Below are 72,089 nucleotides of genomic sequence, written 5' to 3'. Positions count from 1 at the left end.
CCGTGCCCGTGGGACCAGCGGACATCGAGTCCGCCGGTCTGCCAGCGATCATGTCACGGAGCCGCAGAATGGGGAAGTGCCTATGTAAACAAGGCATTTCCCTGTTCTGCCTAGTGTCATGACAGAGATCACCGCTCCCTGTCATCGGAAGCAGTGATCGCTTTCATGTGAGTTGAAGCCCACCCCCCCCCCCACAGTTAGATTCACTCCCTAGGACACACTTAACCCCTTCATCGCCCCCTAGTGGTTAACCCCTTCCCTGCCAGTGTCATTTACACAGTAATCAGTGCATTTTTATAGCACTGATCGCTGTATACATGTCGCAGTCACAATAAAAATCACAGATCGCCGCCATTACTAGTAAAAAATAAATTAATAATAAAAATGCCATAAAACAACCCCTATTTTGTAGACGCTATACGCTTTTGCACAAACCAATCAATATACGCTTATTGCAATTTCTTTTACCAAAGATATGTAGAAGAATACATGTCGGCCTAAACCTATGAGGAAGTTTATTTTTTTTATATTTTTTGGGGGTAATTATTATAGCAAAAAGTATAAAATATATTTTCCTTTCAAAATTGTTGCTCTCTTTTTGTTTATAGCGCAAAAAATAAAAAACGCAGAGATGATAAGATACCACCAAAAGAAAGCTCTATTTGTGGGGAAAAAAGGACGTCAGTTTTGTTTGGGTGCAATGTCGCACGACCGCGCAATTGTCAGTTAAAGCGACGCAGTGCCGAATCACAAAAAGTGCTCTGGTCAGGAAGGGGGTAAAATCTTCTGGGGCTGAAGCGGTTAACTCCCTGTTTCTCACCTACAACCTTCCTGTGTTACCATACATATTCGCAGATCTCCGTCGATCCCCCAAGACTCTTCTTGATCAAGAAGTCATTGCCTTAATTCCTGTAATAGAATGGTTCCAAGATTTTACTCCAACCTATTCACCATGAGCAAGCCCAAAGGGAACATTTCCCCATTGTGGATCTCAAAGCTTTGCATGTCTTCATTTCAGTCCAGTTAATCTGCATGGAAGCTTCAAAATTTGTTTTCACCTTCTTTCACCAGGGAGACTTTCTGGCTTCTGTGGATACCAAAGAGGCTTTCCAGAGAATCAAACATTTCTACGCTTTGCTGAGTGGTCCTGTACTACCAGTTCAAGTCCCTGCCCTTTAGCCTCTGAGCTTCACCTTTATGCTGGCCCCTGTACTGGTTATACTGCATTGTCATTGCATCCTCATTGTGGGCTCTTTTGGACAACCTCAGGTTGACCATTCAGACATTACAGTGATTTGGATGGATCCTGAACCATTTGAAATCTTTGTGGGAACCAACTTATCATTTGCAGTCAAAAAAACGCACTGGATGTCCAATATATATATATATATATATATATATATATATATATATATAGTAATTAGCTGCTGTCACAATACCCTAATACAAGGCATCCATACGATCAAACACAAAAGTGCATCGCTTATACTGTAAATTACATACATTCGATATAAGTGTTATACAGTGCTAGCATTAAAAACATTGCATGCTAAAAATACAAACAAAATCATGCGTGAACGAAAAATTGTGTTTAAATCCCCTTACAGCCGAGCGTACGCAGATGTGCGTACTCGGCTTTCTGGGGTTATACCGGGATACTGCCTGCAGCTGCAGGCATCATCCCCGTACTGTTTTTTAGAGCCGGCGATCGGCTTTCCAGCGATAACAACTAAAAGCCGCTCGGCTGTTATACCAGAGGAGCGGGAGGGGACGTCCCCCCTCCCGCCGCCTCCCGCCTCTCTTACCGGGCCTCCCATTCTAACCTGGTAACCGTAAAAAAAATTTAAAGCGTTGCCTATAGAGATTTTTAGGTACCGTAGTTTGTTGCCATTCCACCATTCCACGAGTGCGTGCAATTATAAAGCGTGACATGTTTGGTAACTATTTACTCGGCGTAACATCATCTTTCACATTATACAAAAAAATCAGGCTAACTTTACTGTTTGTTTTTTTTTAAATTCATGAAATTGTCCCTTTTTCCAAAAAGTTGCGTTTAAAACACAGCTGCACAAATACCGTGTGACATAAAATATTGTAACAATCGCCGATTTATTCTCTAGATTCTCTGCTAAAAAAATATATATAATGTTTGGGGGCTCTAAGTAATTTTCTAGCATAAAATACTGATTTTAATTTGTAAACACCAAATGTCAAAAATAGGCTTAGTCATGAAAGGGATAAAGTCCCACAACAGAAACAAGGAAATATCAGGAGTGACTTGTGATCTATATTACAAAATGTAGAGATGTATCCCAAAATAAAAGGCTTCCAAATGCCAGTAGTTAATGCCACTTAGTAAATTGCCCCAGTGGATAAAAGGTGGGGGCTTACCAGATTTCAGTGACCCTCATTAAAGAGAGGTCAAAAAGGTGTTTGCTAATATATGTAATAGTTCACCAAGACCTCCGATCTGATCACTGGGGTCACAACAAGGTAGTGTGTGTCACAGCGTATCACAATATATACACTGGGCGCTGAGGCTCCATGCACAGGTGTTACCATAAAGGAAAAGAGCACTCTCCATAGTGTAAATTGATTTCAAAGCAGCAAGGCTTGATAAAAATTGCACTTACAATGCATGAAGATTAAATAAACATTCCAAACAATACAGACTCGTGTCTTTCCCACAAGCAAGATGGCCACGGTTTGTTGGCGCATGTGTAGGGGCATGTGTTCCGGCTCCATCCCATGCGTTTTGTTATACGTGACATCATCAGGGGTACTGGGCAAGTCAAATGTGATTCACTGAACTGGTATGACTCCTAGCACAAGCTTTTTGGGCTCTCATGGATTGTCTGGATCTTTTGTCCCAAGGACCTATTTACCATGCAGTCACATAAACAGCATTTCTATTAAAGCCCAGGTTGTGCAGTGATGGGGTATCTCTGAGTGTGATTCCTGCAATGCTAAAAACTAGAAAATATACTTCTTGTACTTCTTCCCAGGTCTCTAATTGGACATAGAAGGCATACTTTACTTGGTGTTAATCTCAGGGCTTCCACTCAAGAGTTTATGCATGGCACCAATTCTCTTTGTTTCAGAAACCATTGGCCACTTACTTTCTAATTAAGACCTTTGTACAGGGGGGTCTCCCATTTAGCTCCCTGTGATTTTATGATCTGAATCAGGCTTTACCTGCACTTCATGAACTGCTTTTTTGAACCCAATATAGATATTTTTTGTCTCTGCTCTCATTTACAAGGTGGTATTCCATCTAGCCATCACCTCTGCAAGGTGAGTATCAGAAACGGTGGCCTAAAAATGCAAAGATCCCATTCTGGTTCTGCGTAGCGACAAGGTGGTTCAGACATCTTTTTGCAGACACCTCTAAATGACACTCCAACACAAGTCAAATACATATATATTCTTAGGTTTTACTGGAGTAAAGGTATATGTACAAAAGAGGGGTAATTGATCTACTGAGTTCTGGATAACAGCCAAGAACTCAGGTGAGGAATCCTAAGAAACAGCTTTATTACAGTCATAGGCGTCGTTAAGGGGTGGCTATTGAGGCTGGAGCCCCGAATGTGGGGCTAATAGCCCCGAGTGTTTAAAAAGGGTCCAGTAGTCACTGTAGAGAAAGGAAGAGGAAGGACAGACAGCAGCGGCGGCAGACGCAATTTGCTTTCTGTGTGATTCGGCTATTGCGGCGCTGCTCACTGCACTGACTGTTACCGGTGGAGTGATACGGTCTGAAGAAAGCAGCAGGAGATCAGAGGCGGTGCTTGACTTCTCCTTGTATGGAGCGCAGCCCCTTCTTCCTCCAGAGTCACGCTGTGTTAAGCAGCCAGCAGGAGAATAGAATAATGGCCGTGGTGGCTGGGAGTGGGACAGAAGTGAAGAGAAGATTAAAGGTACCAGGTCAGGTAGGTCAGTGTGGGTCAGTGTATGTCAGGTAGGTCAGTGTATGTCAGGTAGGTCAGTGCGTGTCATGTAGGTCAGTGTATGTCAGGTAGGTCAGTGTGTGTCAGGTAGGTCAGTGTGTGTCAGGTAGGTCATGTCAGGTAGGCCAGTGCGTATCATGTAGGTCAATGTATGTCATGTAGGTCAGTGTCTGTCAGGTAGGTCAGTGTGTTTCAGGTAGGTCAGTGTATGTCAGGTAGGTCAGTGCGTGTCAGGTAGGTCAGTGCGTGTCAGGTAGGTCAGTGTATGTCAGGTAGGTCAGTGTATGTCGGGTAGGTCAGTATGTGTCCGGTAGGTCAGTGTATGTCAGGTAGGTCAGTGTGTTAGGTAGGTCAGTGTATGTCAGGTAGGTCAGTGTGTGTCATGTAGGTCAGTGTATGTCAGGTAGGTCATTGCGTGTCATGTAGGTCAGTGTATGTCAGGTAGGTCAGTGTGTGTCAGGTAGGTCAGTGTGTGTCAGGTAGGTCAGTGTATGTCAGGTATGTCAGTGTGTGTCAGGTAGGTCAGTGTATGTCAGGTAGGTCAGTGTGTGTCATGTACGTCAGTGTATGTCAGGTAGCTCAGTGTATGTCAGCCAGGTAGGTCAGTGTATGTCAGGTAGCTCAGTGTATGTCAGGTAGGTCAGTGAGTGTCAGGTAGGTCAGTGTACCCATTTGTGGGCACTGATTGGCACAGATTGGGCACATGTGGATGGCCATGGGGGATGTACCTGGCCATCCACATGTTGGGGGCTTTCCTGGTGGTCCTGGCAGCTTCCCTGGTGGTCCAGTGTGGGCATCCGAGGGGGGCAGCGCTGTTAAACGATTAGAGCAAACGCCCCCTGTCAGGAGACCCGCCGATTGGCTCTTCTCTACTCACATCTGTCAGACGCGAGTGAGGAAAAGCCGATGAACGACTTTTCCTGTTTGTGTCGTGATCAGCCGTGATTGGACATGGCTGATCATGTGGTAAAAAAGCCTCCGTCAGAGGCTCTTTACCGAGATCGGTGTAGCACCACCGGTCGCCGCGATGTGCGCCCCCCCGGGGCGCGGCAGCTGTTATCCTGAAGGACATCATATGACGCCCAGTCAGGATAACTGAACCACCGCCCGGCCATCATTCTGCTATAGGCCGGGCGGGAAGTGGTTAAAGGACTCCATGAAACAAATGTTTGGTAAGTAAGCTCTAAGGAGCAGGGCCCTCTGATTCCTGTATTGAATTGTATTGTACTTGTACTGTCTGCCCTAATGTTGTAAAGCGCTGCGTAAACTGTCCCGCTACATAAATCCTGTATAATAATAATAATAATAATATAAAAATCCTATTATTGTGCTTAAATGGTCAAGGTAATAGTATACATTTTTAAAGGATAAGTTCACCTTTAAAAAAATAAAAATAAATGCACATCTTTTTGCAAGTAAAAAAAAATGTGCATTTATTTATTTATTTATTTATTTTTACTAGGAGCCTGCAAAGCATTGCGCCTGTGCTCAGCAGATCATGGGTGCAATGCAGGGCTCTTACAGACTGTCAGTGTAAGCTGTCCACTCATACCCCGTATAGGGAGGCAGTTACACACTGACAGGGAGCATCAATGAGCTTCCTAGAGCACTCAACAGAACCATGGTAGTTCACTGAGAACTACAAGCTCACAGCTGCACAGGGTGTAAGTACTTGTAGTTCTCCCATTCACAGAACACTGTAAATAAATGGTGGAGCCCCACACTGCCGCATTTTTTTTTAAATTGTGACAGCAAGATCAGGGAGAAGATCCCCAGCTCGCTGTCACTACAGATAGTGGATCGGGGAGACGCTGCAGCAGTGGGAACATGTTACATGTTCCACCCTAAAAACAGATGGAGCATGTAACATGTTCCCAAAGGCGAACATATCCTTTAACCACTTCAATAACAGACACTTGTACCCCCTTCCTGCCCAGGCCAATTTTCAGCTTTCAGCGCTGTCACACTTTGAATGACAATTGTGCGGTCATGCAGCACTGTACCCAAATTACATTTTTATATTTTATTCACACAAATAGAGCTTTCTATTGGTGGTATTTAATCACCTCTGGGGTTTTAATGTTTTGCTAAATAATCAAAAAAGACTGAACATTTTGAAAACAAATGCATTTTTCTTAATTTATGTTATAAAATGTTGCAAATAAATGATCTTTTTTCATACATTTACGTCAAAAAGTATTCTGCTACATTTTTTGGGTGAAAATAACCAAAATCATTGTTTATGATTTAGTCTGGAAAGTTATTTAGTCTGGAGAATCCACAAACTATGGTTTATATCTGAAAATTGATCAATCCTGATGTGCTGATGGACTATCTAATTCATTGAGGCTCAAAAATGCCAGGACAGGTATTTACTAAGAGGAATGGCGTGTTTTTTGAAGTTGTAATTTTTTTGTCACAATTATTTGTCACAAAATTCACTTTTTTTTTTTACATACTGTTACCAGTGCAGTACAGTGTTATCATATAACTGGTGTGGCAGTGTCCAGGGACTGGTGACAGTTAGGGTGACCACATTTCAAAACTGCCATTCAGGGACCCCCCCCCCCCCGCCCAAAAAATATGTTTTTTTTATACTTTTTTTGCCAATTTTTTGGGGAAAAAAAGCAAACAGTGGTAACCAGTTTAGACAGGTGGTAAGGACAGAGGGGGACACGGAGGGAGAACGGAGGGGAACAGCAGCAGAACGGAGGGGGACACAGAGGGGGACATGGTTGAAGAACAGAGGGGGACAGCAGAACAGAGGGGGACACATAGGAAGAATGGAGGGGGACAGCAGCAGAACAGAGGGGGACACAGAGGAAGAACGGAGGGGGACAGCAAAACGGAGGGGGACACAGAGGAAGAACGTAGGGGGACGGCAGCAGAACGGAGGGGGACATCAGAACAGAGGAGGGCATGGAGGAAGAACGGAGGGGGACACAGAGGAAGAACAGAGGGGGACACAGAGGAAGAACAGAGGGGGACAGCAGAACAGAGGGGGACACGGAGGAAAACTGGAGGGGGACAGCAGCAGAACGGAGGGGGAGCATGCTCACTGTAACAAAGTGTGAGTGTAACACAGTACACTAACCTGTCCTGGAAGTTTGTCAATGTCTGGCACTGCAGGCGGCAAACTTGCGGACCTCGTGGGCGGGAGCCTGGAGGAGGACTCGGAAGAGGCTAAGGCTGCTCAGGAGAGAAGTTGAATTGGTACTTCTCCGTGCGCTGCTGGCAATGTGCTGCAGAGCAGCGGAGAGCAGCTGCGGGCAGCGGGAGTAGTCGGTGGCAGCCCCGGCCAGGAGTGGCACTGACTGGGCACAGGCTAGATGATCCTAACCAATAGTAAGTGACTGTGGCTCTGTCTGGTCACTGGCGTGGTGTCACTCTGTGCTGGCTGGCTGCTCTCTCTCTCGGAGGCCCGCGTGCTGGTCTCAGCTGTAGGGTGCGGGTGAACTGCCCACACTGACTGTCCACATGTCAGCCCTCAGGCCTCAGCCGACATCACTGGTTGCTAGACGCGGGGCGGCCCTAGCCTAGCAACCAGCCTATGATGTGTCATGTGTGAGACTGTGTAGTGTTTATAAGGGTGGCGGCAGAGTCAGCGGACTGGTCTGACTCTGGCGGTGTGTTTTTTTTCCATTACGGGACACTGTATTGTCCCGGAATGAAGGTGCCCGGGACAAGGGACAAAAATCAGAAATCAGGGACAATCCCGGGCAAACCGGGACACGTGGGCACCCTAGTGACAGTATGTAAAAAAAAAAAATAATTTGTTCTAGGAAGTGTTCAGGATTTTTTATTTATTTTTTTACACATTGATAGTTTATACCAGTGGCTCTCAACCTCAGTCCTCAAGTACCCCCAACAGGCCATGTTTGCAGGTTTTCCTTTATCTTGTACAGGTGCTTAGAGTCAATGGCTTGGTAATTTGGACAGCTATTTTAGCTAAGAGAAATTCCCAAAACGTGGCCTCTTAGGGGTACTTGAGGACTGAGGTTGAGAACCACTGGCTTATACCAATGAATTTCATTGCTATAAGCAACCAATTTTACTGAACGAAACTGGTTCATTCAGTGTCTTTTGTTTTGATTATCTGTAAATTGGTCAAAGCTAATCACATGGTACAGATGGGCTGTGATTGGCCCTGTCTGTACCATGTGATCACTGTGACCAATCACAGCTAGCAGTGCAATTGTATACAATAGATGGCATGAAAGGAAGCCAGCCAGTGTTTACAATTGTCATGTGATCTGCTGTGATTGGTCACAGTGATCACATGACACCAGCAGTGAGCTGCTACAGTGATCAGTCATCAGCTGTGTCTGGTGGACACAGCAGGTGACCGATCGTGCCGCAACATCTTCCCAGAACAACAGTGCTTCCACCCGGCCGTCATTGTACTTTTGGCCAGGTGGGGAGTTGTTAACAGAGAGTAATGCCGTGTACACACGATCGGACATTCCGACAACAAAACCGTGGATTTTTTTCCGACGGATGTTGGCTCAAACTTGTCTTGCATACACACGGTCGCACAAATGTTTTCGGGAATTCCGATCGCCGATGACGCGGTGACGTACAACACGTAAGACGAGCCAAGAAAAATGAAGTTAAATAGCCAGTGCGGCTCCTCTGCTTGATTCCGAGCATGCGTGGACTTTTGTGTGCGTCGGAATTGTGTACACACGCTCAGAATTTCCGACAACAAGTTTTGTTGTCGATAAATTTGAGAACCAGCTCCCAAACATTTGTTGTCGGAAATTCCGACATCAAATGTCTGATGGAGCATAGGCACGGTCGGAATTTCCGACAACAAGCTCACATCGAACATTTGTTGTCAGAAATTCTGATTGTGTGTACGCAGCATAATAGTTCTACCCCTTTCCCCGAAACTGAGTAGAACTACAGTCAAAGGGGCTGATTCACTAAAGACAAAAAGACTGTGCACTGTGCAAAGTGCAGTTGCTCCAGAGCTTAGTAAATGAGCAGAAGCTCTGCTGACTTCCATCATCCAATCGTGCAAGCAAAAATGCTGTTTTTTTTAATTTTCCTTGCACCTGATTGGGTATTCTTTGCAATGTGAAGCTTTACCTCATTTACTAAGCTCTGGAGCAACTGCACTTTGCAAAGTGCACAGTCTATTTGCCTTTAGTAAATCAGCCCCAGAGTATTTTGAAGTTTTATTCACATAGTGAAAGGGATAGGTCCTCAGTCAAGTTTTTACTTGAATTTTGTCCCAATCTGGAGATTCTCCTTTACTTCCTGTTTTAGAAACACAACAAAAAGTGAGTGGAATTCTTCACAAAATTAGGGAAAAGGCTACCTTGCAAGCTGTCATCATAACTGGTGCCCCGTGGAATTACCTTTGTGTTCTGTTCAGTGCTAATGATGACCAGTGGCGGCCCGCAATGCAGGGCGCAGGGGCGCTACCCCCCTAATCCATGCGTCCGACCCCCTAATCTACATGCAGACCGATGGATTCCATTGGGGTTTTTTTTTTTTTTTGAAGCACGTGATTAGAGCCTGAGGCTCTAATAGGCTTAAAAGAAGTGTGGACTTGGGGCGCAGAGCACTGCGCTCCAAGTACACCCACTTGTGTGACAATAGCGAATTAATATTCACTATTGTCTTCCTGATTCTCCTCCTGGCCAATCAGGAAGGGGTCCTGAGACCCACCACCCAATTGGCCAAGAGGAGAAGCGATCATATTAGCCACCGAGGAGGAGGAGACACAGGGGAAGCCGCCCCTGAAACACCAGGAGGAGGAGACACTGCCTACTGACCGGAGGAAGCGTTGGCTTCCCGTGACCTAGATGGGGAAAGTGGGGGGCTTGGGACCGACTGACCCGACCGACTGGGGCGTTGTAGCGAGTGGATTGTTTGCCGCCCCCCCAACAAAAAAATATACCACCAGCCGCCACTGATGGTGACTATGGCAAATTGCTTTCACCCCAATAAGAGGAGATAGCAGTTAAAACCAGACAGGGGTTTTAACTCTTCTCCGCTGTTCCCTAAACTAGAAAAGAAGTTGAAGTTCTGCTTTTAACCACATGCCGACGGGCCATAGCCGAAAGACTGCTACAGCAGTGGACGTCCTCACAGAATCGCGCTCCCGAACGCCCCCTGGGGTGCGCACCTGGGAACATCCGCGACTGCCGGGTCCTCCGCATCACGGATCATGGTAAATGGCCGCATGTCATGATGCCAGTTCCTCCCTCCCCTCGGTACCAATTGGTACAGTGTGAGAGGAGAGAGGGAGAGATTGTTTGCAGCTCAGTGCCCATACTCTGCCAGTACTCTGCCATACTCTGCAATACTCTGCAATACTATGCAATACTATGCAATAATCTGCAGTACTCTGCCATACTATGCAATACTATGCAATAATCTGCAATACTCTGCCATACTATGCCATACACTGCAATACTCTGCAATACTCTGCAATACCCTGCAATACCCTGCAATACCCTGCAATACTCTGCAATACTCTGCCATACTATGCAATACTATACAATACTCTGCAATACTATACAATACTCTGCAATACTCCCCAATACTATACAAAACTCTGCAATACTATGCAATTCTCTGCAATACTCTGCAATACTCTGCCATGCTATGCAATATTCCGCAATACTATGCAATACTCTGCAATACTATACAATACTCTGCAATACTATGCAATACTATACAATACTCTGCAATACTATACAATACTCTGCAATACTCTGCAATACTCTACCATACTATACAATACTCTGCAATACTCTGCAATACTATGCAAAACTCTGCAATACTCTGCAATACTATTCAATACTCTGCAATACTATGCAAAACTCTGCAATACTCTGCAATACTATTCAATACTCTGCCATACTATGCAATACTCTGCAATACTCTGCAATACTCTGCAATACTATGCAATGCTCTGCAATGCTCTGCAATGCTCTGCAATACTCTGCAATACTATGTAATACTCTGCAATACTATGCAATACTATGCAATACTATGCCAATACACGCCAATACTTGCCAATACATTTTAACAGACACAAAGAATTTTTATTTATTTTTTTTACAGAATCTTCAGTCTTTTTTGGTTTATAACGCAAAAAATAAAAAACCCCAGCAGTGATTAAATACCACCAAAAGAAAGCTCTATTTGTGTGAAAAAAAGGACAAACATTTCAAATGGGTACAGTGTTGCATGACTGAGTAATTGTAATTCAAAGTGTGAGAGCGCCGAAAGCTGAAAATTGGTCTGGTTAGGAAGGGGGTTTAAAGAGGAAGTAAACCCTGATGGGTTTACTTCCTCTTTGTTTCCCTGCAAAGGTAAAGCATAATGGTACTATGCATCGCATAGTAGCCCATTATGTGTCACCTGACACAGGGGCCTGCGATGTCACCGCTATCCCTTCTTCCACGAAGCGTCCATCTTCCTTCCGGGTATCGCGACTCTGGCGCTGTGATTGGCCGGAGCGGCGATGACGTGACTCCTGCGCACCTGTGCGGGAGCCGCCACTAATGGCATGATCGCTGTTAGAAACAGCACGCTCAGTGCACCTGCGCGCCATTGTCTACGGCGCATGCGCTGTAGACATCGGTGCCTGTCTTTTGCAAATATCTCCTAAACCATGTAGGAGATATTTCTTGCACCTACAGGTAATCCTTAAAGGGGTTGTAAAGGTAAAAGTTTTTTCACCTTAATGCATTCTATGCATTAAGGTGAAAAAACATCCGACAATACCGGCACCCCAGCCCCCCCGTTTTACTTACCTGACCCCTTGAAAGTCCCGCGCTCGCCCCTCGTCCACATCCTCTTCGCCGCTCAGCCTGAACGTTGATTCGTTACAGTGGATAGATTGAAAACAGCACAGCCATTGGCTCGCGCTGCTGTCAATCACATCCAATGACGCGGCGTGCCGGGGGGCGGGACCGAGTGATACAGTGAGCGGCTATGCCCGCGGCTGTATCAGAGGAGCGCGCCCGCAAGCACTCAACACAATGCGAGGGAGCTCGCATGAAGGTGTTGAGTCCTTGCGGGGGGGGGGCGAGACAGCCACCGAGGGACCCCAGAAGACCAGGTTCAGGGCCACTCTGTGCAAAACGAGCTGCACAGTGGAGGTAAGTATAACATGTTTGTTATTTTAAAAAATATATATATATCTTTAGTGATCCTTTAATCTAAGCTTACCTGTAGGTAAAAGTGGTCTGTAAGGGTTTACAACCACTTTAAGTGCCCAGTGGTCACGTGGTTAAGTGTCTCTTAAAAAAAGTCAGTTGCAGTACAGAATACATTATTAGCATTTCATTGAAAAATGATAAAAATGCCTTGTTAGAGCTCAGTAACACTTTAATGAACGAGTTAGTATTGCTAACATCAAAATGAAAACTTTCACATCTGTTACAAACAAAAGGAAATGGTTAGAAAAACAAAATCTAAAAATATTTATTAAGGTCTTGCAATGTTTTCCTAAGAAGCAGAAATACTGTTGTTTCACTTCTCTAATTAGCGATGGTCCATGTACTTTCACAGCCTGAGTCCAGACAAATGCTTTTGGTGCTTTGATAAAATGTGGAAGGTTGGAGGGATGTAAAACATTTAAATTGTCACACCCAGTTGACTTTAAATCGGAAATAACCTGCTTAGGAATTCTGGCCCTCCCAGGAGCTTTTGCCATAATATGAAAGTATGTTAAAGTGTTACTAAACCCACAACAGTAAAATCACTCTGTATATACAGTAAAGCATGCTTGTTATACTCACTAACAGGGGTTAATCCTCTGCATTGTGTACAAAGGCTGTTTGATCCTGTCTTCTCTGATCCTCCCCTTCTTTTAATGTCCCCAATCCATCTGCTGACAGAACAGAGTGTTGTGGGCACTATGCACATGCTCAGTTTGGTGTGTACTGCTAGAGAGTTTTTATTTTTTGGGAGAGTGCATGTGATCAGCACAGGGCCAATCAGCACTGTCCAGACAGAGGGTCAGGCGTCATGCAGCCTCATAGGACAATCTGGGGAGAAAGAAAACTCCTCCTACAAGCTTTAGCCAGTGATCAGCTGGACTAGGATTCACCTGGACATTCTGGGTTTTAAATCATGTGTCTGGGTTTCAGGCCGACTGAATCCCGGACACACTATTCAGATTGGGCTGTGACTCCCCAAGTAACCAACATAGTCACACACAAATCTGTTGTCGCCTGACTGTCTGGGGGCAGGTTCAGTATCACTGGGGGGGGGGGCAGGGCGATGATGTCAGCGAGAGCAATTTGGCCACACCCACTGTTTCCTGTGGCATGCTATGCACACCCCATTACTTCTCTCCTTGGGCCACCCAAAGGTGTCCCAGGCTGCTAAAGTGTTGGGGTTTGGCTTGAAGAAAAGGTGGCAACCCTAAGCTGGACATAGATAGAAGTCATAAGGCTGCTATATAATGCTGATGAGAAAAGGTATTTAGCCGTTTATATTTACTAAAATAATTGCATTTCCATTTTTCTGTGTACTGTGGGCGACCAGATATAGTGAAAGCAGCATCCTGGGTTTAGTAACACTTTAGGCATATTTGCACATTCTGGCATACTTACCTTGTGAACGCCCTTCTCCAGTGATGCAAAAAATCACGGTCCCCCTTGTCACCGACACTTTCACCTTCACCCGGCCTTTTTCTGGATTTGGAAGATTAGACCCTCTTGATTGGCTGGGCCAGAATGATGCATCTACTGCACATGTGCACAGAAATCTCTTGTCCTGGCACATAATCATGATGGACGTGTACATGAAATAACGTTGATATGAAGGGAGAAGCATTTACAACAGAAGATACATACATGGGAAGATTTACTAAAACTGGTACACAAAGAATCTAGAGCAGCTGTGGATAGCAACCAATCAGCTTCTATCTTCAGTTTGTTCAATTAAATTTTGGCAATAAAACCTAGAAGCTAATTGGTTTCTATGCACAGCTGCTCTGTGTGCACCAGTTTTAGTAAATCTTCCCCACAGAATCTCTTCTATCATAAAAAGCCTACCTGTCAGCATTTTTAATACGAGAGCACACAAAACTAATTTTAAAGTTCTCCACATTACCTGTCTGCACAGGCACAATCAAACTCAACATTTGTTACACATGGAGTGAAAAGCTGCAGAAAGTTTGAATTTTCAGTGACTGTACAGTGCCTTGAAAAAGTATTTATATCCCTTGCAATGTTCCACATTTTGTTTATGTTACTACCAAAAACGTACCGTAAATATATTTAATTGGGATTTTATGTGATAGACCAACACAAAGTGGCACATAATTGTGAAAAGGAAGGAAAATGATAAATGGTTTTTAATTTTTTTTACAAATAAATATGTGAAAAGTGTGGCGTGCATTTGTATTCAGCCCCCTTTACTCCGATACCCCTAACTAAAATCTAGTGGAACCAATTGCCTTCAGAAGTCACCTAATTAGTAAATAGAGTCCACCTGTGTAATTTCATCTCAGTATAAATACAGCTGTTCTGTGAAGCCCTCAGAGGTTTGTTAGAGAACCTTAGTGAACAATCAGCATCATGAAGGCCAAGGAACACACCAGACAGGTCAGGGATAAAGTTGTGGAGAAGTTTAAAGCAGGGTTGGGTTATAAAAAATATCCCAAGCTTTGAACATCTCTCGGAGCTCTGTTCAATCCATCATCTGAAAATGGAAAGAGTATGGCACAACTCCAAACCTACCAAGACATGGCTGTCCACCTAAACTGACAGGCCGGGCAAGGAGAGCATTCATCAGAGAAGAGCCAAGAGGCCCATGGTAACTCTGGAGGAGCTGCAGAGATTCACAGCTCAGGTGGGAGAATCTGTCCACAGGACAACTATTAATCGTGTTCTCCACAAATCTGGCCTTTATGGAAGAGTGGCAAGAAGAAAGACATTGTTGAAAGAAAGCCATAAGAAGTCCTGTTTGCAGTGAAAGAAGGTGCTCTGGTCAGATGAGACCAAAATTGAAAGTTGTGGCCTAAAAGCAAAAAGCTATGTGTGGCAGAAAACTAACACTGCACATCACCCTGAACACACCATCCCCACCAGGACTGGGAAGCTGGTCAGAGTTGATGGAAGGATGGATGCAGGGCAATCTTAGAAGAAAACCTGTTAGAGTCTGCAAAAGAGTTCACCTTCCAGCAGGATAATGACCCTAAACCAGTGGTGTATTTAGGTTTTGTGCTGCCCTAGGCCTGACTAAACTCATGCACCCCCTAATTTAAATATGACCCACCCCTTCCTGTCATGGCCACACCCCTTCCTGATTAAGACCTGCCCGTCTCATCTCTGCCCAACAGTGCAGCCTCACCAGGGGCCACCAGTGCAGCCTCATCAGTTTCATAATATAACAGCTTATTAGTGTATACGAGTTATGTTTTGATTATAGCATGGAGCACTTTGCACATGCTGAAATCAATGCAAACTCATTAAACAGTCCACATTGAGTGAAAGTTCATGTACTGCAAAGTTTGTATTGATTTCAGCATGCATGGAGCACTTTGCAGTACATGAACTTTCACTGGATGTGGACTGTTTAATGAGTTTGTAGCACGCATGGAGCACTTAATTGCAATATGATTTTTATGTAATATTCACGTTGATCACTTTGTATTCTGCTTGGCACACGCACAAAAGTAATAGTAGTTGTTGTACCTGGTGTCCTTGCTGCCACCTGGGGGTTCCCGTCATCCTCCTCCCTCTCTCCTATCATCATAGAGAGACCAGCACCGGGCAGAAGATGTAATGTAAGGATGCTGCGCGGAGGAGGGTAGACAGAGCATTAGGCTCCGCCAGTTCAATTACGTGCACCTGGTCTGGCCAGTCACCTGCCATTTTATGGGGGCGTCACTCACTCCCAACCCCCGGGCACATACTCAGGTATAGGCACGGACCAGGTATTTTCAAAAATTAGTGAAGGACTCAGGGAGGAACTGGTCTGGGACTGGGGGTCAGTGCAGTTGCCGTCGCAGTGCAGGAGAAAAAGCACAGAGCTGAGGAGGAGGAGAAAACAAGGAAAGAAGGTGCTGCTGGTTTGGGTACCTACCTAGGTGTTTTAGCATGTGCAATGATAATGATGATTGCATCTGCAATCATATCTGCATCCTGCAATCATCAGTACAGGCCTGGGCCCTGCTAGCTGCTACATCACTAGTGCAGATTTGCAGAAGCTGCAGGTCTGTTTGATGCAGTGCCAAGCAAAGCTAATGCTTCCCTGCAAAGTTTGCAGGGAAGTTTTCAGGGAAGCATTTGCTTGGCACTGCATTAAACAAACCTGCAGCTTCTGCAAATCTGTTTCCTCCTCCTCGGCTCTGTGCTTTTTCTCCTGCGCTGCGATGACCACTGCACTGACCCCCATTCCCAGCCTAGTTGTGTGACTGTCCCTGCTCCAGTGCCCCCTCAGTCAGAAGAACAACAATACAAGAGTCCACACTGCCATGACTTATTCTCTGGCTGCTGGACTCCACTCAGATTCAGTCAGTCAGCTCCTTGGGCAACCTGAGCTGCCTTCCAGTTCCCTCCTCCCCCACCGTGAGGCCCGCGATTCACGCTGCTGGCTCTGCACAGAAGCCCAGCCCCTCCCTCAGAGATCACTCCGCAGCAGGAGTCAGGAGGGGGGCAGCGCCGCGGCCCGGCCGGATGGAATACAGAGACCTGTACAGCCTAGGAGGAGAGACTGCAGTCATCATCAAATAAAAATAAAAAGTCTGCGGCGGCCGTGAACACTGCAAGCACCGCTCGTGGACACCTATCCGATCCCTGCCCACAATGTTAGCAAGCTGCCTGGGGCTGTATTTGTGCAGGAGGTGGCCGCAGAAGCCGGGACTCGGGGGAAGCTTTTTGTTGTGGGGGGGCGCCCCCCCGCAAAGTGCCGCCCTAGGCCTAGGCCTTGTTGGCCTAGGCCAAGACACAGCACTGCCCTAAACATACAGCCAGAGCTACAATGGAATGGTTTAGATCAAAGCATATTCATGTGTTAGAATGGCCCAGTCAAAGTCCAGACCTAAATCCAATTGAGAATCTGTGGCAAGACTTGCAAATTGCTGTTCACAGACGCTCTCCATCCAATCTGACAGAGCTTGAGCTATTTTGCAAAGAAGAATGGGCAAAAATGTCCCTCTCTAGATGTGCAAAGCTGGTAGAGACATCCCCAAAAAGACTTGCAGCTGTAATTGCAGTGAAAGGAGGTTCTACAAAGTATTGACTCAATTGGGGGCTGAATACAAATGCACCCCACACTTTTTACACATTTATCTGTAAAGAATTTTGAAAACCATTTATCATGTTCCTTCCACCTCACAATTATGTGCCACTTTGTGTTGGTCTATCACAAAAAATTGTAATATGACAAAATGTGGAAAATTTCAAGGGGTATGAATACTTTTTCAAGGCACTGTAAAAATAGTCAGTGTAGCGGCACGTAGGGGCTGCTAAGTGTTGTGGCCCACCTGTCACCCTGCCCAGCCCGGCATTCAATCCTCAGTCACTCCAAGGCAATTAACAATCGATATGCTTGTTTTTGTTGTTTTTATTGAGGGAATAGAACTTGTATGGGTAAAAGAATATATGGGATTCCCTGTGGAATTTCAGAACAGTCAATTGGTAGATTGTATTATAGCAATCAATTGGGACAACTATGTACACTCCCTGTACACAACACTTCTTCAGACTCCTCCTGCACAATTCTTCCTTGCAGACTATTGTTCTCTCTCTTCCTCCTGCACAACTCTTAACTTCCAGGATCATCTAGCACATGTTTTAGGTCTGACACTGGCTCAGCCAGGCCTTAGCAATCGCCCTTTGCAGGCAGGGACTGCGGGCCCCTATAGTGTAGCATAAAAAAGGTAGAAAGTCTTTGTGCTAGATGTCCCACAGATGGACTACTGCTCCCAGTCAGCCCTCTTAAGGCCCTGCCAGCCCTCCTGGCTGCAGCTGCCCATAACATCACATTCTTTACTGCTGTCTCTGTACCCATTCCAGACTACACTTCCAGTCCTCCCAGGCATACCTCCCCAGTCCTCCTGACTGTGCGTGTCAGTCACCAGCCCTCCTGGCTGCAACCGGTGGTTCCCTCCTGAAGACTTGCTTGGCAGTACTAGCTCCTGCTGTCCTCTCTTGCTCCTCCTGTGCCTCCTGTCCAGATCCTTCACGCTTTCTTGAAGGTCTCTGTCCTGCACCCGAGCCCCAGGCCCAAGCCCCCCCCCCAAAACTGGGGAGCTCCCTCCAATGCCCCAACAGCCTAGTACTCCATCTCCAGTTCTTCCACCCAACAACTCCTCCCCAGTTGGGCTGGCTCTTGGTATTTAAAGTGGAGTTCCACCCCAAAAAAGAAAAAATTAGTATTGTGCTTAAAAAAAATCATAAAAAAACATTTGGAGAAATTTTTTTTTTTTACTCACCTCTAAATGCCTGTTGCTAGGGGGTCCCTCGTAGTCTGCCTTCTTCGGTGCCTGGGCTGGTGACATCACTTCCGTCGGCACAGGAAGGGAGATCGCCTCTCTACCCTCCCTCTTGTCAATCATCTGGGACACGTGATCGGTCCCAGATGATTACGGGGCCAGTGACAGCACGCGGCGCGGCTCACGCATGCGCAGTGGGTGCCCGGCTGTGAAGCCACAGCCGGGCGCCCACAGTTAAAATGCTGGCGCCGCCGAGCGGGGGGGGGACGAGCGGGGCTTCGATCCCCCCGCATTGCTGGACCCTGGGACAGGTAAGTGTCCGATTAAAAGTCAGCAGCTGCAGTATTTGTAGCTGCTGACTTTTAATTTTTTTTTTTTTCATGGGCCCTCCTCTTTAAGGAGGCCTGCCCCCTGCCAATCCAGATTAGGGATTGGTCAGGGCTCCTTAGAACACCCCAAGCAGCTCCACTTCTCCTCTCCTCCTCTCTTTCTAGTACCTTCCAGAAGGCTCTAAAAAGAAGAGGGAGGTCTCGGTGATGCTGCTTGTGAGTCACCAGCTGCTACTCTGAGCCATTCCCAGCCCACACAAATCAAAACAGACAGGCCTAGCTTCCAGCCAGGCCTGCCTAAATTTACCTACTCTCACACAAATAACCTACTCTAGCACCTACCCATGTAGAGGGTGCTAAACATGACAAAATGTGAAAAAGTTCAAGGGGTATGAATACTTTTTCAAGGCACTGTAGATCCCTTTGTCAGGCTTTATTCAATTGTATATAACATCTAACAAAGGTGTCTAAGGAATCCCAAAAGATTGAATATTTATTGACTTAAAGGAGACCTATGGTCACAGCATACACTTTCATTTTATAACATCAGCATTGTAATACAAATACAAACAATTGTTATATTTGACAATCCAATATAAGATTACTTGAAAAATCTCCTTTCATGTTGTGAGTGCTGACTGTCTCCTGGCCGTCTCTTTCCACAACTTCCTGAATTCCCTGCATGCTTTGCAGCTTCTCCTCAATTTCTAAGGACTACATATTCCATGGTACCTTGCTGCCTGCAAGCAATGATTCCTGTACTGACTCCGCCTAGTGAAACTCCTCCTCCTCTCAACACCTCTGTAGTTGATAAGGCAGGCTCTGTGAAATGTGTGACACAGCAACACCTACTCATAGGGCATAGTGACTATATGTCACAGAATTTAAAGTGGTAGTAAAGCCTACCTTGTTTACTTGTGACTAAAGGTAAGCCTAAATTAAGGCTTACCTTTAGGTACAGTAAATATCACCTAATTGTGCGCCGTTTAGGAGATATTTACTATACAGGCATTGCCTGAGTTACGATCATCCCATCTGCGAATGACTCCTACTTACGAATGGAGGTGGGCCCGACGTCACTGCCGGCCGCTTGCGCTCCACGTTGGTCCCGGATACTGCCGACCAGCCATCTTTCAGCGCCAGCTTCATCACACACTGCAGTACTGCACAAGAGCCCCAAATAACACGACTGCACATGCAGAAGTGCCCGGAACATCCCACATCACTGCACAGGCTGGAGTTACACTTAAAAATTTACTGTTCTGACTTACAAACAAATTTGACTTAAAGCGGGGGTCCACCTATCTATCGTTTTTTTTTTTTTTAGTTCATTCACAAACTTATTTTCTCAGCATTACATACTCACATATTGTATGTAATATGTCCGCCTGTGTCAGATTTCGTCGGAAAGAATAACTTATATTATTCACTGCAGGCGGTTTCCATCTTCATTGTGGGCATTTGAAGCCCACAAGCATTTATTTCCTGGATGTGGTGAATGCTGTGCTCCCAGCATTCACTGCTCGTTCCTGCACATGCTCAGTGGCATCCTGGGAAGCCTGAGACTAGCTCCCAGGAGTCTGGGAGAGGCTAGAAACACGCCAGGAGAACCAGGAAGTGCAAAGAAGAATAGAAAAATAAAAGGTAATTACGGCGATTTAAATTTTTTTAAACGGCATGTCAGCATCTAGGCAAGGAAGAGAATACATACAGATATTGTTCAAAATTTGGGTGGAACTCCGCTTTAAGAACAATCCTACAGTCCCTATCTTGTTCGTAACCGGGGGACAGCCTGTAGTAGCAGCCTTCACCGATGTGCCGCCCATTGACAGAGCTGTGCCACAGCCATGACTCCCGCATGCATGCGTGGGAGTGATGTCATCGTGGCTTAGCCAGTCAAACTGTTGAAGCCCGCGAACGTGGAAGGAAAACCAGATGAAGATGAAAGTCCTGCCAGCGGCGACAGCATGCTGCTGGAGGGCTTCGTTGTAAGGTAAGTCTTTTATAATGTGCTAGTATGCAATGCATACTAGCACATTATGCTATTATTTTGCAGGGAATGTTTTTTTTTTAAATTTTTTTGCAGTTTACCACAACTTTAACCACTTTGGCTCCGGAAGATTTATGACCCCTTCAAGACTAAGCCATTTGTTACGATACAGCACTGTGTTATTTTAACTGACAACTGCGCGGTCATGCGACGCTGTACCCAAATACATTTTATGTCCTCTTTTCCCATAAAATAGAGATTTCTTTTGGTGGTATTTGATCACCTCTGCGGTTTTCTTTTTTTGCGCTATGAACAAAAAAAGAGCGACAATTTTGAAAAAAACCCCAAAAAAACAATATATTTTACTTTCTGCTATAAAACATATCCAATAAAAAAAAATGAAACAAAATCAAATTTCTTCATAGATTTAGGCCAACATGTATTCTGCTACATGTTTTTGGTAAAAGAATAAGCATATAAGCATATATTGATTGGTTTGCACAAAAGTTATAGCGTCTACAAACTATGGGATATTTTTTTATTTTATGTTTATTTTTTTACTAGTAATGGCGGTGATCAACGACTTATAACGGGACTGCAATATTGCTGCGGAAAGTTGGGACACTAGCTGACACCTTTTGGGGACCAGTGACACTATTACAGTGATCAGTACTAAAAATATGTACTGTCACTATACTAATGACACTGGCTATGAAAGGGTTAAATATCAGGGGCGATCAAAGGGTTAAATGTGTGCCCAGCCAGTTTTTGTGCACTGTGGGAGGAGGTGCTTTTACTAGGGGAAGGCATGGATCCACGATTCTGCTTTGCAGGAACACAGGATTCATGCCTTCTGTACTGACAGATTGGCGATCTGCCTTGTTCTGGCCGTTCTGGTTCTCTTCCTGTGTTCTCCCCTTCTATTGTTCTGGCTCTCTGCCTAATGATCAGCAGGTGCCAGCGGACATCGAGGTTGCAGTACCCACAAATCAGCTCCCACTATGTATAATTACAGCAGGAGCAGATCGCGGGCGGTGCGCATGCACACCCCAGACCCCGTAAATTTTGGATCACATAGCTAGTACATGAACTGGCGCAGCAGTGCCACCTTGCCACCGTATAACTACGTTATACTGGTGGCAAGTGGTTAGGGAAGTAAATGTGTGAGGATCTTAAGGCTCGGTTCACACTGGGGCGACTTGTCAGGCGACCTAGTCGCCTGACAAGTCGCCTCCCGTTCTGTGCTATGGAACCGTTCTAATCGGAGCGACGCAAGTCGCTCCGACTTAGAAAAAGGTTCCTGTATTACTTTGGGGGCGACTTGGGGCGACTTGCATAGACTTCTATGCAGAAGTCGTCTCGCAAGTCGCCCCGGCAGTCGTTTGCAGGTCGCCTCGCTGAGGCGACCTGCAAGTCGTGCCGCCCATGTGTGAACCGAGCCTTACAAACTACGTTTATAAACCTCAAGATGGCTCAGATTAATAGGAGTAGGCTAGAAATAATTGAGATATAGTGTGGAAATGAATATATGGATTTAAATTTTGACCATAGACAAGCTTTGTTAGCCAGTAAAGGGTACCACCTAAATATCTTTATTCTCCAAATATAATTTACACATATCCACTACTTAAATCGGTAGTAAGCTCCACTTTTGAACTTGTACCTACAGGTAAGTACATAATAAAACCAACTGTAGGTACAGTGAATATCTCCTAAACTTGCATGTTTAGGAGTTATTTACACAGTGACATCACCGGCGCATGTGCTCTGAAAGGACAGCGTACTCATGCTGTTCCTTCAGAGCTTTCTGCAGTGGGATCATGGAGAATGAACATAGCCATCCTCTAAGAGGAAGTCACATCATCACAATACCAAAAAAAAGGGATATGGAGAATTGGTGGAGGCTGAGAGTAATAGAAGGGACTTTTTTGATTTAAGAATACAGACCAATATAGATGTTTCCTTTAACCAGAATTTAGTTTCACTCTAAACCAGTGTTTGGCAACCTTTTTTCATTCAAGGCATCCTTTAAGAATTATGGGCAATCTCAAGGCACACTTTAAACATGATGGTTAGTACGGTGATTGATCGAGTGGCTGGGGGGGGGGCAGAGGTGATTGCCTCCCTAGATGCTAAAAAATCCTTTGACTCGGTGGAGTGGGAATAGTCTTTATATCATGGATACGGCTGCTGTACTCTGACCCGACAGCTAGAGTCCGTACAAGTGCTATATTGTCCGCAGCCCTCCCGCTCCGCTGAGGCACTAGGCAGGGCTGCCCCCTTTTTCCCACCCTCTTTGCCCTGGCTATTGAACCTCTGGCCTCAATGATAAGATCCTCTGACAGAGTGAAGGGTATTCCGGTGCCACCCCTGGTTGAAAAAATTTTAATGTATGCAGATGACACCCTTCTGTATCTCAACAACCCGCATGATTCCTTGGCGGTGGCCCTGGAGATCTTTGAGGGGTTTGGGAATTAAAATCAATTGGGACAAGTCGGTGCTGTTTCCTTTGAGACCGATGCCCCCCCCCCCCCCCCCCCAATTTGCCAGCCCCCCTCTCCAGAGGGTCGACAAATTCAAATACTTAGGCATTTACGTTCAGAGACATCTCCCAGAATACCTCGAGGATAATGTACGCCCAATCTTACGGAAATTTTTACAAAAATGTAGTACTTGGAAGACGCTACCACTTACACCAGTGGGAAGGATAAACCTGATAAAGATGTCCTTCCTACCTAAGGTCCTCTATGCGTTTAGACACAACCCCGTTAGCATCCTCAGTTCCTTTATAAGAAGAAGCTGGACCAGGCCATTGGTGCATTTGTGTGGCAGGGTAAGGTTCCCAGAGTAGCTAGATCCACGCTCCAGCTCCAGTTTTGGTTTCGGTAAGGTGGTGGTTCTCACAGGATAGGTCCAATCCTGTGGTAAATCTTGAGGCGGCAATATTAGGGTCGTATGCAGAACTCAGTAATTTGGTGTATCAAGGGCCTCGCTCCAGCATACACATCACCACCCCTATGAGAACCACTGTTGGGGTGTGGAGACGAGTCTCGGGATCTTTGATGAGGCCCCAGACCTATTCTCCCTATACTCCCCTGTGGGGTAACCTAGAGCTGCCCCATTTGCGGTCAGTGCCCGATCCACAAATATGGGCCAGACACGAAGTCAAGACTCTCCGGAATATAATGCCTGGGGGCCGTCTCCTTCCTTTTAGCGAACTAAAGAATACATTTTCACTCCCTTCATGGATGTACTTCCGGTTTCTGCAGCTTCGACATGCGGTCGGGGCTCAGTTTTCGGACCCGATCGCCCTATCCCTGCACTCAGTTGAACAACTCCTCATGGCATGCAATATTGATAGAACGCTATCCTCCATATACTTTAGAATCACCTGCGCAGGTAGTAACAGGGGTGACAGAGCATTCACAACCTGGCAGAGAGACATACCTAACCTGACAGAAGAAGACTAGTCCGAGAGCCTCCAACAATACATCCCCCTAATGATAGCAGTCAAAGGCTGTTTCATACAGGTAAAATTTCTCCATAGGGTGTACTATACGCCCCAGAGACTGTCAGTCATATACCACAATGTTGAAGAAAAATGCCCCGCTGCAAGAAGGGAATAGGAAACTACCTACACATGGTCTGGGATTGCCCTCTAATACAGATTTTTTGTCGGTCAGTGGCTGCTGACATTAGTTCCATTAGTGGAGTACCCATCAAACTTGATCCCCTGATCCTTCTCCTAGGAGTGACTGATAATATACCTAACAACACACACACAAAAACTTTTATTTTCTACTGTGCATACTACGCCAGGAAAACTCTGGTGAATGCCACCCTACCACTATACAAATTGACGTACATGGGGCGCAGCTGCCCTAAAAAGTTTCAAAAAATATGGTAGGCGTGGGTGGAGGCCGGACACCTCACGGTGTAACTCCTAGGCATGATGGAGTGCGCTGCACCCCCCCAAGCGTCTACTGATGTGCACCACAATAACTCCTCACCAAGAAGGGGTGGGTGAATGGGTAACTACGGTACTGTGATGCTTACATGAATTTGACTTAGACTCAAAGATTCTGTTTCAAGACTTGAAATAAAAGCGGAAATGTCCCATATATGCAAAATTATTTGATTACCACCTGTTGGGTGAAATGACTTATTCCTGTGTAATGTGTACAGCTTTTCACATGTAACCTGAATATTTTATCTAATAAAGATTCCTTCTGTTAAAAAAAAATGATGGTCAGTCTCTGGGCACCCTTTAAAAATGATGGTCAAGTCTCTGGGCACCCTTTAAAAACTATGGACAGTCTTGAGGCGCCCCATTCTAAAATATAAAAACTATTTTAATAGTTTTACATAATGCAGCAACATCCGCACAAGTAGGACACCCAACGTTAGAGGTAATTTATTCTTCCAAAGCAAATACTTTTAAAAACTTGTACTGACTAGTATTCCAATGTTTCTCTTCTCCCTTTTCACCATCACTCAGCTAAAATGTGATCCCAACGCTGATGGAGAGGGACAGGGGAGGGGCAAACAAGGATGCTATGGTCGCTGGCAGCTAGAAGGATGTACAGTGTACAGTGAAAACCTGTGGCTTTGTGTAACTAAAAAAGCAGCCTTCACATGTCGGTGTTCTGCCGAAAACTCCAACTGACCAAAATCAGTTGGAGTTTTTCGGCAGAAAACACGTCACTTCTGGTGACTCTCCAGCAGAAATAATTGGAGATTTTGACGAGTTGGCTGTTTTCACAGCGTATATATAAACTACGGTACACGACAAGTTAGCTGTTTGGACAGAACACCGGTTAAGGAGGAAAAAAGTTGTCGCCGCCTTGAAAGGAGACCATGTTGTTGGTTACCAGCTGGCAGACTAACAATGTCCACTCATTATATTGTGTAACTTAGTGTATACGCTGTGCCGGTGTTCTGTGAAAACAGCCAACTTGTCGAAATCTCCAATTTTTGCTGTTGGAGAGTCACTGGAAGTGACGTGGTTGAAGATTTTGGAGAGTTGGAATTCTTCGGCAGAACACCGGCTTGAATACAAATTTTGACCAATTTTTAGGCATTTTGCCAAGGCACTTCTGAAGAAACCTCAAGGCACCTCAAGGCACCTCAGGGTGCCTGGGCACCCTGGTTGAAAAAGGCTGCTCTAAACTTCATACTTTCTGCATGGAGTGAAAACTAATTATTAATATACTGTAATAAACACAGATGTCAAAGTACAAAGGTATTTTCTTTTAGTATTTTAAACTTCTGACACTTATCTTCTGTTGCAGAGTAAAGGAAATAAGAACAAGAAGAGAGGGAAGGAAAACAAAAACAATGTATACTTTATTTTCATGGAATCAGTTGAATGCTGGAGGCAAAGCATAGATGCATAGTCATTCTCAATTAATAGTAAAATGTAATTTTGACACTAAAAGAGCCACCACATCATGGTTGGAGAATATCATGACACTACATTAGGTAAGTCATCACAAGAACTATTTGATCTTCAAAAAAGATGAATTGAGATTTTGCTGAATTCCACTGGATTAGTCTGTAGGGAACAGAATGGAGAACAATTATGAGAAGCATCGCTTTATTATCCATGTCAAAAACATTTTCCAAGATCAGAAACTAGATGAGCAGAGTTGCTATAGAAGTTTTTCAGCTATAAAAACGCTCTAAGGCCTCATGCACACTGGACGTTATAAAAAAGCCAGTAGCTTTAGTTGTAGAAAGCTGTAGCTGTAGAATGAGTTTTTCAACGTTTTTCAGTGATTTTACAGTGTTAGCTGTAGAATTTTTTAGCTTTTTTAACAAAATTATACTCCCACAAAAGCTCATGGCTCAAAAACGCTGATAAACACTGAATAGCCGCGTTTTTTGGCGTTTTTAAGCTTTTTTCAGAGTTATGCCCCGTACACACGGTCGGACTTTGTTCGGACATTCCGACAACAAAATCCTAGGATTTTTTCCGATGGATGTTGGCTCAAACTTGTCTTGCATACACACGGTCACACAAAGTTGTCGGAAAATCCGATCATTCTGAACGTGGTGACGTAAAACACGTACGTCGGGACTATAAACGGGGCAGTGGCCAATAGCTTTCATCTCTTTATTTATTCTGAGCATGCGTGGCACTTTGTCCGTCGGATTTGTGTACACACGATCGGAATTTCCAACAACGGATTTTGTTGTCGGAAAATTTTATTGCCTGCTCTCAAACTTTGTGTGTCGGAAAATCCGATGGAAAATGTGTGATGGAGCCCACACACGGTCGGAAATTCCGACAACAAGGTCCTATCACACATTTTCCGTCGGAGAATCCGACCGTGTGTACGGGGCATTAGAGCGTTTTTAGGCTTCATGCACACTGGATTTTTTTTACAGCTGCTGTTTTAGGCTTCAGACATTTTTTTTCTACAGTCAATAAACTCTCCAGCATGTTATCCTATGTGTCCATGTACACATAGGCTGTTATAAACTGTTTTTGGCTGGGGTGTTTTTTTGCTGTAAAAAAAAACCCCAAAACCAGTGGGTTCTGAGAGGAGTTTTTAAGCTGCTTTCAGCTGTAAAAATGCTCTAACGTAAAAAAACGCCTAAAAACGCTGATAAATGCAAATAAACGCTGAAAAACGCAGCTCACCAGAGTTTTCTAACGTTTTTGATCCAATTGGGGGAAAAAAATGCTACAAAACTCTAACGCTGAAAAAAAGCTAAAAAACGCTATTGCAAAAACGGTGAAAAAACTTTGAAAAACTCACTGTAAGCTACTGGCGTTTTTAGAACATAATTATACCGTCCAGTGTGCATGAGCCCTTACAGCTGAAAAACTTCTCTCAAAACCCACTAGTTCTGTTTTTTTTCCAGCCAGAAAACGCCCCTGCCAAAAACTGCTGATAACAGCCTATGTGTGCATGGACACATAGGATAACATGGACACATAGGATAACATGGACAAATAGGATAACATGCTTGGGGAGTTTACTGACTGTAGAAAAAAACATCTGATGCCAAAAAACAGCAGCTGTAAAAACGTCCAGTGTGCATGAGGCCTAACTCTGATAAAACCTGTAAAACACAACTATTCGGCATTTCTCAGCGTTTTTGAGCCATAAGCTTTTGTGGGAGTATAGTTTTGCAAAAAAAAAAAGCTAAAAAACACGCTACAGCTAAAAAACGCTGCAAAACTCATTCTACAGCTACAGCTAACGCCACCAGCATTTTTAAGGCATCCAGTGCGCATGAGGCCTAATAGTGCAATTCAATATTTAAAAGGAAAAAGTGCAAATGCCACAAATAAAGAAAAGACTCAGACATTCATCTCTCAATGCACAGTGATTAAAATGGAACAATCATATGTAATAGTGAATTGTAAACATAAAAAGTCCAAAATGAAGGGCAATCAAATGGTGGCATCCTTTAAACAATGGTGTATCCCTTCACCATGTAAGTAAATGTGGAAACAGTGGTATCTCCTTTTTTCAGTATTGTGACACCTCTGTGTTCACTGGCCTCTCACCTTATTGCTGTAAAGTAACAGCATAGAACAGTAATCTCAATTTGGTGGTCTGTGTATCTCTGCTCGCCTCTAGGGGTCCTCTAATGTTCATCCCCAGCTGGATGGATCTCTATGGTAAAACTTCCTCTATGGTGATCCTGGGTATTCTCCCTTAATACCCTCTGTGATTGTAATCATGTATAAAAGAGACTTTCCATGGCGTAATAACGTTTTATAAGGTTTATTCAAGTTAAACATGGTTTTACTCACATTAGCACAAAGTAACAATGCATGTACTCCACAAGTTCCGAACTCGTAATACTCCAGCATCAGTTCCGGTATGCCTCTGCTCACTCTCTACCCGTTACGTCACGCCCACGTGACTTCATCAGGGGATCATTTTAATGTGGAACTAGACGTGAAATGTTTTATAGAAGATTATTAGATTTTGTTTAACTTTCTATCTTTTTTTTTTATTTCTCTGTATATTCTTTTTTCCTTTACATTTCTTTTTATTTATTTTTATTTTCATTTTTATTTTTCATCTTTATCAGTTTTATTTTTATTTTTTATTTTATTTTTATTGTTACTTTTATTTATTTATTTCTATCACATTTATTCTTATTTATTTGCATTTTTATTCTATAATCTCATTTGTATTTCCAGTAGTACTTCTATTTACTAATATAATTTTTATCTATTTTGGCCACCCATTTTCCACTCCCCTTTTTTTATATTTTTTTATTTACCCTATTTTTTTTTGTTTATACTGTTCTGTAAATGCATTTTTAGAATATTTTTTCAAGAAATAATTGATAGTTTTAAGGCAGATGTTTAAATTACATACATGTGTTTTTTCTCTCCCATATAAAACACATAGTTATAAGTTATACTTTATAATATTGAAGAGATCATTCAGATTTTCTTAAAAATATATATTTTTAAAGATTTTGAAACATATATGCAGGCTAATAAAGATCATTACATTAGGGTTTTTTTTTTTTTTTTTTAATTGTTTAAAATGTTTATTGAATTAACACAGGAATATGAGAATTGTAAAAGCCTCTCCAGCCGTTTCTATTGGGTGACCCTGGCGAGTTGAAGGGGATGATTATTTCACATACAAATAAAACTGCACCGGGCTATGTAATAGATAGGAATTAAACTTCCGGAGACACCAAGAATGTGGACCAATAAGGGACTAGAAAAGAGAGAAGGGGATTATAGGGACTTTTAGGAAGCCTAAATCTGGTAAGATTACGTATTTCCATCCCTATGGGACTTTAAATGAAACCGTGGCCCGTGTACCTTGACATCAATGGTTATGTTTCAAGATACGTATATTATCCTCTTAATGTTGTTATCATGTATCAACAATTATTGTACATTTATATTGTAACAATAAAATTCCTCTCTTCCACATAATTACCATCATTTCGCTTTCATGTGCTTCATTCAAAGTCCCACCCCCTCCGCTCCCCTTCTTGTTTGACCAATAAGGGACTAGAACAACGGGTAAGGGCGGAACACAACAGTAGTTAAAATGGTGGACCGAATGCTTCCGGTTTAGCGGGAGAGCAATTGGTCTAGTGGATTAGGTCTGGGATATAAATATAGCGACGTATCAAGACAAAGCAGCTTCCTGCTGACGCAGTTGTATTTGCGAAACGTGTAGAGGCTGCTGGGAAACATACTACGTCACTTCCTGCTGGGCGAAAGCGAGGTTTGAGACGCACGCCGACATAGGAGACACACGGCGATACACCCATTTAAAATCGCTGGATAGGCTTGGTGCCGGCCTGTGGGCACTTTTGAATGTGAGTTTTATGGTCTCTTTTTAAACTTTTAAATAAACAATGTATACATATTGCGCAATGATCATTGTTTATTTCCTATGAGGATGGATATCTCTTGTACCGATACTATTAGGAAAAGCATAGGCAAAGACCCTGAGTTGAGTGGTTATCCCATTAATGAACCAAAGGTGTGTTTACACCTATATCTGGTGAGTGGCCAATCCATATGGTGGTGGTGTTGTCACAATACTGGTGGAACTAGCTGCACGGAACTACGAGTGGGGATAACAGCACGTGGAAATAAATTATTCTCATTGGAGAGTTGCACTGGGACTTGTAAAATATATTTTTTTAGCTGGTATATTTAATCCAGCAGAAACACTGGACACTTATTTATTTACTTATTCATTTATTTTTATTCAAAATTTGTATATTAATTGGGTAAAGGAGCTTTCATGGTGTTGTTTTTAGTGCACCAGTTAAAGGTTAATATTGGTTAATTTGCGCAATAGAATATAGCGGTATATGTTGTAGACATCATATATATTTTGTGTGTTTCACTGTCCCATATATATATTCACTATTATAATAGGAGTGGTGTTATTTAATTAATATAAGATTTATTTGGTTTAAAGGATAGCACCATTTGATTACCCTTCATTTTGGACTTTTTATGTCTACAATTCACTATTACTAGCACTCTTAATGTTATGGATTTTATTACCATATGATTTTCTTTGTTTTAGGTATTTATACTCATCACTTGCATTTGCATCACCATTGTTTACATTAGTTGCACATCATTAACAAGTTATTTTTTAAGGTATATTAGACCACCATATTGCTGTATGTGCTACATTTTGAAAAGATTTAGTTGATATGAACAGAAGTTTAGGGCGAACTCATCCAAAAATGCAGCATGGTTTTTTTTTGCATTGCACTGTGACTTCATATATTAAAACATGCTCGATTTGACAGCATTGGTTTCTACTTAACCCTGTTTTAATGCAAAATGCAAGGTAACAGGGCCAGTAAGGATGGGCGAACGGTTCAGACCAAACATTAGTTCGGCCCGAATATTGGCTGTTCGGAAGTACTCCGAACAATCAAATTAAAAAGTCGTTTGACAGTTTGTTCGGCCCGCCGGATGACCACAATGCACTGCGTCACCGCACAGTGCATTGAAAGCCCTGATTGGCTGAAGCAATGAAAGCTTCACCCAATCAGGGCACAGAGCACTGTCAGAGCCATGATTGGATGCTGTCATGATGACTGTATTTCATGGCTCATTGCTCTTAATCCTGCCCCACACTATAAAAGTATTCTTTCTATAGCGGCCATTTGTAATGTGTAATGTGTAGCGGTGTGGAGAGAGGTAGAACAGGGCTCTGTTCAGTGCTATTAGATATTTAGTGTGCTATAGTGTGCTATACTGATATTATTGTTAGTAGAATATCAGTTTAGTGTGCATCTAGGGATAGTTCAGTGTGAGTGTAGTGCGACTATTCATCTTTAAATTAGTGTTAATGTAGGGATAGTTCAGTGAGTGTAGTGCGACCACCATTCATCTTTACATTAGTGTGAATGTAGGGATAGCTCAGTAAGTGTGAGTGTAGTGACCATTTAACACAGTTTTTTTTCTGTGTGTTACTGCAAGTTTAACGCCATATAGTTCTGTGCGTTACTGCAAGTTTAACACCATATAGTTCTGTGGGTTGCTGCAAGTTTAACGCTGTATATTTCATTGTGTTACTGCAAGGTTAACGCCATATAGTTCTGTGCGTTACTGCAAGTTTAACACCATATATTTCATTGCTTTACTGCAAGTTTAAAGCCATATAGTTCTGTGTTATTTGAACACAGCGTCAGCCACTTGCTCCTTGACGATGCACAGCCATTACTCGGTTCAGATGTTGGTTCTGAGGCTGAGGTTGAGGAAGGCAGGAACATGAGCCTACAGAGAGGGGAGAACACTGATACACAAATTGGCAGTCATGTTCCCCCAGCCGCAGTGTATTGCCAAGTTGTCTCCAATGGTAATGAGGATGGAGGAATGATGATGATGAGGTCACTGACTCGAATTGGGTGCCAGATAGAGCAGAGGAGGAAAGTGAGGGTGAGGCACAACCCCAACGAGGCAGCCATCATGGAAGATTAGAGCGCAACCACCCTATTCCATGACATTGTAGAGCTGTTATCTCCCGACCCACTTCCCACGGCTCAGCTGTCTGGGCCTTTTTTAGTATATGTGCAGCCGATCGCACTGTTGCTATTTGCAAACTTTGTCTCAAGTGCATCAAGTGTTGCAAAAACACCAACCATTTGGGTACCACATGCTTGACAAGGCATTTAACTTCCCACCACTCAGCCCAATGGCAAGAGCACCTCAAAAGCCACACAAATGGGGCACAAATCTGTCCCTCCTCCTTACTCATCTCAGTCTGCCCCTGTTATACCTCATGACCTCTCAGCAGCCTCCACTGACAGGAATGATGGTATAGCGCAGGGTGTCCAAGGTCCTTGCAGCACATCTGCTAGCAGCACACCACCAGCTGTAGACAATAGCCGTCAAATTTCTCTGTCCCATCTGCTGCAGCGGAAAAAAAAATACAGTCCCTGCCACACACATGCCCATGGTCTAAATGCAAGCTTGTCAAAGCTGCTGGCTCTACAACTTCTGCCTTTTCGCCTTGTGGATTCTGCCCCCTTCCGTGAATTTTCAGAATGTGCTTTACCGCAATGGCAGGTTCCCAGTCGATATTTCTTTTCATGTAAGGCCATTCCATCTCTCTACCATCACGCGGAAGGCAATGTTGTGGCATCATTGGGCAAGGCAGTCAGCCGCAAAGTCCACGTTACTGCTGACACATGGTCCATCAAGCATGGGCAGGGACGATATATTTAGTTCACGACACACTGGGTAACTCTGCTTGCAACTCGGAAGGATGCAGGACAGGGCTCAGTGCTGCAGCTTGTTGTGCCCCCATGTCTCCATACAGCTGGTGATGATGCCAGATTCATCAGCTCTACCCCCTCCTCCATGCCCTCTTCTGCTGAATTGTCCTATGAACCTCAAGTATCCCCTAAGCGTGCTTCAGCTGGTGTGTCTAGGGGACAGGAACGACACTGGAGCAAAGATTCTTGCAGCTCTGCAGGGACATGCCCAGAGGTGGTTCACGCCACGCCAGCTGGAGCCAGGAATGGTGGTGTGTTATAATGGCACAAACCTCCTGTCCGCCCTTAGACAGGGAAAGTTGACACAGGTGCCATGCCTGGCACATGTCTTCACTTTGGTGGTGCAGCGTTTCTACTAAAGCAGGCCAGAAGAGTGGGTAGACATTTTAGGCGATCATTCACAGCCAGTGCTCGGTTGGCTGAAATTCAAACCACTGTAAACCGCCCGATTTGTGATATGCCCAACAGGTGGCAATGCTGTAGCGGCTGCACATGCAGCAGAGGGCCGTAAATGAGTACCTATGTGAATATGGCACAATGACATACTCAGGCTGGCTCAGCTTTTTTTCCCCATGCCAATGGCTGCTCATAAAGGATGCATGCACTGTACTGTCACCATTTGAGGAGGCCACAAGGATGGTGAGCTGTGACAATGCATGCACCAGTGACACAATGCCTGTTGTGTTCCTGTTGGAGCAGACTCTGCATGGCATTATGGACAGGGCACTCGAGGCAGAGCAGTGGGAGGAAGAGGAGGACTTCCTTTCCTCTCAAGGCCCACTTTATGCAGACACCATTGTTCCTATGCCACAGAACACACAAGAGGAAAGAGAGGCGGAGGAGGATTCTGGCAGTTTGAGACATTGAAGCAGAGGAAGACATACATCATGCAGTAAGAGATGGTTACCCATCTGCAGAACCCTTGGGAGTAGTACAAGGCTGGGAGGAGGCAGTTCCAGATACTCTAATCCTCAGTGACCCTGAGGAGTCTGCTTCTCATGCCTCTGCAAATTTGTGGTGCATTGGCTCCCTCGTGCTTCAAAGCCTGCGAAAGGACCCAAAAATACGTGCCATAAAGGAAAAGGATAACTATTGGTTGGCAACCCTCCTTGACCACCGTTATAAGGGGAAAGTCTCAGAACTCATCCCGTCCCCACATAGAGTGCAGAAGATGAAATATCTTGAGGACACCTTAAAGAGAAGTTTATCGAACGCTTTTCCCGACTCTGGTAGGTTACAGTGTCTTGGAAAATGTTGTTTTGAGGCTTCTGTTGGTTAAGAGGAGCAGTGGAGAAGGCATCTCTAAGTAATGCATTTCTCAATTTTTTTTAATCCTCGCCGCCCAGGACTGTCAGCTTCCACATCCCATCGGCAGCATCTGCATCACATGGTGGATGATTATCTAGGGACGAAAACAGAGATGGAGAGCTTTCCATCGACGATCCACTGGCTTACTGGGTCATGAGACTAGACCACTGGCCAGAACTTGCCCAGTATGCTATTGAGCTGCTGGGCTGCCTTGCATCCAGCGTGTCTTCCGAACGGCATTCAGTGCTGCAGGAGGTTTTGTTACTGATCATAGAACGCGTCTGTCCACAGACTCGGTGGACCATCTGACTTTTATCAAAATTAATCAGTCCTGGATTACCAGCAGCTATGAAGCCCCTGATGCCGATGTCGCAGATTAAGTGTTTTTGGAATGTGGAATCTCTGCAGGACTTCTAGGCTCCCTATAGTTGTGGGTGTTGATTTCATCTGGAAGAATGTTTTTGGTGTAGGTTTCATGGGCACAATTAACACCCAAAGACCAATTTTTTCACACCTGTTTGACAGGTGCATATCATTAAAATTTTTGACAGCAAGGCCAATTCTTGCTTTCATCAAGAGTACCTCTATAGGGTTACGGTGTGAAGGCGCTACCGACACCCAAAGAACAATTTTTCCACACCCGTTACAGAAGTAGAAATCCAAATTCTGTGGTAGAGACACCAGAATTTATCCAAAAAATCTCTAATCTTTTTCCCGGTGCACTACATTGTGGCCTCATCATACAGACTGGCTCCCCAAGTCGTTGCTTACAAAATAAAAAAAGCTTGCAGGGAAAATTTCATTTTTTGGGCTTTATTATTGCTGCAGCAGCTTTTATATGCAGTACAGATGTGCCACTTTATAGGTGGACTAAGGTGACCCCCCAGGCACTATATTGGAAGGAATTTTTCATTTTTATACTTTCACTTTAAGCATCAATAAACCACTGCCTTTTTAAAAATGACGTTTTTTACAAACTTTTTTTTCCATTGATACATGTCCCCCAGGGCAGTACCCGGACCCCCGTAACGATTGTATGCCCAATTACTTGCATATAATCCTTCAAAATGGGAACTTTTGATTTTTCACATTCGGGTCCCATAGACTTCAATAGGGTTGTTTTTTTTTGGTTTCGAACTATCCCAATGTTCTGGTGCAAACCAAAAAGGGGGTCGTTTGGACCATCCCTTATGCCGCGTACACGCGGTTGGATTTTCCGACGGGAAATGTTGGATGTGAGCTTGTTGTGGGAAAGTCCGACCGTGTGTATGCTCCATCGAACATTTGCTGTCGGACTTTCAGCCAACAAATGTTTGCTAGCATGTTCTCAAATTTTCCGTCAACAAAACTTTGTTATCGAAAAGTCTGATCGTGTGTACACAAGTCCGTCGCACAAAAGTCCACGCACGCTCAGAAGCAGAGGCGGCCGGTCTTGTAAACTAGCGTTCGTAATGGAGAATTAACATTCGTGACGTGGCAAATTATGAAATCTCCAAATGCAGCGCACAATTCTCTTCTTCTTTAATGGGATAATAATGAAGCTGCTTTGCTGGTGATACTGATGGAGTTCTGCCAAACGAATTATCAAAGGCTTTTTTTTTCAAGTGATATCAAGAATAATAATAATAATAGCACAAAATTAAAAACGCAAAAAGAAAAGTGCAAATCAACACTCCCCCAACTTCTACTAACACGAAATTAGCAGAAGGAGCCCAAAGGGTGGTGCTGAAAAACCACGTAGTACGTCACTACGTTCGTAATTGTTGGCCAACATTTGTATGACCGTGTGTATGCAAGACAAGTTTGAGCCAACAACCTTTGAACAAAATTCCACGGTTTTGTTGTCGGAAAGTCCAATCGTGTGTACGGGGCATAAGGGGCCAGTAAGAACAAGCCCTCACAGCTTCAAAAACAAAGTTCATATTATATGCTACTGTATATATACTTTTCTATGTGTGGAGATCTGCATTTCCTCTTTACATACTTAAAAATCACAAAACAAATTTCTTCCTTTTAAACACAAGCACAAGAAGTCCCGAACTTACCCGTCTGTTGTATTTTTTTGTAAAGACAGAGGAACATGAAACCCAGGAAGAGGAAGACAATACCAAGAGCGAAACCCAACCCACACAATGCGTTCTCCAGAACATCGGAGGGAACCGGGTAGTCTGGAACTGCAAATAGAGAATAAAAGTGAAATACAGATATAGATGGATCTGACTCTACATGTACAAGTAAGAGCTCTGTGATTTTTAAAGGGGCAGACAGAAGATCGTTTTGTAAAAAAAAGTGTGACTGCTGGATGACCTACAGAACTAAAAGTTGTAAAAAGTTCTCTATATCCAGGTATTTTAACTGACAATTGCGCAGTCATGCAACGCTGTACCCAAATAAAATGAAGTCCTTTTTCCCCCACAAATAGAGCTTTCTTTTGGTGATATTTTATCACCTCTGTGTTTTTTTTTTTTTTTGTTTTTTTTGTTTTTTGCGCTATAAACAAAAAGGGACAACAGTTTTGAAAAACAAAATAATATTTTTTACTTTCTGCAATAAAAAAATGGAAAAAAAAAAATCTAATTTCTTCATATATTTAGGTCAATGTGTATTCTGCTACATATTTTTGGTAAAAAAAATCCCAATAAGCATATATTCATTGGTTTGTGCAAAAGTTATAGTGTCTGCAAAACTATGGGATATTTTTTTATTTTATGTTGATTTTTTTTACTAATAATGGCGGTGATCAGCAACTTATAACGGGACTGCAATATTGCTGTGGAAAGTTGGGACACTAGCTGACACCTTTTGGGGACCAGTGACACTAATGCAGTCATCACTGCTCAAAATATGGACTGTCACTGTACTAATGACATTGGCTGGGAAGGGGTTAAACATCAGTGGCGATCAAAGGGTTAAATGTGTGCCTAGCCAGTTTTTGTGCACTGCGGGGGAGGTGCTTTTACTAGGGAAAGGCATGGATCCATGTTCCTGCTTTGCAGTAATGGCAGCAGTCAGAGACTTAAAGTGGGACCAGTGACACTAATACAGCGATCAGTGCTAAAAATATGCACTGTCACTGTACTAATGGCACTGGCTGGGAAGGGGTTAAACATCTAGGGAAAGAAAATCTATTACTTCCCCGTTGACAGGACAGGGCTCTGCCTTGTTTCCATAGGCAGAGCCCTATCCTGTGTGTGTTCCGGACGATCAGCGGGTGCCAACGGTAATCTATGTGCCGACTCTCACTAATCAACATCTGCTGTGTAAAATCAAAGCAGAGCTGGGTTGCCGTCGGCACACCCGCGTGCCCCCTAACTTGAAAGTGCCAGCCCCACATACTAGGTGGGTTCAGGAAAGCTGCCTTGCCGTTGTATATCTAGGTTATACAGTCAGCAAGTAGTTAAAATAAGGATTTGCATTTCGGTGAGGATATTTGGGTTCCTAAGACATGTCAATGGCTTCTTTTGTAAATTGAAGAGTCCAAAGGAGTAAAACTCTACAGGGCTTCTAATCCTAATCCTTGTTATAATGATTTATGCACCGAGCATGTCTTGCTTCTTTGCTTATTTGCGTAGGTGGCACCAAATATTTTAATGGCTTCAGTATACTGAAGTGGACATACCATGTCATGACTATAGCCCATGCTTTAAAGAGTAACTCCGCTTTTGTTGAGAAAAAAAAAACACTCCCCTCTGGGTGATCTATGTACATCGCAAAGATTTTAACAAACTTTGCTGCAGATTCCTACCTTTTGTTATTCTAAATAAATAGTTGTTTGTTTGTGTTCATGTGCAAAATGAATGTAAATGGGAGTGGTTTTATAATCATCGATCAGCTGCTGCACCTGCAGGGCTCTAATGAGGAAAGTGACAGGGTCTGTGTCCCTTTAGATGTGGTTTCCCTTTGAGAATATCTCACCAAAAATGAAATTTTTATTGCAGGGGATGCCAAAAATCTGACTTACCACAGACTTTTGGAAACATTAGTGAGCCAATCACACAAGCAGGAACATTTTTTTTCTTGGGGGGGGGGGGGCTTCTCTACACCATCTGTGTACAGAACGCCTACAGATTGCCATATTGCATTTTACAGAAAATGACAGCATTGCAGGTTGAAATGGAAGGATCATTTTTATAACATTCAATTACAAAATGACTTGTGTTGCAACTGTATACACTATATTGTTTTCTATTTGCATTTTTTCCCCACAAAAGTGGAGTTACCCTTAAAAGTTAGCTACCTATGGATAAACAATAGAGTACATTTACCATGAATTTTCGTTCCCATCTCTATATCAATTTATCTAATTTATTAAAAATGTTTGTTCATCTATGCTCGCTTTTGCTGCACGCTTACATGGACATTACATTGTATTTTGCTGCTTACTATTGCTGTTATCTTGGCTCACACGCTTAGCATTCAAGTCTGCTTTTCTCTTTATCTGTATTTGGTAGATTAGTGTGGTGCAGTTTTTGGGGGTTGACGTTGTCACATAATTTTAAGTACACAGTGGGATGCCTTTCAGGATAGGGATTTACATTTAATGTGCTACTAAACCCACAACAGTAAAGTCAGTCTGTATATGCAGTAAGGCATGCTTGTTATATTCACTGTGGAACCTAAGGGGTTAATCCTCCGCACTGTGTAAAAAGGCTGTTTGATCCTGTCTTCTCTGATCCTCCCCTTTTTACTGTCCCCAATACATCTGCTGATAGAACAGAGCCTTGGAGGGACTCTGCACATGCTCAGTTTGGTGTGTATTGCTAGAGAGTGTTTTTTTATTTTTATGAGGGTGCATGTGATCAGCACAGGGCTAATCAGCACTGTCCAGACAGAGGGTCGGGGGTCCTGCATCCTCATAGGACAGTGAGAGCAGAATGAAAACTACGCTTTTACGGGTGCTCAAAATGCCCTCCCTGTGTTTTGGTAAGCCCAAGGGGTGGATTTCTGCTTAGCTAATATGGACCGTGGCCTAGGGCACTGGTTCTAAACCCTGTCCTCAAGTACCCCCAACGGGACATGTTTGCAGGTTTTCCTTTATCTTGCACAGGTGCTTTAAATCAGAGTCAATGGCTTGGGATTTTGGACAGCTATTTTATCTAAGAGAAATTCCCAAACAATGGCCTGTTGGGGGGTACTTGAGGACAGGGTTGAGAACCACTGGCCTAGGGCATGGAGCTGTTGTGCACTGCTTTCCATATTTCTCATGGTCAGTAACCTATTTCCCGTTCAGGCAATCCAACTGGGTCTTCTTAGTTGCTGTCCCTGAACAGCTTGTGCCTTTTCCTTGGGTCCATATACCTATAACAGAACTTCTAGTTGTAGGTTCCAAATTTACTGACGCTGAGAAGGCTAACTGCCCCTTCCAGCCCTTTCCCCCAGCTATGCCGGCCATGGCGCATATGGTGTGTCTATAACATCAATCTCATTAGTGAGATATTAAAGCTAGCCAGGTGACTAGGGTAGGAGAGAAGCGACACAAGACAGTTGACCTCAGGCAGTGATGGCGAACCTTGATGTTTTGGAACTACATTTCCCATGATGCTCAACTACACTGCACAGTGCATGAGCATCATGGGAAATGTAGTTCCAAAACATCTGGGGTGCCAGGATTCGCCATCACTGACCTCGGGGAACAGCAAGTATAAATCTGAGACTGATGACCACAGATTACTTCATTAAGGCAAGTCAACTTCAACAAGCTAAAACAATTTATAGCATGACTGTCATACTGACCCCAGTATTGGACAATAGTCCTGCTATCACCCGCCACTTGCACATTACAGGAATAGACATCATTATAGTTAGGGGTGACGTTGAGGTAAGAGAAGGCTTGGAAGCTGTCATCAAACATGGCGAAGTATCCAGGAGATTCTGACTCTTTTGGCAACAGTTCACTATTCTTCCTCCAGGTGACGGTCAGTGCAGGGGGGTACACGTCACGGATGAAACAGATCAATGTGTTGGGCATCCCCATTCGGAGGGGATGTGCTGTGAACACCTCCGTTTGAGTACCACCTAAAAAGAAAGCATGGAAGATGAAGAGCTGTTTGTTGCTGCATCCTTAGATCCAGTCTGTCACAAATTCCTGTTCTCCCGCTATATAAATAGTGTATTCAGGGTAGTGGTAGAACAGTAACAGACGGCTGGACTTCTAAATAAATTCTTTTTTCCCCCTCATTAAAAAAACTGAAGCATATCATGTTTCATGATAGACGAGGCTCTAATGCTCTTATGGCACCAAACAATACACAATGCTTCGCCTAGCAGAATAACAGCGGTCATCTTTGCTTAACATACTATACAGTATATCTAATTGCATCCATCCCAACTGTCCCTGATTTGGAGCAATGTCCCTCTGTCCCTCATTTCTCCTCATTTGTCCCTCATTTTGGTCTGATCTATATAGTTGTATATAAAATGCACTTCTTATCTTTCAAAAAGTGTTTCCCAGAGCTAAACCTTTCATCCAATTTCTAAATTGCTGCATTTGTACATTTTAAAAGCCAATATAAAGGAATAGTAGTGGTAAAAAAGTCCTTGTGGATTTCATTACCGTATATACTCGAGTATAAGCCAAGTTTTTCACCACATTTTTTTTGTGCTGAAAATGCCCCCTCGACTTATACTCGAGTCAAGCACTTTTCTGCAGCAGAGAATGACATTTTCCGAACTGACTTTGGGGCCCCGTATCTCGGGGCCACTTGGTGCTAGGAACCCCAAATTTGGTGTGCAAACCCAGTGGAACTAGCACTACAACATTTCCTAGCACCAAGTGGCCCCGAGATACGGGGCCCCAAAGTCGGTCAACTGTGTCCATCTGCAGCAATGTCATTTCGGGACCCTTTGGGTCCAGAGACCCCGAATTTTGGCTGCAGCTAGGGGGCATCTGTGAACCCTTAGCTACCGAGTTTGAAGTTCGGGGGACCTATGGCTGCAAATGGACATTGTTGACCCTCTTTTCCACTTACAGTAGCTGCATATTTCTCACCCTTGTCTTATACTCGAGTCAATAAGTTTTCCCAGTTTTTTGTGGTAAAATTAGGTGCCTCGGCTTATATTCGGGTCGGCTTATACTCGAGTATGTACGGTAACCTTTTTTTTTTTAATTCTCCTTTGCGGGGGTGTGGCAGGGGGTGTGTCCTATGCCTACATACGTTTGTTAGTAGGTGTCCCTCATTCCCATCTCAAAATGTTGGGAGGTATGCCAATGTCAACACATAGATAGTTGTTGTTGACATTGTGGGGATGATTTACTAAAACTGGAAAGTGCAAAATCTGGTGCAGCAATGCATAGAAACCAATCAGCTTCCTGTTTTTTTTTTTTCAAAGCTTAAGGCTCGGTTCACACTGGAACTGGCTGCGGATCGCACTGGAACGATGTGCGTCCCCATTCTCCGGTTCAGGGACAAATCAGGGCCGAATCTTTGCCTGAATTCGGCCCTGAAATGGAGCTGAAGACGCACAGCGTTTCTGTGCAGTGCGCTCCGCAGCCGCCCCGGAAATGTGTGAACCGGTTACACAGAGAGCCGGTCACATTCTCCTGCTATGCAGGGAAACCCACATCCAATTCACATAGATGTGAACCCAGCCTAATTACCGCTTAAGGGCCCTTAAGCGCAAAATCACATACCTGTACGTAGTTTCTTTCTTCAGCTCCGGGGTGCGTGCTCTCCTGCTGTGATTGGACACAGCGTGAGCCAATCAGTGGATCCGGCAGACGCAATGTCTGCCTGGACCCGTCGATCATTCTGAGGAGAGGCAGGACGGCGGTCTGCCTATGTAAACAAGGCAGATCACCGTTCTGCCAGAGGGGAAAATGGAGATCTTATGTTTCTGCTAAGCAGAAACACGGATACAGTGGAACCTCGGATTACGAGCATAATCCGTTCCAGGAGAATGCTCGTAATCCAAAGTACTCGCATATCAAAAAGTCAATGAAGTCAATGGAAATGAAAATAATTAGTTCCGCATTGACTTCAATGGCATGCAATACCGCATGCGGCCAGAGGTTGGGGGGGGTGGCGGAGAGCCTCAGAAACGGCCGGAAAGGCCCAAGGACACCTCAGCAAACCTCAGAAAGGCCTGAGGACACCTAGGCAAACCTCGGAAAGACTCCGCTCCCGAGGTTTGCCAAGGTCAGCCGAGCTGTCCTTGGGCCTTTCCCTGCATTTCCGAACTGCGCCGATCGGCTGTGATCGGCTTCGGCGCCCCCCCACCTCAGGCCAAACACGGTACTGCACACGCTTTGGCCTGAATCATGCTTGTTTTGCAAGACAGCACTCGCAAACCGAGTTACGATTTTTAAAAATACAGTGCTCGTATTGCGAAACGTTCGTTAAACGCGTTACTCGCAATCTGAGGTTCCACTTTATCTGTTTTCCTTTAGTGAAAGCACATCCCCCACGGTTAGAAAGCACCTCCTAGGGACACACTTAACCCTTTGATTGCCTCTGATGTTAACCCCTTCCCTGCCAGTGTCATTAGTACAGTACCAGTGCATTTTTGTTTTTAGCACTGATCACTCTAATAATGTCACAGATCCCCAAAAAGTGTCAAAAGTGTCGGTTAGGTGTCTGATTTGTCCCGTTAAAAATTGCTGATCGCTGCCATTACTAGTAAAAATAAAAAAAAAATAAAAATATCCTATAGTTTGTAGACGCTATAACGTTTGCGCAAACCAATCAATATGCGCTTATTGGGATTTTTTTTTACTATAAATATGTAGCAGAAAACATATTGGCCTAAACTGATGAAGAGATTTTATTTTTATATATTTTTTTATTGGGAATGTTTTATAGCAGAATATAAAAATAATATATATTTTTTTCAAAATTGACGCTTTTTTTTGTTTATAGCGCAAAAAATAAAAACCGCAGAGGTGATCAAATACCACCAAAAGAAAGCTCTATTTTTGGGAAAAAAGGGACATCAATTTGATTTGGGTACAGCGTCGCACGACCGCGCAATTGTCAGTTAAAGCAATTTCCGGAGCTGAGGTGGTTAAACAAGCTGAAGTTAGACGCTGATTGGCTACCATAGACAACCGCACCAAATTTTGCACTCTCAAGTTTTAGTAAATCAACCCCTGTATGTCAACAATGTCAAGAGAACTTAGATTAGCCATAAATAACTAAAGAAGATTTACAACATTTTTTTTTATTTTGTGGATTTCCCCACCCCCTTTGACTTGTTAAAAAAATTCCCAAGTTCTACTTACCCTCTCCTCTAGTGCGGTCCTTGGCATCCTCCTCGGTCCAGCACATGAGGTCCTCTTTGGGCAGTAATTCTGCCCATTTCCCGTGAGCCCAACCTGTCATTTACATACCATGCAGGCTGGGCTTACAGTACTCCAGCACTAAGCAGTACTCACACCAGGGGTGGATCCAGGGGGGGGCAACGGGGCAATTGCCACCCCGAGAAATGTGTTGCCGGGCGGGTGAGAGAGCGGGCGTCTCCGCGAGCGGTTCCACGGGCGGGTGATTGCGGGCGGCTTCACGGGTGGGTAAGAGAGCGGGCAGGCCGGGCGGCGTGGTTTGCGGGCGGTCGGCGCGGTTTGCCGGGTGGCTCAGTGTGTGTGTGGGCGGGCGAGAGTGATAGAACAGGCTCGGTGTGAGCGCGCAGCTGGCCAATCAGCTAGCTGGGGGGGGCAGAGGAGCAGAGAGATGAGATCATCTCTTACTGCCCCGCACCTGCCCTGCATCTCTGCAGTAACTTCCGCCCTCACTGTGCAGGCAGCGTGGGCAGCAGAGAGATTACATTATCTCTATGCTGCCTGACTCTGGGACAGCAAGAGACAAGCAAAACACCACCTTAGCAGGCAAGTGTGGCAAGTGACAATCTGCATCTGGTGGCAGGCAAGTTACGTGGCAAAGTGACAATCCACAACATGTGGCAGGTGACATGGCAAAGTGACAATCCGCAACGTGTGGCAGGTGATGTGGCAAAGTGACAATCTGCAACATATAGCAGGTGACGTGGCAAGTGACAATCTGCATCTGGTGGCAGGCAAGTGACAATTCGCAACGTGTGGCAGGCGACGGTGGCACACTCAGGGCTCCCACTGATTCTGCATTATGGTGAGTTTAACCATTTTATTTTATATTACAATGTAATAATAGAAATAATGCGCTTCAATCATCCTGACACCATAACCACCATGGTGCCAGGATGAATGAAGCGCCAACACCAGCCATTTCCCCGATAAATTGTTCACAAAGAAACATATTTTCTGGCAGTGCTCCTCCCGAGATAAGACACTGGATCCGCCCCTGACTCACACATCATTACCAAAGTGCTGCTCGGTCCTGAAAGAATGCCCATCCCCCGCCCCGCCTCTGCGGAAGAAGAGGAAGTTCCTATGATGTCACCAAACCAGCTAGAATACGGCAGCTAAAAGTTGTGTATATGTTTTTTTTTATTATAAAGAATATCAGAGGGGCTTTGGGAGGTGATGGTAGAAGGGTGGGTAGGGTAAACCCTTGAGTTTCAAATTAAAGTAGAACTATAGGCAAAACTGTTTTTAAATTTTGCATAGAGAAAGGGAGGTTTATAACCCCTGTCAGACTTTTTTTCACCATCTGTGTTCCATTGCGGAGATTTCCCTTCACTTCCTATCCCATAGCCAAACAGGAAGTGAGGGGAAATCGCTGCATATTAAGGTAACTCCTTGGAGACCCCCCAAGTCACCAGAACTATTGTCCCCATTGGAAGATTTCTCCTCTATTACTTTTCTGGGTGCAACCCAAAATTTGGGAATTTAACCACTTAAGGACCGCCTAACGCCGATTTACGTCGGCAAGGCGGCACGGGCAGGCAAAATCACGTACATGTACGTGATTTGCCTCTCGCGGGTGGGGGGTCCAATCGGACCCCCCCCCGGTGCCCGAAGCGGTCCCGTTCTGTTCCCCGGCGATCCGAGATGAGGGGGAGGCCATCCGTTCGTGGCCCCCCCCTCGCGATCGCCGCCGGCCAATGGGAACACTCCTTTGCTGCTGTATGCTAAACAGCAGCAAAGGAAATGATGTCATCTCCCCTCGGCTCGGTATTTTCCGTTCCAGCGCCGAGGGGAGAAGACATCAATGTGAGTGCACAACACACTACACACACAGTAGAACATGCCAGGCATACAAAACACCCCGATCCCCCCCCCGATCGCCCCCCGATCCCCCCCCAATCACCCCCCCCCCCCCCCTGTCACAAACTGACACCAGCAGGTTTTTTTTTTTTTTTTTTTTTTTTTTTTCTGATTACTGCATAGTGTCAGTTTGTGACAGTTACTGTGGTAGGGCAGTGAATATTACCCCCCTTTAGGTCTAGGGTACCCCCCTAACCCCCCCTAATAAAGTTTTAACCCCTTGATCACCCCCTGTCACCAGTGTTGCTAAGCGATCATTTTTCTGATCGCTGTATTAGTGTCGCTGGTGACGCTAGTTAGTGAGGTAAATATTTAGGTTCGCCGTCAGCGTTTTATAGTGACAGGGACCCCCATATACTACCTAATAAATGTTTTAACCCCTTGATTGCCCCCTAGTTAACCCTTTCACCACTGATCACCGTATAACCGTTACGGGTGACGCAGGTTAGTTCGTTTATTTTTTATAGTGTCAGGGCACCCGCCGTTTATTACCTAATAAAGGTTTAGCCCCCTGATCGCCCGGCGGTGATATGCGTCGCCCCAGGCAGCGTCAGATTAGCGCCAGTACCGCTAACACCCACGCACGCAGCATGCGCCTCCCTTAGTGGTATAGTATCTGATCGGATCAATATCTGATCTGATCAGATCTATACTAGCGTCCCCAGCAGTTTAGGGTTCCCAAAAACACAGTGTTAGCGGGATCATCCCAGATACCCGCTAGCACCTGCGTTTTGCCCCTCCGCCCAGTCCACCCAAGTGCAGTATCGATCGATCACTGTCACTTACAAAACACTAAACGCATAACTGCAGCGTTCGCAGAGTCAGGCCTGATCCCTGCGATCGCTAACAGTTTTTTTGGTAGCATTTTGGTGAACTGGCAAGCAAGCACCAGGCAGCGTCAGGTTAGCGCCAGTACAGCTAACACCCACGCACGCACCGTACACCTCCCTTAGTGGTATAGTATCTGATCGGATCAATATCTGATCCGATCAGATCTATACTAGCGTCCCCAGCAGTTTAGGGTTCCCAAAAACGCAGTGTTAGCGGGATCAGCCCAGATACCTGCTAGCACCTGCGTTGTGCCCCTCCGCCCGGCCCAGCCCAGCCCACCCAAGTGCAGTATCGATCGATCACTGACACTTACAAGGCACTAAACGCATAACTGCAGCGTTCGCAGAGTCAGGCCTGATCCCTGCGATCGCTAACAGTTTTTTTGGTAGCATTTTGGTGAACTAGCAAGCACCGGCCCCAGGCAGCGTCAGGTTAGCGCCAGTACCGCTAACACCCACGCACGCAGCATACGCCTCCTTTAGTGGTATAGTATCTGAACGGATCAATATCTGATCCGATCAGATCAGATCTATACTAGCGTCCCCAGCAGTTTAGGGTTCCCAAAAACGCAGTGTTAGCGGGATCAACCCAGATACCTGCTAGCACCTGCGTTTTGCCCCTCCGCCCGGCCCAGTCCAGCCCACCCAAGTGCAGTATCGATCGATCACTGTCACTTACAAAACACTAAACGCATTACTGCAGCGTTCGCAGAGTCAGGCCTGATCCCTGCGATCGCTAACAGTTTTTTTGGAAGCTTTTTATTGAACTGGCAAGCACCAGCGGCCTAGTACACCCCGGTCGTAGTCAAACCAGCACTGCAGTAACAATTGGTGACGTGGCGAGTCCCATAAGTGCAGTTCAAGCTGGTGAGGTGACAAGCACAAGTAGTGTCCCGCTGCCACCAAAAAGACAAACACAGGCCCGTCGTGCCCATAGTGCCCTTCCTGCTGCATTCGCCAATCCTAATTGGGAACCCACCACTTCTGCAGCGCCCGTACTTCCCCCATTCACATCCCCCAACGAAATGCAGTCGGCTGCATGAGAGGCATTTTTATGTCCTCCTGAGTACCCCTACCCAACGAACCCCCCCCAAAAAGATGTTGTGTCTGCAGCAAACGCGGATATAGGCGTGACACCCGCTATTATTGTCCCTTCTGTCCTGACAATCCTGGTCTTTGCATTGGTGAATGTTTTGAACGCTACCATACACTAGTTGAGTATTAGCGTAGGGTACAGCATTGCACAGACTAGGCACACTTTCACAGGGTCTCCCAAGATGCCATCGCATTTTGAGAGACCCGAACCTGGAACCGGTTACAGTTATAAAAGTTAGTTACAAAAAAAGTGTAAAAAAAAAAAAAATATATATAAAATAAAAAAAAATAGTTGTCGTTTTATTGTTCTCTCTCTCTATTCTCTCTCTCTATTGTTCTGCTCTTTTTTTACTGTATTCTATTCTGCAGTGTTGTTATTGTTATTGTTATTATGTTTTATCATGTTTGTTTTTCAGGTATGTAATTATTTATACTTTATTGTTTACTGTGCTTTATTGTTAACCATTTTTTTGTCTTCAGGTACGCCATTCACAACTTTGAGTGGTTATACCAGAATGATGCCTGCAGGTTTAGGTATCATCTTGGTATCATTCTTTTCAGCCAGCGGTCGGCTTTCATGTAAAAGCAATCCTAGCGGCTAATTAGCCTCTAGACTGCCTTTACAAGCCGTGGGAGGGAATGCCCCCCCCCCCCCACCGTCTTCCGTGTTTTTCTCTGGCTCTCCTGTCTCAACACGGAACCTGAGAATGCAGCCGGTGATTCAGCCAGCTGACCATAGAGCTGATCAGAGACAAGAGTGGCTCCAAACATCTCTATGGCCTAAGAAACCGGAAGCTACGAGCATTTTATGACTTAGATTTCGCCGGATGTAAATAGCGCCATTGGGAAATTGGGGAAGCATTTTATCACACCGATCTTGGTGTGGTCAGATGCTTTGAGGGCAGAGGAGAGATCTAGGGTCTAATAGACCCCAATTTTTTCAAAAAAGAGTACCTGTCACTACCTATTGCTATCATAGGGGATATTTACATTCCCCGAGATAACAATAAAAATGATTTAAAAAAAAAAAAAATGAAAGGAACAGTTTAAAAATAAGATAAAAAAGCAAAAAAATAATAAAGAAAAAAAAAAAAAAAAAAAAAAGCACCCCTGTCGCCCCCTGCTCTTGCGCTAAGGCGAACGCAAGCGGCGGTCTGTCGTCAAACGTAAACAGCAATTGCAGCATGCATGTGAGGTATCGCCGCGAAGGTCAGATCGAGGGCAGTAATTTTTGCAGTAGACCTCCTCTGTAGATCTAAAGTGGTAACCTGTAAAGGCTTTTAAAGGCTTTTAAAAATGTATTTATTTTGTTGCCACTGCACGTTTGTGCGCAATTGTAAAGCATGTCATGTTTGGTATCCATGTACTCGGTCTAAGATCATCTTTTTTATTTCATCAAACATTTGGGCAATATAGTGTGTTTTAGTGCATTAAAATTTAAAAAAGTGTGTTTTTTCCCCAAAAAATGCGTTTGAAAAATCGCTGCGCAAATACTGTGTGAAAAAAAAAAATGAAACACCCACCATTTTAATCTGTAGGGCATTTGCTTTAAAAAAATATATAATGTTTGGGGGTTCAAAGTAATTTTCTTGCAAAAAAAAAAAAACTTTTTCATGTAAAAAATAAGTGTCAGAAAGGGCTTTGTCTTCAAGTGGTTAGAAGAGTGGGTGATGTGTGACATAAGCTTCTAAATGTTGTGCATAAAATGCCAGGACAGTTCAAAACCCCCCCAAATGACCCCATTTTGGAAAGTAGACACCCCAAGCTATTTGCTGAGAGGCATGTCGAGTCCATGGAATATTTTATATTGCGACACAAGTTGCGGGAAAGAGACAAATTTTTTTTTTTTTTTTTTTTTTTTTGCACAAAGTTGTCACTAAATGATATATTGCTCAAACATGCCATGGGAATATGTGAAATTACACCCCAAAATACATTCTGCTGCTTCTCCTGAGTACGGGGATACCACATGTGTGAGACTTTTTGGGAGCCTAGCCGTGTACGGGACCCCGAAAACCAAGCACCGCCTTCAGGCTTTCTAAGGGGCGTGAATTTTTGATTTCACTCTTCACTGCCTATCACAGTTTCGGAGGCCATGGAATGCCCAGGTGGCACAAAACCCCCCCAAATGACCCCATTTTGGAAAGTAGACACCCCAAGCTATTTGCTGAGAGGTATAGTGAGTATTTTGCAGACCTCACTTTTTGTCACAAAGTTTTGAAATTTGAAAAAAGAAAAAAAAAAAAAGTTTTTTCTTGTCTTTCTTCATTTTCAAAAACAAATGAGAGCTGCAAAATACTCACCATGCCTCTCAGCAAATAGCTTGGGGTGTCTACTTTCCAAAATGGGGTCATTTGGGGGGGGTTTGTGCCACCTGGGCATTCCATGGCCTCCGAAACGGTGTTAGGCAGTGAAGAGTAAAATCAAAAATTCACGCCCTTAAAAACGCTGAAGGCGGTGATTGGTTTTCGGGGCCCCGTACGCGGCTAGGCTCCCAAAAAGTCCCACACATGTGGTATCCCCATACTCAGGAGAAGCAGCTAAATGTATTTTGGGGTGCAATTCCACATAGGCCCATGGCCTGTGTGAGCAATATATCATTTAGTGACAACTTTGTGCAAAAAAAAAAAAAAAAAAAAAAAAAGTGTCACTTTCCCGCAACTTGTGTCAAAATATAAAATATTCCATGGACTCAATATGCCTCTCAGCAAATAGCTTGGGGTGTCTACTTTCCAAAATGGGGTCATTTGGGGGGGGGTTGTGCCACCTGGGCATTCCATGGCCTCCGAAACTGTGATAGGCAGTGAAGAGTGAAATCAAAAAGTTACACCCTTAGAAATCCTGAAGGCGGTGATTGGTTTTCGGGGTCCCATACGCGGCTAGGCTCCCAAAAAGTCCCACACATGTGGTATCCCCGTACTCAGGAGAAGTAGCTGAATATATTTTGGGGTGCAATTCCACATAGGCCCATGGCCTGTGTGAGCAATATATCATTTAGTGACAACTTTTTGTAAATATTTTTTTTTTTTTTTTTTTTTGTCATTATTCAATCACTTGGGACAAAAAAAATAAATATTCAATGGGTTCAACATGCCTATCAGCAATTTCCTTGGGGTGTCTACTTTCCAAAATGGGGTCATTTGGGGGGGTTTTGTACTGCCCTGCCATTTTAGCACCTCAAGAAATGACATAGGCAGTCATAAACTAAAAGCTGTGTAAATTCCAGAAAATGTACCCTAGTTTGTAGACGCTATAACTTTTGCGCAAACCAATAAATATACGCTTATTGACATTTTTTTTACCAAAGACATGTGGCCGAATACATTTTGGCCTAAATGTATGACTAAAATTGAGTTTATTGGATTTTTTTTATAACAAAAAGTAGAAAATATCATTTTTTTTCAAAATTTTCGGTCTTTTTCCGTTTATAGCGCAAAAAATAAAAACTGCAGAAGTGATCAAATACCATCAAAAGAAAGCTCTATTTGTGGGAAGAAAAGGACGCAAATTTCGTTTGGGTACAGCATTGCATAACCGCGCAATTAGCAGTTAAAGCGACGCAGTGCCAAATTGGAAAAAGACCTCTGGTCCTTAGGCAGCATAATGGTCCGGGGCTCAAGTGGTTAAGTTATATTCCCTAAGGTCCTATCCACACTGGCATTAAAAGCAGGCGTTTGAGGTGTGTTTTGTAACACTCCTCAAACACCTTGTAAAACAATCTGCCATTGATAATGTGGACAGCAGACAGAGCTGTTCACATGATCAAAACGTGAAGCATCTCCTCCTTCATTCAAGTCTACAGTAATGTGCCATTAACGCGCCAGCACGCATTTGCAATGCATTCGCGGCACGTTCGGCATTGTTCACAGCACCCAAAAAAAATAGACATTTGAGAGCGTTTTTAATGTGTCTTTATTGCCCATTAAACAGGCATTAAATGTGACGAACAACACGCATTAAGGCTATTTGTTCCACGGCAGTATTTTGAGCAAGTATGAACAAGGCCTAAAAGAAGGAGTTTTGCTTTAACCACTTGACGACCGGATGATTTACCCCCCTTCATGACCAGGACATTTGATGCAATACTTTAACTGACAATTGCACGATCATGCAACGCTGTACCCAAATTTTATTTATTTCACTTTATCCTGCAAATAGAGCTTTCTTTTGGTGGTATCTGGGGGTTTTTTTTTTTGCGCTATAAACAAAAAAAGACTGGCAATTTTTTTAAAAAAACAATATTTTTTACTTTCTGCTATAAAACAATAAAAAAAATAAAAAATCAAATTTCTTCATAAATTTAGGCCAATATGTATTCTGCTTCATATTTTTGGTAAAAACAAAATCCCAATAAGCGTATATTGATTGGTTTTCACAAAAGTTATAGCGTCTGCAAACTATGGTACATATACTGAAATGTTTATTTATTTATTTTTATACTAGTAATGGTGGTGATCAGCAACTTTTAGCCGGACTGCGATATTGCGGCGGACTGTCTGACACTAACTGACACTTTGTGGGAACCAGTGACACTAATACAGTGATTAGTGCTAAAAACATGCACTGTCACTGTACTAATGACACTGGCAGGGAAGGGGTTAAACACTGGGGGCGATCAAAGGGTTAAATGTGTGCCTAACCAGTGTTTGTGTTTACTATTTGTGGTGCTTTTACTAAGGGATGTGATGGATTTTATTTCCTGCAGGGGCACAAAATCCATCCCTTTCCCCCTGTCAGAACGGAGCTCAGCCTTGCTTACATAGGCAGAGCTCGGTTCTGTGTCTCTCCTCACTGATTAGCGGCTGCCAGCTCTGGCGGACATCTATTGGCCGGAACCCGCTGATCGGCTTGTACTGTTTCAAATTGCGCGCCCCCTACTCGTAAGTGCCAGATCATGTACCTAGTAGAGCGGCTCTGCCACCGTATAACTAAGCTATGCGGTCAGCAAGTGGTTAATATAATAACAATAAACAATAAAAAAGAAATAAAACAAATGACCCACATCAAACAGTCTGCCTAAAGCCTAAGTTTAGTAAAAAAAAAAAGAAGAAAAAAAAAAGAGACATTACTTAACCATTACTAACCATTACTTAACCACTTCAGCCCCGATCTTCTTTTTGACACTTGTTGTTTACAAGTTAAAATCAGTTTTTTTTGCTAACAAATTACTTAGAACCCCCAAACATCATATAGATATTTTTTCAGACACCCTAGAGAATAAAATGGCTGTCATTGCAATACTTTATGTCACACCATATTTGCGCAGCGGTCTTACAAGCACAATTTTGGGGGAAAAATACAGAGGAACGTTAGCCCAGTTTTTTTCTCTATTGTGAAAGATAATGTTACGCCGAGTAAATTGATACCCAACATGTCACGCTTCAAAATTGCGCCCGCTCGTGGAATGGCAACAAACTTTGGCACTTACAAATCTCCATTGGCGACGATTAAAAATTTCTACAGGTTACCAGTTTTGAGTTACAGGGGAGGTCTAGTGCTATAATTATTGCTCTCGCTCTAACGATCGCGGCGATACCTCACATGTGTAGTTTGAACACCGTTTTCATATGTGGGGCGCAACTTACGTAAGCGTTCGCTTCTGTGCGCGAGCTCAGCGGGACAGGCGCTTTAAAAAAATTTATTTTTCTTATTCATTTTACTTTTTATTTTTTTATTTTTACACTGTCCTTTTACAAAAAAATGTGGTCACTTTTATTCCTATTACAAGGGATGTAAACATCCCTTGTAATAGAAAAAAAGCATGACAGGACCTCCTAAATATGAGATCTGGGGTCAAAAAGACCTCAGATCTCATATTTACACTTAATTGCAATAAAAAAAAAAAAAAATTAATGTAATTTAAGAAAAAAAATGTTCAAAAAATTCCCCTTTAAGAGCATTGGGTGGAAGTGATGTCTGACGTTGCTTCCGCCATCCAATGCTATGGAGCCGAGCGGGGGCCATCGTTCCCTCACTCGGCATCCAAGCTCAGAGGGGGTAGGACGCGATCGTCTCCGCCCCTCTCCTGCCACCGATAAAAGTGATCTTACTGCGAATCCGCCGCAGAGACCACTTTTATCCTAAAGAGAAACTCACGCCGTTCCTGAAAATACCGGGGTTATGGCAGTAGCTACAGCATGGACACTCACCTCTGGCTTCCGGCATGATGTCTTTTAGTACATCACTTAAGGCCTCGCGAAGGTAGTCACAAAGAGACAAATAAGCTGAAATGTTTTCTGCATTGGGGAAGGCTTGATCGCTCCATTGGTCAAAGTCAGGAAGCCAGGCAGAGGTGGTTTGCTTGCTGAAGTTGTAGCTAAACATTTGGTCATCATCAAACATCTTCAGGAGCCCCGGGACTGATGTGTTGGGCTGACAGAAGAGCACCTGACTCAACACATGGTCAACTAGGAGACAGAAAAATAAGAAAGGGTAAAGACAAAAAAAATGAAATTATATAAAATTAAAGTGGTTATAAACCTCAGACATGAAAAATGAACAAAGCCTGTGATTGACAGCCTCAGCTCTGTTCCTGTGTGCTGTGTGAAGGGGGGTGTGTCCCCACCCTCCAAACAGTTCTCATAGCTCTCCTCACTGAGCTCTGCAGAGTGTAACTTCAGTTCCCGCCTCCTGCTTTTTGAAAGCTCAGACAAGCTTTATAAGTTCTGGCACTTTGAATGACTGTAGAGGAGAGAGGGCTGCAGATAAACTGGTAAAAATGTAGGAGGATTTGTTTAATCTCTGTGAATAAAGAGTGTAATAACTTGTGCGCTACGCTGTGTTTGATGATAAAGGTATGTACCAAAGGGTATTAAAAAAAAATGAAGTTAAAATGAAAATAAAAAATAAAAACACAAGGTAGTAGACTGACTAATAGAGGATAATGCCGCTGACACCTGTAGTGTCACCACATACACAGTAAACTGTTAGAATATGAATAGTGTGGCGCTAAATCTAGAAATGTGTATTATAACTCTGTGGTAATAAGTATAAAAATAACAAACAGTGCTTTGAAAGTCACATGTCTGTGACGCAACGCTACGGGAGGAGCCAGGTGACGTCACTTCCGGTCACGGCTGAGACCGGAATTTCGGATCTGTTAGCGCCTTTCGATTGTGTGATCCTATTCACTTGATGTTCAGAGACATTTTAACTGTAATGCCCTGTACAGACGATCGGACATTGATCGGACATTCCGACAACAAAATCCATGGATTTTTTCCGATGGATGTTGGCTCAAACTTGTCTTGCATACACACGGTCACACAAGGTTGGTCGGAAATTGCGAACGTCAAGAACGCGGTGACATACAACACCTACAAAGAGCTGAGAAAAATGAAGTTCAATAGCCAGTGCTGCTCTTCCGCTTGATTCCGAGCATACGTGGAACTTTGTGCGTCGGAATTGTGCACACACGATTGGAATTTACGCAAACGGATTTTGTTGTCGGAAACAGGGCCGTCTTTAAGGCAGGGCAAAAGGGACAGCTGCCCTGGGCCCTGTCATTGTTGTGGGGCCCCAAGCAGCTGCCTCATACTTGCCAACTATCCCAGTTTAAATTTCCTTGTCCTTTGAAGTTTTAGTCCTGTGCTGTGTCCCTATATCTCAGTGTGAAGTGCTGGTACTAATGCTGCCCAGCTCTGCCCTATTGTTGTGTACAGATGACTCACCTGCAGACCCTGTGTTTACGTGTAAGTAACCGGAATTCATATGTAAATAGTGGCGGCATTCATAAGTAAATAGCTGCAGCCAGTGGCATTGATATGTAAATAAAGGCACCATTCATATGTATATCAAGCCCCCCTGCAGTGAGGAGATGATGTACTGTAACCTCTAGCAACCAATCAGTGAGCAGTATTATTGTACAATAATCTCTAGCAACCAATTAACAAGCAGAAATCATTTGCTGTAACCTCTAGCAACCAATCAGTGAGCAGTATTGATGTACAGTAATCTCTAGCAACCAATTAACAAGCAGAAATCATTTGCTGTAACCTCTAGCAACTAATCAGTGAGCCGTAATGTGTGCTATAACCTCTAGCAACCAGTCAGTAAGCAGTAATTATATGCTGTAACTGCTGGCAACCAATCGCAATTGCTGTCTGATCTGATACAGTAAACTGATTTTAAATCTAGCTGATATTTATTGTATGTCTCAGAGCAGTGGAGAATGAAATTTCATCGGGGGGGGCAAAAAAATTTTTGCCCAGGGTCCAATCAATATTAAAGACGGCTCTGGTCGGAAAATTTGAGAACCAGCTCTCAAATTTTGTGCGACGGAAATTCCGATGGAAACTGTCCGATGGAGCCGACACAATTTATGTATGTCTTTGGTCATATATATTTACATATTTATTGGGATTGGGAGCTAGCCAACAGGCAGCCAATCACAGTGATCAGGTGATTGAGCAGTCCTTCCCACCCCCAACGTATAAAGACCTTAAAGGAATGCAGGAGCTGGAAAGGAAGAGGTTAGAAAGACTCTGACAGTCCCCACAAAACAAAAATCCTTCCTGAAATTCCCTGCAAGAGAAGAGCCATTATTCTTATTTCTCCTGCAGGCCTTGCCTCCTACTTTTCCTTTGTTCCAGTGCTGCAGCTTTCATTATTCTCTTCAGCATTCAATGCTTCTGGGAGCGTCCCCCACCTTGTGCTGTGGTTTTATCCTCTGACCTCTAGGTCACTGATAAGTTCCATAGATCGCTGATGAGTCCCTAGGTCACTGATGAGTCGCTATATCGCTGATGAGTCCCTAGGTCACTGATGAGTCCCTGTTTCGTTAATGAGTCTCGAGGTCAGTGAAGATTCGCTAGGTCACTGATGAGTCCCTAGGTCACTAATGTGTCCCTACGTCACAGATGAGTCCCTATGTTACTGATGAGTCCCTAGGTCACTAATGCGTCCCTGTTACTGATGAGTCATTAGGTCACTGATGAGTCCCTATATCGTTGATGAGTCCCTATGTTACTGATGAGTCCCTAGGTCACTGATGAGTCCCTGGGTTGTTGATGAGTCCCTGGATCGTTGATGAGTCCCTGGATCGTTGATGAGTCTCTAGGTCAGTGAAGACTCCCTATGTCACTGAAGAGTCCCTACATCACAGATGAGTCCCTATGTTACTGATGAGTCCCTATATCGCTGATGAGTTCCTAGGTCACTGATGAGTCCCTAGGTCACAGATGAGCCCCTACATTATTGAAGAGTCCCTAGGTCACTGATGAGTCCCTACATTATTGAAGAGTCCCTAGGTCACTGATGAGTCCCTACATTATTGAAGAGTCCCTAGGTCACTGATGAGTCCCTACATTATTGATGTGTTCCATGGTCACTTTTGAGTACCTAGGTAAGTGAGAAGTCCCTAGGTCACTGATGAGTCCTTAGGTTACTATTAAGTCCCAAAGTCATGCATGAGTCCCTATGTTATTAATGAGTCCCTCATGTTACTGATGAGTCCCTGGTTCACTGATTAGTCTATAGGTCACTGATGAGTCCCTACATTATTGAAGAGTCCTTAGATCACTGATGAGTCCCTATGTTACTGATTAGTCCCTAGGTCACTGATGAGTCCCTAGGTCACTGATGAGTCCTTACATTATTGAAGAGTCCCTAGGTCACTGATGAGTCCCTATGTTACTGATTAGTCCCTAGGTCACTGATGAGTCCCTAGGTCACAGATGACCCCCTACATTATTGAAGAGTCCCTAGGTCACTGATGAGTCCCTGCATTATTGAAGAGTCCCTAGGTCACTGATGAGTCCCTACATTATTGATGTGTTCCATGGTCACTTTTGAGTACCTAGGTAAGTGAGGAGTCCTTAGGTCACTGATGAGTCCTTAGGTTACTATTAGGTCCCTAAGTCATGCATGAGTCCCTATGTTACTAATAATTCCCTTATGTTACTGATGAGTCCCTGGGTCATTGATTAGTCTATAGGTCACTGATGAGTCCCTAGGTCACTGATGAGTCCCTAAATTATTGATGTGTTCCATGGTCACTTTTGAGTACCTAGGCAAGTGAGGAGTCCCTAGGTCACTGATGAGTCCCTATGTTACTGATTAGTCCCTAGGTCACTGATGAGTCCTTAGGTTACTATTAAGTCCCAAAGTCATGCATGAGTCCCTATGTTATTAATAAGTCCCTCATGTTACTGATGAGTCCCTGGGTCACTGATTAGTCTATAGGTCACTGATGAGTCCTTACATTATTGAAGAGTCCCTAGGTCACCGAAGAGTCCAGAGGTCACAGATGAGCCCCTACATTATTGATGTGTTCCATGGTCACTTTTGAGTACCTAGGTAAGTCAGGAGTCCCTAGGTCACTGATGAGTCCCTATGTTACTAATAAGTCCCTCATGCTACTGATGAGTCCCTGGGTCACTTATTAATCTAGAGGTTACTGATGAGTCCCTAGGTCAGAGATTCAGTTCTGCTTTAACTGTACAAAAACTTTGCAAGTAGACCCGATCGAATCATCACATACACCACAGCGCCTACTCTTTTGTGCATTGAGGCGCACTGCATTAGATGGCCACTGGAAATAAATGGTCAATGCATGAAATAAAAAGGTTCTGCCCTATTTTTCCAGCACAGGGCAATGCAATGCATCGAACATGTGCATCTTTGTGTTGCAGAGCAATGTACCCCAGGTGTGTTCACAGTACTGCAGAGATGTGCACTGGGGGGCATTTCATTTCATTTCACATTTCACTGCACATGTGCTATAATGCGTTGCAGAAAGGTGCGTTATAACACGGGTCATGATGCTTGGTGTGGTGTGACTGAGCCCTAAAACTGTTCACTGAGGGATTGTTCACACCAGCCCCATTGGACAGGAGATGGACAAAGCAATTTACCTTATGTCCATCCTACTATTCCAGTTTGCACCAATGCATGCATTGCATCTGTCTGTGCAAAGAAAGTCTGACAAATCTTTTTTTTATGCAGGGCTTTGTGACGCACTACAACTCATCACAGAGCACTGTACTGTATAGAGCTAAATAAAAGGTCATTTTGTGTCATTTCAACACACTAAAAAAAGCAAAAGCAAAACAACGCAATGTGATGTAATAAAGCATGGCAGCGCCCCCACACAACCGGAGCATAATACAGGCCAAGTGTTGTGTGAATGAGCCCTGACATGACCGCTGAGGCAGTGAGCTCCAAACTCATGAGCAAAATCTGGCCCTTGTCTTGTCTTTATCCAGCCATTGGGGACCCGACTGTTCCTAACACTGATATGAGGCATTATTCTTCCCACTGACACCAATGATGGAGCAATATTCCTCCCTCTGATATAAACATTTGGGCACTGTCCCTCCTACTGATACCAATTATGGGGCATTATTCCTTCAATTAACACCAATGATGGGGCGCTATTCCTCCGACTGACAACAATGATGGGGCACTGTTCCTTCCACTGATATGAATGATGGGGCATTATTCCTCCCACTGATGGGGCACTATATCTCCCACTGATACCAATGCTGGGGCACTATTTCTTCCACTGATATGAATGATGGGCACTATTCCTCCCATTTACGCCAATGATGGAGCACTATTCCTCCCACTGACTCAAATGATGGGGCACTATTCCTCCAACTGATACCAGTAATGGAGCAATATTCCTCCCACTTACTCAAATGATGGGGCACTATTCCTCCCACTAATATCAATGATGGGACACTATTCCCCCAACTGACTCAATTGATGGATCACTATTCCTCCCACTGACTCAAATGATGGGGCACTATTCCTCCCACTAATATCAATGATGGGACACTATTCCCCCAACTGACTCAATTGATGGATCACTATTCCTCCCACTGACTCAATTGATGGATCACTATTCCTCCCACTGACTCAAATGATGGGGCACTATTCCTCCCACTGATACCAATGATGGGACACTATTCCTCCCACTGATACCAATGATGGGGCGCTGTTCCTCCTGCTGATACCAATGATGGGGCACTATTCCTCCCACTGATACAAATGATGGGGCACTATTCCTCCCACTGATACCAATGATGGGGCACTATTCCTCCCACTGATACCAATGATGGGGCACTATTGCTCCCACTAATACTAATGATGGGGCACTATTCCCCCTCCTACTGATCACAGGTGCATGCTATGTAATTTATTTACTTCCACTGACCACCAAGCCTGAGGCTGGCCACAGATCCCCCCCCCCAAAAAAAAAAAAATTCTGAAGGACAGTAAACTGGTCCTTTGTTTAGAAAGTTTGGAGACCCCTTGTCTAAGGGCTCATTCATACCAGCTGGTATGGATTATGCTCCGGATAGTGGGCCATGCTAGTGTGTGTTATGTAGGGGCAATGCCTTAAAACACATCATGCTGTTTACTTTTTTAACTTTATTGAAATGTCACAAAATGACAAATCATTCAACTCTAAGCACTGCAGCATGTTGCAATGGGCTGCAGCGCAGTAACATGCGGTGCTGTGAGTTGCATTGTGTAATAATGCACACAAGCTGCCATTTTTACACAATGCACACCACCGCACATATATGAGAGCAGGGCATATAAAGAACAAATGTTTTTTTTATGTGCCCTTGCATTGATTTATGCACCTACACCGTGTCTATGACCCCAATACTCTATGTAGCATTGTAACCTTGTCCTGTAGGTTGGTACTTCCAACAGCCCCAGTTTAGTGATAGGGAAATCCCAGAACTTAGGGGTTTCCAATAACATTTTGACTGCTGAACCACATTCAAAAAGATTATTTAATATTCAAGCTTGTAGCTAGCCATTAGCTGGGAGAACATACAGTACATGGTGACATAATTGCTCTGCGTAGCTAGGGAAAGCAATACAATTTATATGTTTTACTAAAAGGGTGGGAACTAGCTAGCTAAAGTGTCTTTGAAGTCAAATCTTGAATGAAAGGCAGAATACTTGTTTACATAGTTGTCAATTCCAAGGCTCGTTGACTGACCAGGCCTTCAAAATCCGAGTTAGTATTCTTTGCAAATTAAGGTGTAAATATAGCCTTTGAACACAATCAAGACAATTGTTACAGAATATGACTTCTAACAGAATATACAACCAATATATCTATATCCAGGGGCGGGCTGACCATTCGGCCACTCGGGCACTGCCCGAGGGCCCCGGGCCACCAGGGAGCCCTATCAGGGTTGCCAGTCTCAGTAAAACCAGGGACAGTATGTAAAAATCTGTGTTTTTTTTACATCTGTCTCTGAAATGTCCCTTACCTACATCCTTTTGGTCTAAAAATCCCAAGATTATAGCTGCCCCACCTCTCCAGTACCTTCTCAGCTAATAGAAACATGTCTGTGTATACTGTGTGATTGTATACTGTGTGTGTGTGTATATACTGTGTGGCCCCATAATCTCTGATTGCCTGGGGGCCCCATAATCTCCTATTGCCCGAGGGCCTCATGAGTTGTCAGTCCGCCCCTGTTTATATTTATATATATATATATCTATATAGATATATCTATATAGATATATACACACACATATACTGTATATACCAAATCAGAAATACATGTTTTGATAATCATGAATAAATGTTTGATAAATAAAATGCCTATTCCATATACCCGATCATTAGTAATTACCCTGTTGCGCCTGCACCGCCAGCAGAGGGAGCACTAGCAGCACAGTGCAGATGATCCTGATTGGTCGCTGACTGTCCCGGGTGAGCATCTTTCCAGATTTTGTCGGAGCTTCTCCAGTAGGATTCTTCTTCTAACACCAAACCGGGCAGTCCACCTTCTATTCAGATTCTGCAGCACATAACACGAGGACGAGCGCTGCTACCAGACGGGACACCTCCAGAACTGACGTGACTTGGAGAAGCTAGGAAACGTCTTCAACATTACAGGACAAGTCCAGGAGAATGTGATCAATTACCACTAACATCCAGAACAATGGCGCATCCAATGTGTTCAGTAATAGCGTCTCTCCGTCCCGTCATGTGTGCAGAGTCCCCAGGAGTCAGGATTGATATTTACCGTCACATAGAACTCAGCAACTCAGACTCTGATATATTCTACAGACAAGAATATTATTGCAGCAGCTACAGTGTAACAAACTGCAACGCCCATTGTTATAAAACTTCTAGCCAATAGCAGGGCTCATAGCTGGTACATCACTTGTTGCTAGGTAGACGTTTATTCTAAGTTACCACTAAACGAATGTTGGAAAAAATAAAGCCCATTGACATTACGGTGTCACAGAATGGTATTACTGTGATGTAGTCAGGATGCAAATAAAGTAATGAATATTCCCTCATTTATACCGTATTTATTAGCATATGGCACGCACGGGGGCGTATAACACGCACCTTCATTTTAGGAGGGAAGTTTCAGGAAAAAAACTCAAATTTTAAATAGAGAACTTTGAAGCAAAATAAGGGTCAGTGCCCATCTGCAGCCTCACAATTGCCCATCAATGCAGCCTAATCAATACCCATCTGCACCCTGATCGATGCCCATATGCAGCCTCACCACTGCCATGAATGCACCCTGATCAATGCCCATCTGCAGCCTCACAATTGCCCATCAATGCAGCCTGATCAATGCCCATCTGCACCCTGATCGATGCCCATATGCAGCCTCACAATTGCCCATCAATGCAGCCTAATCAATACCCATCTGCAGCCTCACCTCACATTACCGCTGCCTCGGAGGGGACAAGGAGGGGGACAGGACGAGCGCCATCAGATTACATACAGCGAGAATCTCCTGTTTACTTGGCGGCCTCTTTAAGTCCCGCCTCCTGGACCGGCTTCTATGATAGACAGAACAGTGGTCCAATGCCGGCCCAGGAGACGGGACTTCCTATTACAGAGGCCGCTGAGTAAACAGGAGATTCTCGCTGTATGTAATCTGACGGCGCTCGTCCCGCTCCCCTTCCCGTTTTCTCCTAGGCAGCCCAAATTGCAATATCAGCGTATAACACGCACACGCTATTTGCACCCGATTTTCAGGGTGAAAAAGTGCGTGTAATACGCCAATAAATACAGTATATATTTTTTTATCAGATACATTTTATTAAGACAATTACAGCATTACACGTGTAACAATTAGTAGGTAGCAAGTTACAACCTCACAAACATTAGCCTTTAAGTAAGATATCATTTATCAGCAGTAATCATTTTAACTGCATAGCTCCCAACTGTCCCTGATTTTGAGGGACTGTCCCTGATTTGGAACAATGTCCCTCCTTACTCCTTATTTCTCCCTCATTTTGGTCTGATCTATATAGTTGTATATAAAATGCACTTTTTATCTTTCAAAACATGTTTCCCAGTGCTAAACCTTTCATCCAAATTCTAAATTGCTGCATTTGTAAATTTTTCAAAGCCAATATAAAGGAATAGTAGTGGTAAAAAAAGCCCTTGTATATTTAATTAACCTTTTTTTTGTTAATTCTCCTTTAAGGGGGTGTGGCAGGGGGTGTGTCCTATGCCTACATACATTTGCTAGTAGGTGTCCCTCATTCCCATCTCAAAATGTTGGGAGGTGTATAACCAGGGCTTTTTTTCAGCGGGAACGCGGGGGAACGCAGTTCCGGCACCTCCAGCCCTGAATGTATGTAATAGAATGGGGTGTGGGGTGTGCTGGAGGGTCTAATGATGTTGGCTGCTGGGGGATCTATTGTCACTTGTGGGGATCTGATTTTGTGTGATGGTCTATTGTTGCTGATGGGGAATCTATTGTTGCTGGGGGGGTTATGTTGTTGGAAGGGATCTACCATTGAGGGAGAGGTCTATTTTTACTGGCTGCTGGAGGATCTATTGATGCTGCTGGGGGGATCTAATGTTGCTTGGGTGGATATTTTGTTACTGGGTGTGATATTTTGTTGTGGGTGGTTCACTGTTGCTGCAGGGGATCTATTGTTGTTGGGGTGGAGTCCATTGTTGCTGGGGGAGTCTATTGTTGTGTGGGGATCTATTGCTGGGATTCTATTGTTGCTGACTGCAGGGGATCTATTTTACTGCTTTTCTTTTTATCATTAACATGTTCCATCAAATGATTTAGCACCACAAAATGATACTTGGTTCTGTATTCTCTAAAAGGGGCAGTACTGGTAGGTGGGTAGGGAGTGGAATAAAGGGACGGTGGTCAAAGGTGGGTAGGGGCAAAGACAAGGGGTGACTCAGACGGGGGGAGTTCCTGCACCTATTCTCCGAGAAAAAAAGCCCTGTGTATAACTGATATCATCTAACACACATTTAATATGTCACAAAGAACTATAACTCAATCCTTTATTTCCATGTCACCAACAAAAGCAGTATTGCACGACTCAATCTCCTACATAGAGAGTATTACAGTGCCTGGAAAAAGTATTCATACCCCTTGGAATTTTCCACATTTTGTCATGTTACAACCAAAAACGTAAATGTATTTTATTGGGATTTTATGTGATAGACCAACACAAAGTGACACGGTGAAGTGGAAGGAAAATGATAAATGTTTTTCAATTTTTTTACAAATAAATATGTGAAAAGTGTGGCGTGCATTTGTATTCAGCCCCCTTTACTTTGATATCCCTAACTACAATCTAGTGGAACCAATTGCCTTCAGAAGTCACCTAATTAGTAAGTAGAGTCCACCTGTGTGTAATTTAATCTCAGTATAAATACAGCTGTTCTGTGAGCCCTAAGAGGTTTATTAGAGAACCTTAGTGAACAAACAGTATCATGAAGGCCAAGGAACACACCAGACAGGTCAGAGATAAAGTTGTGGAGAAGTTTAAAGCAGGGTTAGGTTACAAAAAAAATATCCTAAGCTTTGAACATCTCACGGAGCTCTGTTCAATCCATCATCCGAAAATGGAAAGAGTATGGCACAACTCCAAACCTACCAAGACATGGCCGTCCACCTAAACTGACCGGCTGGGCAAGGAGAGCATTCATTAGAGAATCAGCCAAGAGGCCCATGGTAACTCTGGAGGAGCTGCAGAGATCCACAGCTCAGGTGGGAGAATCTGTCCACAGGACAACTAAGTCGTGCTCTCCACAAATCTGGCCTTTATGGAAGAGTGGAAAGAAGAAAGCTATTATTGGAAGAAAGCCTTAAGAAGTCCATTTTGCAGTTTGCGAGAAGCCATGTGGGGAACCCAGCAAACATGTGGAAGAAGATACTCTGGTCAGATGAGACCAAAATTTAATTTTCTGGCCTAAAAGCAAAACGCAATGTGTGATGCAAAATTAACACTGCACATCACCCTGAACACACCATCCCCACCGTGAAACATGGTGGTGGCAGCATCATGTTGCAGGGATGCTTTTCTTCAACAGGGACAGGAAAGCTTGTCAGAGTTGATGGGAAGATGGATGGAGCCAAATAAAGGGCAATCTTAGAAGAAAACCTGTTAGAGTCTGCAAAAGACTTGAGACTGGGGCGGAGGTTCACCTTGCAGCAGGACAATGACCCTAAACATACAGCCAGAGCTACAATGAAATGGTTTAGATCAAAGAATATTCATGTGTTAGAATGGCTCAGTGTCATGGTTATGAGTTTCTCTGTCAGCTTACCTGTCTCCATGTATTCATCTCTAAAGACCAGCTGCCTCTCACTTGACTGGTTTTATAACCTTTCCTCTAAGCATGGCCCCACCCCAAGCCCTATCAGGGAACCCTATATTAACCTGTGCACTGCAAGCCAGCAGTGCTGATCAACCATTGTGTGTTAGCCTCTGTGTGTACTTGCTGTGTTTCCTACGTCTGATTCCTGTTACTGACTTTGGCCTGTTCTTGCCTCTCCCTGTCTGCTTGTTGCCCTGACCTTTGGCGTGTTATGTTTATTCTTGTCTGCTAGTCGCCCTGACCTTTGGCTTACCCCTTACTTCCCTGTTGTTCCAGCCTGCTGCCTCCTTCCTCTTCTCCTGTAGTCTACGGTGAGCTGTGAGACCCTGGGGGCCGCGACCTGGAGTCAGACTGCAGCGCAGTCCATCCTCACCACTAGAGGCTCTGGTGAACACCTGCTGGCTCTTAGACTCTGCGCCCTGGGGAATCTATGCTCTAGCTCCCAGTGGGATCCATGTTAGTTATCCTGTAGACCTGCTTCCTAAACCTTCCAGGGTTCAATCCGCAGCAGTCAGTTCTAGGGTCCACTACCTTAGAGGTGCACTTCCGACTCCTACAGAGTGCATCTGTCACCTGGTCCCCTGACATTCAGTCAAAGTCCAGACCTAAATCCAATTGAGAATCTTTGGAAAGGCTTGAAAATTGCTGTTCACAGACGCTCTCCATCCAATCTGACAGAGCTTGAGCTATTTTGTGGAGAAGAATGGGAAAAAATTTCACTCTCTAGTTTTGCAAAGCTGGTAGAGACATCCCCAAAAAGACTTGCAGCTGTAATTGCAGTGAAAGGTGGTTCTAACAAAGTATTGACTCAGAGGGGGCTGAATACAAATGTACACCATACTTTCACATAATTATTTTTAAATTTTGAAAATCATTTATCATTTTCCTTCCAGTTCACAATTATGTGCCACTTTGTGTTGGTCTATCACATAAAATCCCAAAAAAATGCATTTACTTTTTTGGTTGTAAATTTACAAAATGTGGAAAATTTCAAGGGGTATGAATACTTTTTCAAGGCACTGTATATAGAAAGGGCAATAAAGAACCGAGGAAAAAGGAGGGGGGGGGATACCGCTAGGGGGAAACAATGAAGTAGAGTAAGACATGGGGGGTGGGGGGGGGGGTGGAGGAGATTAGGCCAGCAAGACTTTTATTGGAAAAGATAAGCTGGGATAGGGAGAGGGAACATGGGATACCACAAAACTGTAATACTGAATAATTTGAGGATGCCTCCGTTTATGGCTGCACTGCGCAGAACTGCTGAATGTCCCACAGGATCTCTAAAGCTGTTGGTTACCTGTATTCCTTCCAGAGTTAAAAGCTACACACAGGCACTTTCCTTCAGCACTGGGGATCATCTACTCACTCTGTAGCCAAGTGCAGTCTGCTTTCTCTATTGCAGGTGGTGCTGTTCACAGCGTCACTGTAGATGGAGAGGAAGTCAGGAGGAACATGGTTCCTCTATGGTTTGCTGGGCCACTGCAGAAGCGTTCCGATTGGATGCTGTCACCCCAGGTGACTCTGGTGACCATCTTGGGTCAGGCAGACCTGATTTAAGGCCCTGGCTCCCATGTTTGTTGTGTTGTTGGTGAGTTGGAGAGTAGGGACAGGTACCTCGTCTGTGAGGGACAGTAATAGTGCTAGGGTAAGCACTTTCTGATAGGGCACGAGACAGCCAGGCCGCATTCTGTCTCCTCCCAATAGACGCTGTCGGTTCGGCTGGAACGTCCTTCTTCACGTCATTGGGAACTGTAAGTATACCTGGTTGGTTAGCTGTCCCAATGGGTTTGTTGTGAATTGTTGCTGCATCACTTCAATACTAGTTTCTGTTGCACCCAACTTTGTGAATTATTGCCACCCTCGCTGCACGCCACAGGATCATCAGTTTCCTCCTGTCGATATACACTAGGCTCTTCCTAGTGAGGGAGATGTAGACTCCCGCCACCATAGGATAGCTGGACTCTTTACCACCAATCTCCTCCTGGCCCTTTCCAGTGAGCTTCTCCGGATACAACTTGATACCTGGACACGGACCTAGCTAGCACCTCGCTTTCTTTCTCAAGGCTTCCTCTAGGACCCTGCACCAGAGGGCTGAGCTCCCTCACTGGAGTCTCCTCCTGCAGGACTGGACCCAGAAACACTACACTGCTGTCTCAGGTCTCAGACTACTTATGAGCTCTCCCACCACCTATTAGGCACACCTCCCCTGGGATTGGCTGGAGTCCCATAAATATTCAGGCTACTTGTTCTGTCCTTCCTCCTACTATACTTCTAGAATCCTCTAGAACAGGGGTGTCAAACTCAATTTCATCGTGGGCCACATCAGCATTATGATTGTCCTCAAAGGGGTCAGTTGTATCTGTAAGATTAGATGTCCAGCGCATCCCCTCACCTTACATTAGATGTCAAAAGCCACCCCACCATCAGAAGTTGAGTCCCCTACTCTCCCTAACATCACAGTGCACCCCCTTTCCTTATGCTGCTGCTGAGAAGAAGCTGGATGCATTGCTTGAAGGCAGAAAGTAGGTGTCTGGAGGAGGACCAGAGGAGGGCTGGAGCTCTCCTGCAGCTGCAGGAGGGGTGTGAGGGCCACATGAAATGGCCTGGAGGGCCGGATTCGGCCTGCAGGCCTTGTGTTTGACACCTGTGCTCTAGAAGATAGCAACAGAATGGCAGCTTGTGAAACACTGAGCAGCTATAGATAGTCAACCCCTGCTCCACTGATTACAGGGGAGCCAGACTAAATTTACCCAGCAGCCTGCTCTACACTAGGAGAGTGCTACATGCTAAACTAACAAAAAATCTCCAACAAGCCAATTCGCTAGATTGACTTCACACAAATGGAATGACCATTGATAGATTGATAGCCATTTGGGCCCTGCTGAACCGTCCGGATTTTGATTAATATATGGCAAATTTAAGTTCATCTCTCTGAACATGTCTTGTATTAAACCCATATTTAGGGTGCAAAATTAAACACGGTCATAGTCCACAGCCCCCCCCCCCCCAATACCTATAAATTATCCTCCTTTACAGAATCTGGGGGTTCTTCTCCCCATAGGCTACTGTCATTTATTAATTTGGCACAGCTGTGAATGGCTCCCCCTGCACAGTTGCATCATTCATTCACAGGAATCTGTAAATGATAAGCCTACAAGTCCCATTTGTCCCAATGGCAGAGAGACCCGTAGCTTTCAACGGAACACAAGTGCTGTAATGTCACCACACTTGTCCATACTTTCTCCAGATCCTCAAGCTCTCTCAAGCTCCTTAAAGGGGAACTTCACTGAAAAGCAGAAGTTCCGCTCTTCCTCCTTCCCTTCTCTACCAATAATGATAACATTTTTTCAAACAATAACAATAAAAAAAAAAACAATCTTTTTTACTTTATACTATAAAACATGCTCAAAAAACAAAATATAAAAAATCTAATTTTTTCATCAATTTAGGCCAATATGTATTCTGCTACATATTTTTGTTAAAAAAATCCCAATAAGCGTATATTGATTGACTTGCGGAAAAGTTATAGCGTCTACAAACTATGGGATATATTTGTGGATTTTTAATTTATTTTTACTAGTAATGGAGGCGATCAGCGATTTTTAGCAGGACTGCAACATTGCGACGGACAAATTGGATACCTAACTGACACTTTTTGGGGACCAGTGACACTAATACAGTGATCAGTGCTAAAAAAAAATGCACTGCATTAATGACGCTGGCAGGGAAGGAGTTAACATCAGGGGTGATCAAAGGGTTAAATGTGCCCCTAGGGGATGCGTTCTAACTGTGGGGGGGGTGCTTTGACTGGGGGAAGACAGAGGTCCATGTTTCTGCTTAGCATAAACACAAGATCCTCATCATCCCCTCTGGCAGAACGGCGTTCAGCCTTGTTTACATTTTTGTCTTGCCTCTCCTCAGAATGATCGGTGGGTCCCTGCAGCACGCGCTTGCACCCCAGACCCCATACATGAAATCACGCACAGGAGGGCCGCCCTGCCGCAGTATATCCGCATGGGGCAGTCCAGAAGCGGTTAAGATTCCAAAGCCTGCACTTTGCAGGAGCGAACCCCTACGATATCTTTATTATTATTACTATTATTATTATTATACAAGATTTATATAGCGCCAACAGTTTACGCAGCGCTTTACAATGTATAAGGGGGACAACACAATTACAGTACAGTTCAATACAAAAGGTACAGGAGGGCCCTGCTCGTAGAGCTTATATTCTAAAGGGAGGGGGTGGTGGTACAAAAGGTAATAGCTGCAAAGAAGTGATCTTTAATCACTTGCTGACCGACCACCAGCAAGTTTACAGGGTAACTAACTGCTATCTCATTTTAAAGTGAGGCCAACGTCACCTGGCAGAGTCAGTGGTGTAGGAATAGTGAAGTCTCTCCCCTCCTCCCTCTGAAATATAACCGCTGCCACCAATTAACTTTTTGAGCTGTCTGTAAAGGTAACACTCTTTCCAATGACCACCAATGTAAGGTACATTCTTCCTACTGACCCCCAATGTAAGGGACATTCTTCCTCACTATGACCAATGACCACCAAATGAAGGGGCATTCTTCCCACTAGCCCTCCATGTAAGGGGCATTCTTCCTCCCTCTGATCTGATCATGTAGGAGGCCACTCCCATGACCATTACAGTTGAGGGGGCCTTCATTCACTGGCCACCTATGCAAGAAGGCACTTCTTCAATTGATCATCAAGGTAAAAGGGGGCTTCTTTACTGGTCATGAATTAAGGGGGGCACCTGTTCCACTGATCAATCAAGGTAAGGGGGATTTCTTCACTCACCACCAGTGTAAGGAAGCATCTCTCACATTGATAATCAATGTAAGGGGGACCTTCTCCACTGGCCACCAATGTAAGAGAGCACCTCTCTCACTGATCATCAAGGTAAGGGTTCACTTGTCAACTGACTCCAATACAAGGAGTGGGCCTTTTCCACTGACTTCCAGTGTGAGGAAACACGTATATTTTCGCTATCTGATTTTGTTTTCTAGAAAAATAACTATCTTTAACAGCCCACATTGGTATAGTGATAAGCTAGTGTAGCAAGGTCCCTGACCTCTTTCAGTCTGATAAAGACCTCCAGGGCCAGGGATAGCTGACATCTTTCTGTATGTGGTGGGTTGTGAGGCATTGTGGGTGCAAGGTGGATAAAGTTATTGGGTGCAAGACACTTCTTGAATACAAAAGAGATGTTTATTTCTCTTACAAACTTTTATGGGGGAAAGAGGGTTAGGGCCAGGTCACCCTTGAGTATTTGCAAGTTCAATTAGCAGACTCCAAGACTTCAATAGGAGGACAGCCATGCAGGGAACGGGCTCCAGCAAGAAGCCACATCTGCACGTGCAAGAATGCTGTCTCCTATGGCAACAGTCTTTAACAGTTCCTAACACAATGCATAACAGTTCTTTCACCTCCACTACAACTTCTGCTTGTAGTTTTTCAGCACACTGAGCTCCCGGTCTCTCACTAGACCCACTGATTCACTGCCACTGAATCCCTTGAGCTCCTCCAATCTTCACGGTGGTATCTTCCTCAAGCGTCACCCCGTCTTTCTGCTGGGTCCCTAGCTTAGGGTGACCAGACGTCCCCGATTTCCGGGGACAGTCCCCGGACTGAAGGGTCAGTCCCCATACCATGTCTGTCCCCGTTTTTGTCCCCAGATTCATGTATTCAGCAGTGTGACCATCCATCCCGCACAGCCAGAGATTGGTGGGCAAGCCGGGGATGTACAGTGTCCTGTCAAATACTGCCCCCCCCACCAATGACAGTGAGTGGAACTGTCAAATTGCAGCTCTGATGTCGGGGATGGGTGGGGCCGATATGCAGAGCTCCGCCCCCTTTGTCTTAGTGCTCTCTCCTCCTGTATGTGTGTACTGTGTATTGAAGGCCCGGCCGGGGCGCAGCGCCGCCCCACTCTAGTGGAGTCCTGCTGTGTGATCTCTTCTCTGTCTGTGCAACAGCCGCCTACTACAGCCCAGGCAGCCAGTGCGCGTGGGTGTGGGTTGCAGGGGGAGAAGCAGTGAACAACAGGACAGGAGGAAGGCAGCCCAGGGAGCCACCGAGTGACTGACTGAGTCTGACAGTGACTCGCAGCCAGAGCAGTGTAAGTTTAATGCGTTGTTCTGAGTTCTCCTGAGGGAGGAGGGGCTGGCCTGGGAGTCAGTGTAGAGACCACCCAAGCATGGGAGAAAAAGCAGAACAGAGCCGAGGAGGAAGAAGGAAGGAAGGTGCTGCTTCATCATCACGGCTGGAGCCTGGGACTATATACCTTATTAAAATGGTAAAACCTGCTTCATAGAGCTGAATGCATGAAAAAATGTTTGTTGTTTGGTATAAATCCAGAGTTTCAAGCACTAGAGAATTCACTAAAGTATAGCTTATAAAGAATCAGTTCTTCCCCAAGGCGATCACATTTAAGTATGATGGGTGCAAGTTCTGGAGTTGCAAAGCACAAAGTTGAGTCACTGTGCCCCATCAAATGCTGCCACTGTGCCCCATCAAATGCTGCCACTGTGCCCCATCAATGCAGCCACTGTGCCCCATCAAATGCTGCCACTGTGCCCATCAAATGCTGCCACTGTGCCCCATCAAATGCTGCCACTGTGCCCCATCAATTGCTGCCACTGTGCCCATCAAATGCTGCCACTGTGCCCCATCAAATGATGCCACTGTGCCCATCAAATGCTGCCACTGTGCCCCATCAAATGCTGCCACTGTGCCCCATCAAATGCTGCCACTGTGCCCCATCAATGCAGCCACTGTGCCCCATCAAATGCTGCCACTGTGCCCATCAAATGCTGCCACTGTGCCCCATCAATGCAGCCACTGTGCCCCATCAAATGCTGCCACTGTGCCCATCAAATGCTGCCACTGTGCCCCATCAAATGCAGCCACTGTGCCCATCAAATGCTGTCACTGTGCCCCATCAAATGCTGCCACTGTGCCCCATCAAATGCTTCCACTGTGCCCCATCAAATGCAGCCACTGTGCCCAATCAATGCAGCCACTGTGCCCCATCAAATGCTGCCACTGTGCCCCATCAATGCAGCCACTGTGCCCCATCAAATGCTGCCACTGTGCCCATCAAATGCTGCCACTGTGCCCCATCAAATGCAGCCACTGTGCCCATCAAATGCTGCCACTTTGCCCCATCAAATGCTGCCACTGTGCCCCATCAAATGCT

The 72,089-nt window shown here is 44.4% G+C and overlaps 1 protein-coding gene across 1 annotated transcript; it reads right to left on the bottom strand.

Moving 5' to 3' along the window:
* Positions 1-26,003: 26,003 nt before the first annotated feature.
* LOC141107485 (class II histocompatibility antigen, M alpha chain) lies at positions 26,004-61,410 on the bottom strand. Its single transcript, XM_073598257.1, has 5 exons — positions 60,906-61,410; positions 53,448-53,705; positions 39,973-40,254; positions 36,285-36,413; positions 26,004-26,233 (listed from the first exon to the last, which is right to left on the bottom strand). Exons 1-5 carry the CDS (start codon positions 60,991-60,993, stop codon positions 26,229-26,231), a joined length of 762 nt encoding a protein of 253 aa, XP_073454358.1. The 5' UTR covers positions 60,994-61,410; the 3' UTR covers positions 26,004-26,228.
* Between the last annotated feature and the right edge of the window lie 10,679 nt (positions 61,411-72,089).

Source organism: Aquarana catesbeiana, linkage group LG09 (genome assembly GCF_042186555.1).
Source record: "Aquarana catesbeiana isolate 2022-GZ linkage group LG09, ASM4218655v1, whole genome shotgun sequence".
NCBI classification, from domain to species: domain Eukaryota; kingdom Metazoa; phylum Chordata; class Amphibia; order Anura; family Ranidae; genus Aquarana; species Aquarana catesbeiana.
This window is presented reverse-complemented; position numbering and strand designations above follow the sequence as displayed.

Bases quoted from the DNA above. Each gene is read 5' to 3' on its own strand.
- LOC141107485 (XM_073598257.1), bottom strand. From the start codon at position 60,993: ATGCTCACCCGGGACAGTCAGCGACCAATCAGGATCATCTGCACTGTG. The intron at 53,706-60,905 runs GTAATTACTAAT...TCTGTCTCCTAG, and splicing joins GGCGGTGCAGGCGCAACAGG to TTGACCATGTGTTGAGTCAG. The intron at 36,414-39,972 runs GTCAGTATGACA...CTCTATTTGCAG, and splicing joins GACTATTGTCCAATACTGGG to TTCCAGACTACCCGGTTCCC.